At 41.0% G+C, this 72,089-nt stretch overlaps 1 protein-coding gene across 1 annotated transcript; it reads right to left on the bottom strand.

The window, feature by feature from the left end:
* Positions 1-21,172: 21,172 nt before the first annotated feature.
* Positions 21,173-51,747, bottom strand: LOC148035957 (uncharacterized). The gene is made up of 3 exons (XM_087677939.1): positions 51,517-51,747; positions 21,754-21,799; positions 21,173-21,541 (listed from the first exon to the last, which is right to left on the bottom strand). Exons 1-3 carry the CDS (start codon positions 51,650-51,652, stop codon positions 21,370-21,372), a joined length of 354 nt encoding a protein of 117 aa, XP_087534065.1. The 5' UTR covers positions 51,653-51,747; the 3' UTR covers positions 21,173-21,369.
* Positions 51,748-72,089: the final 20,342 nt, after the last annotated feature.

Here is a 72,089-nt window from a genome sequence, read left to right on the forward strand (position 1 = left end):
TCATTTTGCTTGGTACTTAGCATATATGCATAGGCATTCCCATAATGATCAAAAGGCCATTCCAAAGCTTTGTATGAATATCAATGTGAACATTGATTCCCAATAGTTGGACATCCTATATTTTTATGTACTACGTCTACCTAACAGATACCTTGTTTTGCTAGAAAGGATGTGCTGCCTTCAATTCTTTCAAAATCCTCCCGAGACATTTGTGGATGAGTCCTTCTCCATGGATCGTTTTCGAAATCACCAAGCCTTCAAAAGGGATCACCTTCATTGATGCCTTTGCAATATATTTTGGATGATTCTTAATGATATATATATCTCTTTTTGGAGGTGTCATTCACATGGTTGTTTTGTGTTTAGTGTTTGTGTTGTGGGTTAATTTTATGTTATGAGATCGTGGTGGTTACCTATTCGATTTGCTTTCAAGAGATACATTTTTGGAGAATTGTAGTGATGGTGATGCTGCTTGGATAGTTCGAGATGATGAAGAAGAAACCTCTTATATCCTTTACAAATTCGTTATGACTTTCAATTGTTTATCAAATGAATAACGAAGTTTTCCTTTAGTAATATTCTTTTCTAGATATACAGGTGATAAGTTGGGGTCGTGCTTGAGTGATTGTTGAAGATACTAAAGAAGATAAAATTGAGCTCTTTAGTGAACTTATATTCTTCTTTTCCTTAGGTCGCGAGGATGCTTCCTTTCTACGTGTGGGGATATGTTGAGAGTGAAAAAAGACTGAATTTTTGACTGATTTTTGTTGTTTTTGAGGTTTGAATGATTGATTTTTAATGGATTTAGAGTGATGAATGGTTGTTAATGGAAGTGTTTAAAATTGTTTTGGATTATATTAATTATGTTTTGGAAGCTCGTGATGATTTTTAGTGGAGATATGAAGCTCTGTGATGTTCTGATAGGTTTTGTTGAGGTTCTGATTGGTTCAGATACCTTCTGTATAGCTTCTGTTTTGTTCTGATTTTCTTCTGTATGAAGCATGGATTGATGATTGATGAAGGTTGAAATCTTTTGGAAGCTTATTGAATAGCTTTTGAAAGTTTGAAATGGTTTTACTATGAGTTATGAGGATTTGATGTTCTTTGATGACCTTCTGTAACCCTCAGTAAACCTTCTATAGAGCCTCTTTATATCTGTTATGTTCCTGTTCTGTAGATCATCTGTAAGTGTTCTGTAGAATGTATGTGTGACTTTGGGAAAGTTTTATAACTTTTGGAAAGGATGAATCTAAGTTCAAAAGAGCTAAAACAAATTGAAGACGCAGCTGCTGAAGACTGAAGAGAAGACTAGAGTGACAGTGACAATAGTAAGCAATGAAGAGACATTGTAGTGGCTCTGGTGCCTCTTCACATCAGACATACCTCTTGGGAGGTTCATCCACGACCTAAGAAGGATTATTTAGAGTTGTTATTAGAGTATTGTACTGAGGAGATGATGTACTATTATGAGAGAGAGAGAGACGGAGCCAGAGATAGCCAATTCTATCAAAACAGTATATCTGTATATGAGAGATTAAGAGAGAAAACTCTGAAGACATTGAAGATGAATACCATGTGATTGATTTCCATTCAACAATGGTGTATTCTTTTGTGTTCATTGTTCTATTGATGGATTCTATGAAGATGTTGAAGATTATGGTTGATTCTATCAAATCCGTGGGAGATATTTACTATGATGCTGCGTGAAGATTTGTTGCTTCCTTTGTTTTGGTCATCAAAAGAATGAAATAAAAGCTTGTTGATGTTACAAGATAGATTTTCTTGCAGTAGAATCCCATTTTCCTTGGTGTTCCTCTTGGGGCTCCAACGAGTAACTGTACCCCACTATGCAATGAATCAAGGCCTAATGCCGCAAAGGACTCGAGTCACCAAGCACGTTGACTTGCAACTGATTATGCACACATAGACCAACCAAATCTATTGGCCCAAACTTCAGCCTGTTGTTCCCAAACTAGTCTCATGCGACTTAATCAAGACGCAGGAGGCCACACCCCCAAGTAGGGACGTCCCAATCATAGTCCAATCGTTTGAGCCCGCTGGGCAAGCGACCCAACTGCAATATCAGGAAACTACAGAGCAAGAGCCATCAAACAGCGGCTCATCACGTCATATGACAAGCGATCTACTATCACTGATCAAGAATTAGAGGAGTTAAAAAGGCTTGCTGAGATCGAATCCCCATTTTTACGAAGCTGGTACGCCCTTTAATTGCAATGGGAACTCAAGGGATGCCAAATAATGACCAATGCTGAGTAGCACCGAGCCATCAAGACATCGAAATATGACCCAACTTATGTCGCTCCAACCTCGTATAGGGTGTTAACCACTATTCATGACCGACCCCTAGAAGAGCACATCAAAGGACACCCTTACCTTCACCGCCTCTTGATAGAGGAAGAGTTACATATTGTTAGTCGCTTTGATTCTAATGACATCCTGACAAATGTCCTTACGTACATTACACGTGTAGGTACCCAACCCTTTGATCTAGATCGTGATGCTTAACTAGAGTACAATTTAGACTTCTATGCTTGGCTCATGCAAAGGAAAACACTCGACTGTAAGCTGACAGCCCTGGCCCTACTAGTTTTCAATCCTAGAAAAGATTCTCCCTAGATCCAGAAGGGGAGGGGGATAAGGTAAAATAAGGGGGGTAAGGTAAGGTAAGGAAGGGAACCAATCAAAATCAAGTAGATGCATAAACGCGTGAGGAAAAGTCACGTCGCAGTGAAAACCTCGGTCAACATTTAAACACAGGAAGAAAAGAAACATACTAGTTTGTGGGTGAGGAAAAATGTCACGAAAAAAGTTAAATTAAAGTGTGGAAAAGTCTGAAAGGAAAGTTTATGTTGGAGCTTAAATGTTTTCATTCAACAAACACAAAGCCTTTCTTTTCAACAAGTAACTCTTTCGCAAGCACTAATGGGAATGATGGTTCATGACAGGAACAAAAGACATCGCAGCAAGATCGTGCTCACCGACTCCCTTTTACGGAGAAGGAGAGAGCGCAGTACCGCATCATCCTTGAAAATCGGGCTTATAGTCAGCTAAAATTCTGCAGCATTCACAACCTTGAGAAGATGGTGGCCAAGGAGTAGGCCGCAAGGAGAATAGTGGAGCAGTGTAACCTCCACAAGTACTTAGAGAATTTTGAGCAGGAACCTGACCACATGAAGTGTGTAGAATTTTTGAGAATGTACAACCCGACCAAGAATGCGGAACGGTGACTATAGGAAGAGGGGAAAATGCCCAACAGGTGCAGGTACCATTAAACCAAGCCTTGGTGGAGAAGGCACTAGGGCTAGAACCTAAGGTGGAGAAAAAACATAAGAGGGACGTGTATGCTCTGCTAAAGATGAAGAGGGAAGAGGTTTTGACAAACGACGACATCAGCATACAGGATATTCCCAATGCTGAGATCTGCATCCAGGCAAAGTTGGTGCACTCCCTTTTCTCTAGCCAACACTATAATTCCCTCATGCATCGGATTACCTGTGCTGGAGAATGTGGCAACCCGCACCCTAGATGAGGTGGACTAGAATGGCTACATGTGCAAGACAATAGACCAAGCAGTCAAAGCACTAGCCCTAGGCAATAGACAAGCAGATAGAGAATCCCCAGCCTCTAAGAATACGGAGAGGAAGAAACCTTCCTCAAAAGCCTCCTTCATCGGGTATGGAAGCATGCTGATGGCCATCATCCACAAGGCTGTAAAAGAAGCCCAACAAGGAAACAAAAGAGCGGATGAGACCCCAAACATGTCATTGAGCCATCAAGAGGACGAGCAATCGAGCAACAGGATAGAAACCGAGACAGAGAAGGAGGAGCGAGAGGCTCAACCCGGAAGAAGAAAAACAGAGTCCACTGGGAAGGCAACTCAAAAGAAGAAACAGAAGGCAAGCAAGAAAAAGGAAAAAGAAGATTTGGAGAGAGCCAAAAAGGAATCCCTAAGAGAGGCAGCAGAGAGGAAAAACAAGGAGAAGGAAGAAGCTGAAAAGTTGGCAAAGGAATCAAGGAAAACAGAAGAAGAGAGAGAAAGAAAAGCTATGGAAGAGGAGGCAAAGTTGAGGAGATAGGAGGAGGAAGACATGGCCAAATCAACTTGCTGGTTCATAGAACAACAAAGCCGATTCGATGGCCTAGGGGCTTTAAGTCCACCTAGGGAAGATAGACCCGGCTCAAGCGCTCAAGTACCCAAAGCCATGTCGCCCATGGTCATCGAAGGCAAGGGTAAGGCCCCCATCCATCCCATCTCACCCCTCTTGGTGCCCACCAGTGAAACAACCACTATCACACCAAACATCCCGGCCCAGCACCGATGTGAACAGTTTTATCAATAAGAAATTAGCACAAGGAAAGAGCAGGGAGACCACAACCACCGGGCAGAAAAGGCCAACTACAGATGCCGAGTCTAGGCAAAATCCGAAACGCCAAAAAATGGAAGCCTCGACCGTCCCAATCCCCACCACTATGACACCACCCACAAACCATGATGAGTACATTGATGAATTACTCTCTCAGTAGAGGGCAAGGAAGGAAAGGAGGATAGCAGTGGGGCTGAGTTGGAGGATAGCAGTGGCTGAGTTGGAAGCGGAAAAGGAGGCGATAGCAGCCTTCCAGCTCAAAAAGACAAGGCAAATGGCCACGCAAAAAAATGAAATCCTCGAACTGAAACGAGAACTAAAAACCAAAGAAAAAAAGGAGCAAAGCTAGCAATGACAGCTCATAGATGAAAATCAAGAGCTCGAGAAAATGCAGGGAGAGTATAAGCTTCTAATCATGCAACACGAGGATTTGGCAGCAAAAATAGGTCGGATTGAATAGGGCATGAAAGAGTTTACTGCGGGGAAAGAAGGAAGGAAGTGAGAAGAGGAGCAACACCACCAAGAAATGGAAACTATGACCGAAAGGCTGAGCCTCGAAAGAGAGGAGCATGAGAGAATGAGCAGGGATTGGAAGACCAGGAGCGGAGGCTCATGGCCTTGGTGCAAAGATAGGGAGAAGGCATGGAGGAAATGAAAAAGAGAACCGAAGAGTGGGCAAGCCAAAATGAACAAAGAGTGAAGACCTTGGCGCATCACTTGGCTCTTGTGGAAAAAGAGAAAGTTCTAGCAGAAGGCAGAGAGCAGAGGCAGCCCACGTGGCCTTCAATACTCAACAACAAATCTTCCTAAATACCCTGATGGATGCCACTCATGCGGAGGAAGGGGAGTCCTTGGAGGCGGTAAAGAAGAAGCTAAGCATAGCACGCAGAGCTCTACGAGCAGTGCTACACATGCCCTCCCAACCCATTGCAATTGGGCTAAGCCCGGAGGAACAACGTAGGTACCTGCTATCGACCGGCCTAACCCCCCAGGAGATTGATGCTCTAGGTTCATAGAAGAGGTACAACAGCAAGAGTGCCCAGGGAGTGAGGCTGAACTACAAATCGTCCTAGGCGGATTTGAAGAAGAAGTGGTCCCACAACCCCCTTCACCCCATTTTGAAGGGCAGGGGCAGCCAACAAATGCATCCGCGAAAAGGAAAACCACCCTGAGGGAGAAGATGAGGAAATTGGTGGAAGAAGCTAGACAAAGATTGAGGGCTAACCCTATGGCACAGTCGTTTGTACCCCTCCCACCATGCCTAAATGACGTGCCGACCAGTTTTCATGCGGAGCTCATAATCTAGGAGAGAAAATAAAAAGAGAAGTAGCCCTTCAACTTCAGCTTCCTCATCCCCAATGCCATACGCAAAGTCCTTCCCCCTAAAATAGTGGACGAGGTGATCAACGTCGAAAGCCGGCTAAGCCAACAGTGGTTGAAGGAAAGAGAGAAGAATCCCACCCTCTCAGGCACCGAGGATGCGGAATACTAGCAAAATAAAGTTTTTGAAGTGCCTCGGTCCGTGCCCAAATATACAAGTGCCAACCACTATGGCAGAGGTGCATCTGCGAGACGACAAAATGTTCGCACGGATGGCCTTTTGTAACACTCTCCCGTCGAAGAGGAACAACCCTACCTACATGGCGTACCCTCGTAGAATAGGAGTAGACTTCGATGCAAACGCCCATGGCTGTTATGACTTCCCTATCATATATAGCCCATGTACTACCACCTTAGCCCGGGCCCTCACCTTCACCTCCGATATCTTAGATGCCACCATGACACGCTTTATTGTTGATTTCTCCTCCTGCCTAAATCCCTCCTTCATTACCACTTGCAATTGTCTTAGGCTCCTAAAAATCCTACTTATGCAGGACCCCACCCCGACTGACGCGGTCTCCCCCCACTCTATTTTTATCTTAAAGCAATTGATAGTTGCGCGATGACCCACCTAATAATGCAAGCCAACCTCCTCCCTTCCTTCTACCTCACTATTCTTGAAGATATGAGTGACAGCCAGTTCACCCGCTGCTGCAACCATCCATTCCTCTCCACCACCACCCTCGAGGTCTACTTAAACCTTAAGAATTTCATGCAGAGCTGGAAATTTTTGAGCCACTCCATTAAATCTCCTTCACCACCACCTTCTGAGGATAAGGACTAACAATTCCCTACTATCAAACCCAAAAAAAAAAGCGTATATGCACGCAAGTCACGGCACATGGCTCACAGTCACTATACCCAGGGGTCCTTAAGTTAGGCATGTCTGATGACCTCGGTCGGCCAACTCGGCCAACCCCATTCCTAACCCTTTTTGCCTCCCCACTATACCTAGGGGTCCTTAAGTTAGGCATGTCTGATGACCTCGATCGACCAACCCCATTTCTAACCCCCTAGCCCTTTTAACCTCCCCACTTCACGCTAAGGGCACCCCAAGGGCAAGACACACCTAAGGAGATGACACTAGCCTGAGGTTAGACCTATCGCCCTAATCTACACACACCGCACCTCCCCTTATACAAACAGGGTTCTTAAGTGTGCAACATCACCCAAGATTACCTAGGGTTAGACCCAACTCCCTATTCCACCAGCACAAGCACCAAGCACTGCACGGCGAGGTAGACACCCCCATTAGGTCGAGTGCTTTCTCTTTCCAAGCATAACAGGATGCTGCAAACCACCAACTTCAGAGGCCCCCCATCATCCACTCTACGCCCCTTAGTTCTCCACCCCAATCGTTCTCAAAGCTTCCCAATCGCACGAGTCCCCCAGCCCTGGACTAGAATCCACCCTTCCACAAGAGAGACCTCGAAGTGCCATGGGACTGGCACCCATCTTGAAAGGGGGTAATGTTAACCTCAATTCAAGATGAAGGGAAAATGAAGCAAAAGGCAGAAAAAGAACAGAAAAAGAGCAAGAGTGCAAAGGCAGCTTGTAAAAGACTAAGCTCAGGCGAAAGCACAATTTTAAAGAGAAGGCACCTCAAAAAAACTCTAAAAACTCTTGTAAAAGAGCGCCAGGCTCCCTCCTGTGCCATTTGTAAAGGAATAGACGGTGTAGGTTTAAGGCATGAGGCAAGAAAAGGGAAATAGGGGAAAGGACCTTGCCACAAAGGCTAGTCATGTAAAAAAGATGGGCGCCCATGGAATTTTAGGGCTTGTATATATAAAGTTCAAAAAGTGAATGGAAACTCATTCTTTGGTGTGTGGCTAACAAGAGACCTCTCTTCTTCCTTTCTTCCCTTCTCTTTGCTTGTGTATGTGCTATTGAGGGAGGGAGTGGGAGAGTGTGAGGGAGTTTGTGTGTGGGAGTGAGGGATCAAGAGGGTGAAGCTCTTCACCATCTCCACTCCTCTTCTTCTCCTCTCTTCTCTTTGCTCGCACGTGCACGGCTATGGTGAATAGAGGTTGATGGAGGAGGCTTGAGGGTGCTTGAGCTAGCAGCAAGGATCATGGATCTACCGGTGTGCGCGAAGGAGGAGGCAACTCATCTCGGCATTGAGGTAAGTTCACTACATTTGTAGGTTTGAAGGCACATCGGCTATGTGAGAGGTAGCCACTACAACTCGCTTGGAATGCTTGAACAATAAGCGGGTCTGTGGGTCTTGGCGGTTGAGCGAGAGCTCCCACAAGAGACAACTAAGGACAAATCTCAAAGGGATGAAGAGAAACAAAGGCAAAGGAAACAGGAGGATGAAGAGAAGCACAAATAAAAAGAAATGGAAGACATGGCCCTAGCAGTTAAGAGATTGGTGGAGCAACCAATTAAAGATGAAGAATTAGCACCCATGGGTCCTAATCTTGGGATCTTGATAGAAGTAGGAACCAGTTATGAGTAGGCCCAAGTACAATAGGAGCCATGACAAATCCACCAATAACTAGCAAGGGTAAGGCACCATTCCATTACCACACATCATAGCCATCATGCCCTCCAACCTAATGGTCATAGTAGAAGGCGATGCTAAAAGTAGGCTTAAGGATAAGTTTCATGTATGGAATCACAAGTCACAACCCTGTCTCAAGTTAGGTCAAAGGACATCATAGTTACAAGCACCAAAAGGGTAGCAATTACAAATGCAAGGTCAAAGAAAAGAGTGCCTAAAGTTCCCAAGATCAAAGGATAATCAACCTCAATGTCTTTACTCACACAAAGTCTTGCACAAGAATTGGAAGATTTGTTGAAAGAATTAGAGGACCAACAACTAGATGAGGAAAGAAAAGCTACTCTAGCTACATTGGAGAGGCAAAAGGAGATCCATGTGATGTATCAATAGAAATCAATTAGAGAAGCTTTTAACTTGAAGAAGGAATTGGCCATGCTTAAGGCTAGAGAAGACAATGGAAGGAAGTATGAAGAGTTGCAAGAGCAATGTGAGGTGGAGAGGGAAAACAAAGTGTAGCTGGAGATCCAATACGCAAAAGCCATGAAGGATAAATCTTATTGAACACACTAACACAATTGCAAGAGTAGCCTAAGATAGAGCTAGAGAAAGCAAAAAAAGCCAAAGAAGATATCGAGTAGGAAAATACAAAAGTTTTGGATCTAGCTAATGAAGTAGCAAGGGTATCACACAACTATGAGCTACTCCAAAAATAGCTAGCTTATAAAGCACAGTAAAGAATAAAGTGCATTAAAGGATAGAGTAGAGTCAAGCCTGGAGGGAGCAACATGCAACAAGATAAATACCATACTCGACTTGGCTACAAAATTAGCTCAATTAGAATGTGAGTAAAATTTAGCAAAGGAAAGGCTAAAGTAGTGGAAGAGATTATGCAAACTTAGCAGTAAAGTTTTGCCAACACCATACTTGAAGTGTCAAAAAAAAAGAAGGAGATTCAATTGAGAATCTTAAAAGGTATTTGTGTCTTATTAGAAGATCACTCGAACAAAGCTTCGAAATGAGTATACCTCAACTAGAATACAAGATGAAAAATGGTAATTATATGCTATGGTTAAGGGAATTTGGGCTCTCAATAGAAGACCTAAGAATGATTGGCATCCTAGCAAAGCTAAAAGAATCAATTCGAATCACTAAAAACCATTTTCCATCACCTCCATCATTTGAAGTGGATGAATGGGATCCAAAGGATACTATAGAGCCAATGCCACAAGAGCCAAAACGCACTACAAGTGGTCAAATATAACCAACTCCCATGGAAGTAATGATAGATGGATGCCAATCAAAAAAGTGGACAAAATCAAGAGAAAATTTGCTACCTCACCCTAATGGGTGCTAGATGAACCTTTTCCACAAAGGTAGGAACCCAATCTTATCAAGGTGTTTGAAGTGCCCAAGATAGCACGAGGCTATGAGTCTCAATCAAAATGGAGAAGAAACATCCTAGATATCAACATGGAAGCATGGTTGCATTTTGCAGCACCCCACTCTTGAAAAGAGGAGATCCCACCTACATGTCATATCATATTTTGAGAACAAGAATGAGTGCCCTCCTTCAAGTAGTTTGTGTCAGATTTTTCAAATTGCCCTGATAATCTTTGTCACAACATGCAAGTACTTGTGACTACTCATATCATTGAACCGAAGAAAAGTTGTGGAGGAAGAGGCCATACATGCACTCTTTTTTGGCATAAACATAGTTATTGATAGATATGCTATGGTAAGATTACTTCTTTGGACAACCATGCTACCAACCTACTTTCTCAAGTTGTGGTAGCATGGCTGGCCCTAAAAAGTTACGTGATGTAAGCAGATCCTACATTGAAAGGTCTTTAAAGCCACTTCCTCTAACAAGGCAAGAGAGGGGAAATTAACTAAGATAAAATACCCAAAAAATGAGAGAAAAAGCCCCAATATAGAATAGATACACCCATATTCATGTCGCCTAGGGCCCTCAAGTTGGGCATGTCCTATGACCTCAATCAACACACTCCACTCCTAACCCCCCTAGCCCATCCCCCATAACACAATCTCAGGTCTCATCAAGGAGATCATATCTCACAGCACCTAGTAGACTTGTCATCTTGAGTGACACTACATCTCCTTTTGTACTAACTCGGTCCTCAAATGTGAAACAACACTCCAAGCTTGCATTGGAGTTCAACCCAATTCCTAGTTGTGCTTATATTTGCACAAGAACTAATGGCACAATAAGGCAGACGCACACCTCTAGGGAGTGCATATTTCTCTAATTATATGTTTATGACACAAAGATAACATGAAGGATTCCAACACCATGAGGGCCCCTTGCACTTTTGCTACTCTTCCCTCTTTCAAATATGAGCTGCACCCTAAAGTTGAATCCTCATTCCCTCTACAACAATGACAAAGCAAGCTGTGCATCACTCCCCATTACCGCTCTTCTTTATAATCTACTAGCACCATTTTACAAATGCTACCAACCAATTTTAATGTACCAAATTTCATGCAATGAATGTTCCTTATATTTTTCCAATACATCTAATCATGTCTCAATAAATAAGAATAAAAGTCACTATTGATGAGGTATTATATACCAATTCATAATAAGTGGGAGGTACTTGGAAAGCCCTCCCAAAAAAAGTTTATAAAAACTATACTAGCTTGGTAGATAGTCACTTGGCAATTAAGCACACTTGGATGCAACACTGTTGGATAGCTGACCTCATGGGAAGTTTTTTCTACAAGCAAACAATTGCACCTCGCATGTAGCCAACTAACATAGTATGTATGTCTACCTATTAAAGGTGTATGGGATAATTAATATGCATCTACATGAATGAGATCAAGGACTGCTTTTGATCTATTTGCACTTCTTGAGAATCTAGTTATTGGCTATTTTCCAAATCAATATGCTTCACAAACTTTCCCAATCCTTTTGCAGTGATGGTATGCCCAAAACCATGCCATGAGACTTCAACATACTTCAAGTGTCTATATCTTTCATGACATAGTTTAATAGGAGAAAGAGGAGATTTTATTTCTTCTGTATGGCTACAAATGCTAAAGGTGATCCATCAAGTTTGAAGAATTTCCCATGCTTCTTTCCTTTGGTCACTACTTTGTAGTGATCCTTTATGTATTTGATGAGGCATTATTGTCCTTCAAGCTCCACTTTGAAGCCTTTCTCTGTCATAGCTCCAAGTAAGAGTAAGTTCTTGGTCAATGAGAGTACCAATAGAACATCTCCAAGTGTCTTTTTCAATCCTATATTGAGTCAAATAAGTATGTCTCCTATACCTACAATAGCATTAACAATAATATGTATGATATTACCATTATGAGTAGAATTCAACTAAGAGAAATATTCATCATGATAAGCCATGTGGTAGCTTGCCGCACTATCAATCCACCATGGTTCTTCTTTCATTCCAAGGTCTACACTGTTGGCTTGAGTAGCATCCTCAATAGAAGTAGAGAGTTGCCTTGAGAGAAGCATTAAGATCTTCCTTTCCCATCAACAAAGGATGGCTGATTTTCCCTTCCAATTAGCTTGCTTCTTCCTATAATATTTCTCAAAATGCCCATATTTTGAACAATAGTAACATTAGATTGAGTCATTATAGTCTCTACATGTACCTCTATCTCTACCTCTAGAGGAATGGCCTCCTCTTTCATAAGGAGAGTGATTGGGCTGGTTTGATTGGTGTCATTCTCTACCTCTTTGGGTGTTGAACCTCCCGCTTTGAGGGATTTATCAATTGTACGTGTAGAGCTTCCATTATGAACATTTTTCATAGCTGCTTATATTTTATCTTCATACCTAAGAATTTGTTCCATCTCATCAAGTAAGGGCTTTTGCCTCAAAATGATGAGGCCTTGTACAAGTCCTTCATATCCTTTCTTCAAAACATGAATAATAATTGTGGACGGCTCATTGTCTATCACTTTATCTCCCATAGTATAATCAAACATTTGCTTATGCAAATCCTTGACTCTTTTGATGCACTCTATGGCAATCTCTTCTACATTTTTATTTGTGTTGTTTAGCTCAACTCTCAAGGCTATTTCGTCTCAATATGGTTTTTGCTTCATTATGCTCTTCAAGGTCTCCCAAGCTTTCTTAGGAGTTGTCACATCCATTAGATGGATGAGAATGTCATCCTTGATACTCAGCTTCATCATATGGATAGGAAATGTGGCCTTTTTGTCCCATTTGGCCAAATCTTCTCCAACAACCTCATCTTTTTTTTGTTTGTCCATTGACCATCTCCCAAAAATATTGGAAGAAAAGAGTAGACTCCATCTTCACTTTTCAAGTGGCATCGTTGTTGCCTTTGAGCTTTTCAACTCCCTCAAAATGTAGACTATGTAGACTACGTGCCATTTCCAGGTTCAAGAGAACAATGCAATGAATGGAGATTTTCGCACCACAGACAAGGCTCACACTAGGCAAGACCTATAAAACCTACTACCATGAGAACATTTGGTGAGAAAGAGGAAATGAGACACAATAGAGCCAACAATACAATGACAATGTAGAAAAAACAACAATAGAATTTATTTAATTGAGAAAGAGTAGCCATGGCTACTGTATAAAGTAATGGGCTTATCCCCAAACCCAAAACTAACACAAAGGAGCTAAACCATCTCAAATATAACAATTCATACAAGATAGAGAGTGTGGGCTACACTCAATACCAATCTATTCTCTAAATAGTACACCTCTAAGTTGTCTTATTGGTCTACTCTCATATTCACAGTGTAGGACTATGCGGGACTGCTCAAGACTACTCATAGCTATTCTGAACTACACTCTGGTTACTCTCAATATAGTTGAGCATCTAGGGTAACCCTTGGGTAGGTGGATGCTTCATAATATAAGAAATGGCCCTTCTTCACACTTCATGTCAAGATAATAGTTGTAGCTCCTATTATTCACCTTCCAAAGTAGGCTAGTAGGCGTAGTTCAAATTCTTGCAGTTAGGTAACCAGTTAACTTTATGGCTATATAAAATATTCCAAAGATTAAATTTGGAAGATCCCAATAGTAAAGTTTTAGTATTATATAGGAGAACATTTTTCATTTTTTTACCTCCAAAATTCAACCATGGGATTGAGAGATATTCACTAAGAAAAACTACCCATAGCTAAAGTAGTAACCAAAAATTTTATCCTTGATTTAAGGAGACTTTTCTCCAACCTCTTCTCCATAAATAAAGAGTTGTATGCTAACTAGCAGTGATCAGTGTGTTGTCATGTATACTAATTATCACTATGCTAACTAGTAATGATCTTTTACTATCTTGTATGATAATTATCAGTATGTTAATTAGTAGGTGATTTGTTAACGTTTTGATATGCTAATTAACAGTAGTCTATTTGTTGTTCTTGTATGCTAACTAGTAGTTCCATATATGATAATTAACAATTATTTTTGTGCTAGTTCAAAGAGTAATATTCACACCTTTGAGATGGTGTGAACTTGCACACCCTCATTAACCAAGAACTTACTATTAGTTGGAGCCATGATAGAGAAAGGCTTCAAACTAGAGTTTGAAGGCTAGCAATGTCTCATCAAAGATACAAAGGATCACTACAAAGTAGTGGCCAAAGGAAAGAGATATGGGAAACTCTTCAAACTTGATGGATTTTCCCTTAAACATCAAAAGCTTCAAAGTCTTCCTTACTACATCCTCAAGGATACTATGTTGTAAATAGTTGGATTCAGCTACCAAAATATCAACTATGAACTACTCTTACAACCCAACTACTTTCATCTTCTTCAATAGCAAAAATATTTTTGACCATTAAACAAGAGTTTTCAAAGTGCAAAAAGGCCCCACATGATAATTTTATCAATCCAAAAGTATCTAATAAGACAAAAGAATCTATGTCTATTTATAGAAAAAATACACTAATGACTCACATGCACACTTACACCAGCCCCCTACCACTACAAGCTCCAGTCCATGAAAGCTTGTGTCTATAAGCAATGCACCAGACTAACTACCCAAAACCAAAACAAGAGCAATTCCTAGCCACTTCATGGAATCCAAATGGAAAAATTCAATCATGGGAACCACAATGACAATAGACTCTAGCCATCATAGGTGGTCCTTCGACTACACATTCTACATTGACTTCTATCAATCAAACCTGGGATCCAAGATAGTAGCATCACTTGAATGATGTTCAACCTACCACCACAAACCACCATGCCTCAACTTCTTCCAACACGGCTGTGGATCCATTGCAACTATACCCTTGATTATTGCTTAACATATCATACCAAAGAAGAAGGCCACAAAGGAAAAGAGCAAGGATCTACCAAAACAACCACTAATGAGCATATTGAGGTAAAAGGTCATCCGTTACATTAGGTGTCCCCAAAAAGTCAAACCTCATCCTAGACCTAAACCTAACTATGCTAATAATCATAATTGAAATGGCATAGGGAGTCATTGAGAAGAGTGGTACACATCTCCTTAATTGATTTTAACATGTTGATGCTAAGTATACTAATGCTCACTCAAATAATAGATCCAATATTTTGACACAAATTTTGATTATGGATCATGCATTAGGGTCTTGAAGTATTACAAGAGATCACAAAAGATAGGAATTGTTAACGTTCAAATGCCTCAAGGACTAGTCGAACACCTTGTCGCTTTATGTGAGAAAGTCTTTGATATGTATCTAGAAGTATCCTAAAGTATAGCGTAGAGGCAAGGCCACCTAAGTGAACAAAATATTCAGTAACACTACAATAAACCAAGATGATATGTTGCTTAGTATAATAGAGTAAGGACTCAAAATGAAGGACAAGTTTTTCATATTGTACTTTCTAGCATGTGTCCTAATGCCACCATGACAAGAATCCCCAAGCATATGATGGATAGTGATGACTAGAAATATGGTTAAGCATAACCTAAACAATTACTTATTGAAGGCAACCCACAGGTTGCAACCAAGCTACAACAACAACCTTGAGAGTCAATTGACTTATCTCCATAGAGAAAGAGGATTGTGGATCACACAAGAATGAAGGAGCTAGTGCCACATCTCCACTAGAAACTAGAGTACAGTATTGAACCAACAAAAGGGACAAAAGCTAGGTCTTTGTTTGAGAGGACAAGTAGATGAGGAAGCCAAAAAATCCCAAGTGAAGTCCAAGAGGTCAAAGATACAAAAGGTAAGATCAAAAGATTTTGGTAGATTCAAAGAATTAGGTAAGTCTAAGAAAATTGTAAATTTTGGAAATACTAGGGAGAGAGTAGACCTTGAAGAGGATTCCAAAGTGCAAAAGAAATTTGAATAGCTCAAAAAATATGTAGATGCAATAGAGACACTTAAAAAAAGACAAATTGCAAGATTATAATGAGGCAGCTAGAGAGTCACATGAGGAGAAAATGAGAAAAGAAAGGAAAATGTGACTAGTAATTAGGCCGCAAACAAACATAAAGAACCTATGGAAGAGCCTTTCACACCTACACCCATTGCTTGCATTGCCTACACCCATTGCTCACATGCCAGTAGAAATTTTAACCCTTTTACAAAGTCCAACTAATACAGTTAAAGCAATCAATTGAAAAATAATAGATTGGAAAAGAGGGGGTCTGAAGGAGCCATTGTATACCCACACCTTAACTAAACAATTAGCGAAACTAGAAGAAGTAGAGAGCTTCCGCATAAACTAGACCGCATGCAAGAATCCTTGCCCTTGTATGAAGAACTACTACATCACTTTTAAGAGGACAAGGGGATGATAGTTCAAGAGCAAAAAAGTGTAATGCAACAACTGGTTGAGGATTGGAAGAAAGCAACAAATAACTACTAGAAAAATAAGAGATTGGCCACCTAAAAGTCACAACAAAGTACCACTAAAAAAAAAGCACGAGGAAATGGATGTGTACTACAAAAAACGAGACAAAATAGTCATGATAAAAGTGAAAATACAAGAGGTAAAGCCATTATGAGACTACGTAAGCCCACACAATCATCAAAGTCTAAAGGATTGAAAACAACAATAGATGAGGTGGAGAAACTACAATACAAAACCAAGGTCCTCATCAACAAGCTTGACATTAACATGGATCTTTTACTCATTGAAAGAGAATTTTTGAAGAGTAATTGTTGGTATTCATAAAGCCATGTCCCTCCAACAACAAAGCTTCCTCAAAGCAATGTTGCTGGCAGTGGGCCCAACTAAAGAGGGTGAATTCATAGCCTCAAACTCAAGTTGCAAACAACCTATGCACCTCTCAAAGTCTTCAAGACTATGTTACCAAGGAGGAGTACAAGTTTTCCAAGAAAGAATGCATAGAGCAATTCAAGAGTGTAAGCTTCAATATTAAGAATATGAAAGCTCCAAGAGGAGCTTCTCTGCCACCTCTTTATGAGGCCACTTGAAAGGTTTGAAACATCAACAAGTCTAACCACTAAAAAATTGCCCATCTTTACCACCACCAAAGCACACGAACAACCACAAGAGTTAGCCTATGCATTCTCAAACTATTGCACCATCCCCACCTCAATTTGATCCAAAGAGGTTTGAGAAGTCTACTTGAAGTTCAAGTACATGCACACCCTTGTGCAAGAAGATTCAACCATAATCTAACAATAATCTAAATTTGTATATATTTTAGACACCAAAAAAAGCTCTCAAACTCTTTATATGTGTAATGACTTGAAAAATGTCAACTTGGACACGAAAGGAGCCCAAACTTGTATCAAATATGGGCAAATTCAATCCAAAGTTTTGAGAAAGATTCATCTGTAAAAATTTTCAAACTTTTCTACAAAAGCTGAACCATTAAATAGGTTGGTGATTGCCTTATGCAAACTTTGTGCATGTGCATTTTTCATCAAATATTTTTATATTATAAAACATGATGAAAGCCTCATGTTTCAATGGAAATGGTGGGCTTTATTGGGAATTTAATTACCTCAACTTTGTATACAACTTGAAGGGTCAATCATTTGCTTAAGAAATTTAAATATCATTTGTTGTTTCTAAAGAGAGGGGGGTTAGAAGGATCAATCATTTTCCTATGCTTAGCACTCAACTTGAAGTAAAAATTGTGTTTCTTCTTTCAATTACTAGAAGAGGATGAAAATGAATATTTTTTCCAAATCTAATATCGTCTCCTAAGGATTTTTTTGTAAGTTTCCCTCTTTGAATCCATAAATTTTTAAACGTCCCAATATTATAAAACAATCTGAAATTTTTTATGACCTAAAGAGCCTTTACATCATACATCCATATCTAATAAGCTTATTTCTCAGCATAGAAACTTGGAAAAGCAATATTGTGTGGAATTTATGTCCATGATGATAGAATAACATGTTCTAAGCATGTACAATAGCTTGATATTTGTTTAAGCATGTCTTTCATTGTGCACTCTAAGATGAATAATGATACATAGTGTCGAAGCGTTTAAGCAGAAGTATAATGCCTTGTCTTAGAAGTGATACACTGTTGTACTTGTCAATTTCAAGGAAAAACATTACACCTTAAGGGCCTTATGAAAATCTTTATAAATTTTATCATTGCTACTAAAACCCTTGAGAGTTGCTAAAACCTCACTACGAACATTTAGCCATCTATCCATAAGAACAACAAGGCTAGGGGCTCTATTGAACACCCTATCATGTCTGCATTTCCAAATCTCTAAAAGCATCTAATTGTGTCCCACAGCTTCATAGTTTCTTCGTCTTTCCTACCTCTTATCTCCAAAAAGTACTAGCTTACAATCAAGATTTTCAACAAACTTTGCTTTGTCTATCCAATCTTTAACATTTTTCCAAAGCCTCCTAGACACTTGGCAATCCCAAAAAAGGGTCTCATTGTCTTCATTTCTTTTCTACAGAGAGGGCACATAAGGGACATCTTAATTAGTTTATGCATTTGGTCTCTAATAGGAAGTTTATTCGTGGCTATCCTCCACAAAAAATAAGCTAGCTTCCTAGAGGGATTGGCCTTCCATGTCTCCTGGCGCTCTTAACCTAGGACTTGAGCTACACTCTAGGGTGCCATAACTTCCAATTAGTAACAACACACTTGAAGTGTTCAATTGATCTCTTAGAGTAATCTTTTTTTCGCCTATAACACCACTACTACTCACCCAGATTATTTGTATTAGAGAAGAGACCCTCCTATCCTATGTGCCTCCCCATGTAGCTTTTTAATCACATCCCACATGCGATTACTAACTTCTAAGTGATATCAGATTGCAATATTTTGATTATCTTGACAAGATTGGGTCCATCCACTACATGTCAACCGCTTTGACCCCCTTCAACCTAGTAAATGAAAATCATCTCCTTGGAATAGCTAAACAAGGCCAACGGTCTTCTTCCACCTTTTAAATAAACTCAAGCTCAAAGCTCTAGCCTTCACCAATATTTTGGGGGTGCCCAACCCCTCTATCTTTTATTTGAGCAATGATTAATTACCAAGGAATAATTCTCTATTCCTTCCTGATCGAGGCATTTCAAAGGAAGCTAGAGAAAATCCCTCTCTATTGTTGTCCATGTGGTTTGATTGAAGCTCAATACCATTGCCAAAAGGGTAACAAGTGAGGCTAACATAACCTTTATGATCAATAACTTACCTAGAAAAGTAATAAGGTGACTCCTCCATTTGTCAACCTTCATCTTGATCTTTTCTACATCCAACTAGGCCCCTACCTAATTATGACGCATCTCCCAACGAGCATTTCAAATAGCAAAAGAGCTGGCCATGGGGGATTAGTTTAAAACCAATATTTGAAATCCATTCAAGTGGTTCATCAAAACCCAAATAAGCTCTATTTTAGGGCCCCTAATGACCAATTTGAAAAGCTCATAAGCTTTCATTAACCTCTAGAAGGGCTTCAATTGATACTAATCCTGCTTGAACCGAATTTGAGTTATCATTAGCAAAGAATTGCACCACGAACTGCTCGCCTCTTACAATAGGTAAGCGCCTAATGGCATTTTTCTGTATTTTCAAATCTAGATTTTGTAGTAAAGAATTAGTAACTATGGCAAGCAACAAAAGAGCTATCAAGCAATATGCCACATCGATCTCCTGACATTAAATGGGGTTGAGCAAATGCCATTAACATAGACCATTCCAAAAGCATTGGAGAAGAGTGCTTGAACCATCCAACCTTGTCAACAACCCTATGGCCTTCATGACTTCCAAGACAAAGACCCAACTCACTGAATCGTAAGCTCTCTCAAAATCCATGTTGATCAATACAAAATCCATTTGAAGAGACAATGCAAGATCAATTGAGAACATTAAATTGAGTATAGCACTATGGATCTTCCTACCATGGACAAAACCATGATATTATGGGTAAATATAATTATCCAATGGAAATTTGAGGCTAAGGCTTTTGTATTATCTTATGAGCAACAATTAGCATTGTCAAGGGACTCCATACAATATGCTTAGTCATATCTAGAGATTTAGGGATAAGTTTAATTAAAGATCCATATAACACGTCCCAAAGCGCTTGGAAGAGTTTGACTAGCATCCCATCTATCCCTGGAGACTTTCCTCTCTTCATCTTCATAACCACATAGTTGATTTCTTCCTTGGAAAATGGGCATTCCAATAGCAAGACTTCTTCAAATTTGACACATCCCTTTTCAATTACCAACAAAGATTGTAGCTTCTATTGGTAATCCACAAGAGTAGGCACCACGGATCCAACCACCTAGGATACATAGCATTGTTTTCTTTGAAAACATCAAAACCTAGTAGGGACTTCTAACAAAAGGTCCTCAAGAAAAAGAAATGTTATGTCTTTTAGGGTCAACTTTGAAGGCATTATGAGAGAAGAAAATTGAGTTTAGCTTTTGTACACATCTTTCTCAATAACTCCATAATCTTTATCAAAGTACTGTTTAAAGCATTTAAAATGAGATATCTAGGAAACTCTTAGTATACTTTTGTGGACTTTATTTAATTTGTAACATTCTAAATCAAACAAACATTCAAAAGGTCTCCAATTTTTTCTAGGAATTGAGATGGACAACTTTTGGATAGATTAATGTCTAGTCTTGTGCATGCATGCATCCACACACACACACACACACACACTATGAACGGAATCTAAGTTCCTATCTTTCTAGCTTATCTAATACAAGCTGTAACTTTGAACACATGGCATTTCATGATGGAACCCTTTTTCAATGTGAACACTGAGACATTGACATGAATATTAGCAAGATTTCTCTCCAAAGTCCAGATTGCTGCTTTCCTTGATATACTCTCCTATATATATTGTCATTTCATTAAGATATATCATTGCTCTAACACATGTGAATATAGAACAATACATGTCCACGTTAGTTTTCCCGTTGCAAACAAGCGCTAGAAGGTGTAAGTTCTTATTTGCTCTATAAAAAATTTATCAAAGGTGATCTCCCATTTTCGCTAAATGCTTGAACACATTAATCAAGTTTTCTCAATGCAACTGCCTAAAACAGATCCTACACTTTGAAAGGAACCAGATTAAAACTACCTATGGTCAAGCTGATGTGTTTCACTTAGCCATGTCAGATCCAATGTACGACCCATGGTGTGGAGGATGACAAGCATAACGAACCCATCCTGCCCATGAAGTCAGAAGGGTGACAGATGGAGCCCTGGGACTAAAGCCACACCTACCACAAAAAGTGCAAGAACCATATATGGATCCCTACCAAGGAGGGGAATGTCTACCCTGCTAATTAAACAGACTGCGCCCACCTCCAATTTGTAGCCTTAATCTAAGCTACCCACTTTTTGCTGTCAAGTTCCATGTGATGGAGTTTCAATTCATGCTAAAATGCTGGATGGAGAAAAACTCATTATCTTACAGATGTACTTAAGCCTTCATTCAACCATATCTCTCCAACCACCAGCCAATACTGCTTGAGAAGTGATGTTTCATTGCATTCAGCTATAAAATGAAACATCAGAAACAGCCAATCTGCAAGAGCATGAGCTGGTTCTAAATACTTTTTTGTATTCTACTTCTTAACACCTTCGTGGATAGCATACAGCAAGAGCAGCAGTGGGTGAAACTCTGTCAGGAGGTGCTGGTTCGATTGAATGAGGCCCATTTTCTAAGTATCTGGTATAGTAGGCATAGCATCTGGTGTACTAGGGGTTTCAGTCTTTTTAGCGTAGACCCCTTTTTTAGGCATCTGAGGTACAGGAGGCTTTGGTAGTAATCCCACAATGAAGAAGAGCCTTTTCACGACATCTGATGGTTGTGCTCCCACAGATAACCAATACCTGCCAACAGAGTCATCTACGTAAAATGTGTGATCTTTGAATTATCCAATTCATCAATTCATAACTTGGCCAAAATAAAGATTTCTAGCCCATATTGTAAACTTCTAAAACCTTCATTATCAGAGACATGAAACCAAAAGGTAGCCGCAGACTTGCAGCTCAAAGTGCTATGCATGTAAAGTAAAAGGGTCACACAAAGACAGCAAACATACTTAGCTCTTTCAAAATCCAGTCCAATCCGCTTGTGACCATCTTTCCCTGAAACAACATGATGCATAAGGATGACTAAGTTGTAAACATAATAAGCTCCTCTAGCTAGACTCTAGGTAAATTAATTTTTGGAGGTGATAGCATTGCCTAATTACATGTAGGTTTTGTGTATGGTAAAGAGACTTATATGTAAACACAAAGTGTGGTCCTGTCAAATATGAACACTCTGCACAACGACTGGAAGTGAAATCAAACCTTCTCTTGACAGATAAAAGAAACAAGGTAATGAATCTGATAAACCCTTATTTTTGAAGCCTTTCACACAAAATTATTACCTTTTAAGACTTTTGAAACTTCTATTAGAAAGAAAGGAGAAATTCATGATTCAAATTTACATGGAAATGTTTCGAGGGTTTTCTTTGAAACAAATATACATACGCCAATTTAAACACACCATACAAAAATACAGTTTTAGACTCAGATTATAAGATAGACATATATGAAAAGAGTTTCAGAAACTCCTATTAAAGAATGTCTTACATAGCTTGAATTATGACCAATGGAAAAAATACTCTTTGAAAACTCAGCTTCTTTTGCAAAAAAGAATAACAACATTAAAAATCACTCCACCTAAGGTTTTTATTTCATGATCAGCTGCAACTTTTTGCAGAGGAGATAACATGCACCGTCTGTTGGATCCATCCAATGATTCCTTCCAAATGTTGTTCACCAATCACTATTGTGCTGACAAGGAGAGAAGCGGAACCCAAGCGTGATGAAGATATCACTCAAGCCCACAAAGATAACTGTGGGAACATGTTAGCAAACATGTGTCTTGTATGGTCCTCTCCTGTAACGTGTCCCCCTATCCACTTGTAGGACACGTTTTAGCAGCTCATCGGGAAGAGAGTCCAGAAAGCGCCGCCTGGCACTCCCACGGAATGTCACGGGGTTTGCGATCTAGGCCTTCCCGAGTCTGCCACGAAGCGGAAGCATTCCGGCCGTTCCCACTTAGGATCGACCTGAATCAGGGTTTCTCTAATGGTCAAGTTCCTCGGAGGTAACTAGCGTCGAGCCCCAGACGAGCTACTTTACGCAGAAACATCAGGGTCGAAGCGGATTTATACTGCACTTGATTCAAGGAGAATGGGAAACGAGAGGGATGTGAAGCTCGACCTCTCTGCCCGTAAGACATAGTCCCATTCCGTTCCCCTAAAACAGTATAAATCGGGACTCTAGCTTTCTAGATTCTAGGTCATCGTTACCTTGCTGTCAATTCCTTTGAGAAAAGTTCCCGGCTAACTGGGACCACCTTCCGTAGGACGGACCCATGGTCACATCCACCGCACTTTCCTCGGTTTGCTTTAGTTGTCTAATTACCTACCACATTTAGTTTGACACGCAAAAGCAACTTCCTTAATTAGCCAATTACTCACTGGTTCCTTCACGTAACTTAAGCACTGACATAGAAAAACAATGTCAAACAAGTTCCTTTTCAACATTTGATCTTTATTTATCAGTCTTTGGAATACATCATATAATCCAGCCCGAAGGCTATTCCATAATCCGCCCGAAGGCAATTCCAGCAGTCCTCAGGGATCGCTATTCCAAGTTTCCGCTCGTAGACTAGTATGTGGTCCTCGAGATCCCATCTCGAGTCACGTCAGTCTCTTGTGTAGGACCCAGAGGCAAGGGATTTACGGCTAGAGTCCCCCCTGGCACCCAAGCGTCCTCCTGCTCCAAGTAGCACCCACGGAGAGACCTCTCACGGCGGGTTTGGTCCACGTACCCGGCGTAGCTAACAACCCCCTTGGATAGGGTCAGGCACACAATCAGGGGTAACTGATGCTGCCTTTCCCTCCGCGTTTTCAACCTAAAGCATTAGTTATTTTCCAACATTAGTTCCTTGAACAAAGAAGAACAAACAGTGCACCTAAGTATACAATCACAATCATTCCAGTGGTCGTTTTTACGGTCAACTGCTAAGGTGTGAATCCTTCTCTCCAAATACATCCAGCATTCGATCCGGGATCAATCATGACTTGGCAAGATCCCCAAGGGTTTCGTAAGCTGAGTTGCTTGTTTACCCTCTTTCCTTGGGTTAGGGTTTATACCCTGTTAATCCAAATTGTCAATACTTTAGGTTTCCATATTTTATGGTAAATAAATCCTGCACAACCCAATTATCCTCACTTGATTGGTCAATTGCTTGCTAGGCAATTTATAATTACCCTAACTTGGCAAATCAACCTCAAGGAAGGGTGATGTAGCAAGATGACTACTCATCCTCTTGCAAATTAGACTTGTACTTAGAACTCGCCAACCTTGTTCTAAGAAGTGGCAAATCTATTTTGTGATTTAAACACAAAACCCTGCGACGTTGCAACTTGTTGCATAGGTGTCGTATCTAACTTGTGGAATTATTTCTCCCATCACACGGTATTCCTTGGTCAAGAATACCTTGGTCAAGATGTAGGGTTTGGGAGTCCTCTTGACCCAATCCAACCCTAACCCTACTAGGCCGATAACGTCTTGGACCTAGGGTTCCTAATTTCATACGGAAGTCTAGTATTTGGCCAATTGATCCTTAGGGTGAGGACCCTAGATCGTTCTTGCATAGGCGTTTAGCTAACCCTAACATTCCGTGAATGTGGGTAGGACCTTTACGATCGAAAGTCTCAAATCGATATTCCAAGTGCGATACTAGACAGAATTTTAGCGTAACTTAACCCTTCCTAGCACTTAAGGTGATAGTTATATGCAATCTAATCGCACCTTTATGATTTTCATGTGAGCAACTCAACTATACATGAATTACTTAGTTGATTTAACTAACCCACATGTAAAAATAATCTTCACATTAAAGATGCAAATACTTTCTTCGAATTAGCAAGTACTTTCCCCCTAAAAGATGCAAGGAACTACAAGATGTATACGATGTATCATTCCATGCAAATATGCGATTTCAAGACCATAGACCTCTTCCTTCTATGCAGCTATAAGCTCTACAATGATCGTTACTTTTCCTTGCCCTATCCTACGTTGATGCAACGAAATCAAAGCTTTCATATTTTTAATGAAAATGCATCTAAACTTGACAAGAGATCTCCATGCATGAGCAAATGCCATGAGTCCATCCTTGATTTAATCTTTCGTTTTATTACTTAATCCGACCTAAAATGCAACCATCTTCGCACGCAATTTGCAAAGTTCGTAATTCCTTTCCATGCATTGCGACGATTTGGACATCATTCAATGGGCGTCTAAGATTATCTTTTATATGAACCACGACCATGAATTTACTTCATAAGTGCATCATGCGACATAAGCTCTATCCTTCTTAGCACGATATCATCTTCTAAGTTATGCATTATACGTTCAAGAAGATTGCAACTACCCTTGTCCACGGGAGTGCGAGCAATTTCAAATATTCGATATGCACTAAACTTTGTAAATCGAATGAATAAATGCATTTATAACTTCCCTACGAAAATTAAACATGCCTAATGCATCCTTTCATGCGGAATTCATTTTTAAGAACCTGGGCATTAAGGATCGGAGCGTTGTCCACACGTGTACTCGGAGTGGAAGCTCCCGCATGTGCCCCTCGTGACTTCTGCTTAGGAGTCATTTATGCAGTGAATTTCGTCATAGCAACTCCCCCTTGGATTACTCGTGTGTTTCAAAATCTCTCAGTCCGAGATCTCCCTCTTCCGCGCAGGACACGGCCCTTGCAGACTTGGTTTTAAAACCCCGGGGGAGGCACGGGTGAATAGGGGCTATGGGAAGCTTTTATAGAAGCTTCCAAGCCTCTGGAGTACCAAAGATGACGTGGAGAGAGAAAACGATTATAAGGGAGATGATGAGGGGGTTGATGATGATGACGAAGAAGACGACGATGATGATGGTGGTGAGGACGGAAGTGGCAGCGTGGCGGCAGCAACGGACGGCAGCAGCAGCTATGGCGGCTCCTCACGGCGGCAGGGCAGGCAGGACGGCAGCCTTCCTCTCTCCCCTCCCCTCAAGCTTAAGGGGGAGGTTCTTATAGGCCTTCAAGGGGGGGAGTAGCCACACAAGTGGTGGCCAGCATGATCCCCTCCCCATGCTCCTCCTCCACTTAACTCCCCTCACACTCATACTCCCTCTCCCCACCATGCATCGGCTGAGGGGGAGGGGGTTATTAATTAAAAAATTTGCACAAATTTATCCATTATCCCCTTTTTTCCCCGTGAAGGGTGTTCCCGTGTGGGCTTGCGGTCTTCAAGCCACGGCTCTTGTGCACCATGTGGGCTAGAGTTCGTTGATGCACGCGGAGGGAGCACTTAGCCAAGGGTCTTTTTGTCGCGGGGAGGTCACTTGAAATTGCTCTTGCGCGGGGTGTGCGGGGTCTAAAATCATTAATATTTCGTGCGGAAATATTACATCTCCTACCTGTGGGCCTCAGTGAGTCAGACGAGGACAGTAGGAGCTCTTAACACAGACTGACTATTAGTTTGTCCCACAAAAGCATTTTAGATGGTCATTCCTGCAAAAGACAGCAACACAGCAGCCTGTTTCATTGTGTTCCGGGCAGGCATCTGTGCCACATGGCAGGGTGGAAAGTTTTATCACACAAAAATGTTATTATCATGGTAGTTTCCACGTGTCGTAACACCAATGGGCCTTGACCCTAGTGGTATCGGACGGGCCCTATATCTTAAAGGTGGGTGGCTCAATTTCCACAAGTGGCATGCAGCTTTTTGGTCATATTTGGTGCCACAAATCACAGGTGCTGGTTGACTGCTTGGCAGGGCTGTATATGTGGTGCATCCACATTCGCGCTCATGGCCTGTGGGGCCATATAACTAAAATTTTTAAATTTCCAGGAACTCAAAAGGGGTATTTGAATTCAAAATTCACCCCTTTACCTTTACACATGTCGTCTCACGATCCTATCCCCAAATTAAATGTTTAAAATTTAAGATTCCTGGACCGGCAGTGCTAGGCAGCCATATTCAGGCCAGGGAGCTGGTCTTTTACCAGGCTCACCTGCATGGCCAGCTCAGGTCTCCACTTAGGGCCATCTAATACTGCCCCCCACTCCACCGTTTATGTCATCATTATCTCCGTCTCCCTCATCATTTTGCCATTCATCCTCCTACCTCGTGTCTAGTGCCCTCAATGACGCTCCATGCTGAGTGTAGGGCCTAACAGATTGCACCCTGTTACCTTGATGATCAGTAAACTTTGTTCCTTTGATTTCACTTGGTTTCTCTCATCTCCATCTTCTCTCTTGCTCCAAGTTCTTGTTCTTTCTACAATACACTCTCACATGGTATCATTTGCCAAGGTGGGAGCCAGACATGATCAAAGTGGAGCTTTTAACAATGTGGTATACTGTTCAGTGACATCCTTTTAGGGCTGAGTGTGCAGCATACACCTCCAGCAGTTCTAAGACTGCATTTTCACACACAGCAGCCCCTACAGGCTGTGATTTCATTCTCAGCAGCCCCTCCTACCTGCACTTTGCAGCCAGCCACCTCATACTATTGCATTCCTGTTGGAAATGCAGGAAGAGAGAGAGTGTGAACAATAGACGATATGAGTTGAAAATGACTGAGTGTACTTGTTGAACTGAAAGTAATAGAGTGAAAGTACAACCTTAGGTCTAAGGTAGACTAACCCTTAACACAATTGAAGTCAACTAACTCTAACACAAACTCTAAATGTGGTGACACAACTTATTAACTTAGTTGTGTTCACATTGCAAACTAGCTAACTAAAACATTGGGCACTACCCATAGAATTAGTAAATTCTAACACCCCCCTGTAGTGCCAATGTGATGGAAGTACATGAAGATCAATCACCAAAGGCTAGTAAGTTCAAGGACTTTAGAAAAGCCTCAAACTTCTCACGAGGTATTGCTTTGGTAAAAATGTCGGCAACATTTTCCTATGTATGAACATACATCAAATTGATCTCTCCTCCATAGCATCTATCTCTGACATAATGCTAATGTACCTCAATGTGTTTCATGAGAGCATGAAACGCACGATTCTGTGCCATTGCAATAGCACTCTAACTTTTAGAAAGAATAGGTGTAGGTCCCTCCAATGAAATCTATGGATCAACCAACAATCTACGTAACCATACACATTCCATTGTTGTTGTAAAGGCTACCATGTACTCAACCTCACAAAACGAGGTAGCCACTATAGGTTGTTTCTTACTTAGCCATGAAATGCATGAATGGCCTAGAAAAAAACAATGTCACTCTAGTAAACTGCCTAGTGTATGAATCACCATCCCAATGTGAATCCTTGTGAGCATGTCAGTACAACAAGTCTTCCCCCCATGAAAAAATAAAGCATATGACTGAGAACCTTACAGATAACTCAAGATCCGCTTGACAGCTTGCCAATATACTGTCCGTGGGCTGTGCATAAATCTACTCACCTAGGATACTACAAACTGTATATCAGGAAGTGTGTTGCAAAGGTAAATAAAACAACCAATAGCAGCCTGGCTGTAAATTGCAACATTAGACATCTCTTCACCATCATCCATGGACAGCTTGAGCCCGGTTCCATAGGAGTACACATAGGTTTGCAATCTTGCATATTAAACCTATGCAAAAGCTCATCCACATACTGCGATTGTGATATGATGATGCCATGCTGATTTTGGGTGAATTGAATCCCCAAATAGTAGCATAAACAGCCCATATCTAACATAGCAAAAGCATGTTTCAATTCAACCTTGAAATCTGCAATGTTATGCACTTTTAATCCAATGAGCAACATATCATCTACATATAGAATGATAACCAATAGATCCCCCCCTTCATTCTTAATGTAGAGAGTGCGTGCAATTGGACAATTTGTGAAGCCAATGCTTGCCAAATCTTAGCATACCATGCACAAGAACCTTGTTTTAATCCATAAAGAGCATTATGCAATTTGCAGACCATGTGCTCTTTGCCTTTCACCACAAATCCTAGAGATTGTGACAAACATCCTCATGTAGGTCACCATGCAAGAATGCTATCTTGATGTCCAACTCATGTACTTTCTGTAGGCCATCTCGTGGGGTACACATTGATGCCCTTTGATTCATGATCCGAGCTCCCTAGGCATTTAAACAATCATTAAATTCAATTTTTGCCCCTAGTATCCTAGGCACTAAGTGACACTAGGGTTAGGGTTTTTAGGGTTTTCTATGACAGTTAAGCCATTAGGGTTTTCTTTTTTATTATAAAAGAACACTTTGTGCCTCATTAGCATATAAGTGTGGCAATTCATTGTGATCACCTTGAGCATTGTAATCTCTCACACTCGTTAATACACTAATCATTTGTGATCGAGTATCCTTGTGCATCGATTAATTCTTTCATTCTCACTCATTTTCTATTAAATTAATTGCACAATGGCTCCATGCCTTGAGCATCGTAATCTCTCACACTCATTAATACACTACTCATTTGGGATCGAGTATCCTTGTGCATCGATTAATTCCTTCATTCTCACTCATTTTCTATTAAATTAATTGCACAATGTTTCCATGCATGGGCCAACAGAAGTACCAAAGCCACCTTCCTACATTTCCATTGCCATGGTTTGCGACCACCTCCCACGCAACCATTGCCATTAAGTGCCTCATCTCAACTTGCTGCCGCCCAAAGCCACTACCCTCACACGGGCTCTATTATCTTCTTGGTGATTGCACTCCGTGCCGCCATCTACACCCATTCATTGCCAAATGCTGCCACCTTTGATCGTGGTGTTTTCCTCACCTGTTCCAACCAACCCAATTGCAGCATGCACTATCCTCTACAACAATTATTACTATCCTAGTGACGATTGTCGAGCTTGCCTATACCACCTTGTTGTCCTCCAACTCCTCTAAACTTCACTGCCTACTGTGGCTCTCCCTCCCTTGCTGTCGATCACCAGGGATACACCAACCAAACCAAAGTCTCCTCCAACAGCCTACCTGACCTAGTCGCCATTTTGCCTATGATCGGCCAAAAATCACCACGTCAATGCATCACCTCTGCCAACACATATTGCAAGTCACTCCACGTCACTGACACGTTGCCGTCTTGCCTCTAATTGAGCCGACATATTAAATCATATTCAAATGCTTCAAAACTTTAAACAAATACATTATTTATGCATTCTTTTATTTCCAACAAGCCCATGTTTCTAGCCACTACCCTTCTCAAGCACAATTGGGCCAAAATTTGGGGGGTTTTACAAAAACTCCCAATTTGTCTCTAATTTCAAGAAAACTTTGGGGGATTTCATTTATTACTCCAAATTCATCTGTGAATTGAGAAATTTGAAGTGCAATCTTCATCAAATTTGGGTTTCTCAATAATTTGACCAAAATTTCTCCAAATTTCATCAAAAATTTTGGGGCTTTTCAAGAATTTGGCATTCTTCATCAACATTGAGGCTCAATTCACCAATAGACATGAGATTCGGCAAATCCGGTAAAAAATTCACAAAAATTTCTCAAATTTCTCTTCAATTTCCAATAAAATTTGGGACTTTTGACATTCGAGCTCAATTACACCCCAATTTCTTTGGAAGATTTGAGGTTTCTCTGAAATTCATCAAATTTCATTAAAGTTGAGGCTCAATTGACCTTGAGACATGGCATTCAACAATAATTGGATAATAATTGTATCCAAATTCTTCAAATTCTCTTCAATTTTTGGGTCAAATTTGAGGCTTTTGCCCAATTTCACCTCCAAGGCACTCAAATTTTGGGGCTTTTACCTCGATTCATTTTCTTTGGCCTAGACGTGCAACAAAATCATACTGTTTGGCTGCTGGCTCTATTTTTTCCCCGATGTTGAAGACACTATCTTATTTGGCACATTTATTGGGCGAATCTACTCAGATTTTGCTACTGTCCGCGTTATTAGAGAGCCTCAACCACTAATCTCTCATTTCAGCATATTGCTAATTGCCGCCTTGATCAGATAATATTTTATTGTTGAAGATAATTATTTTATGCATAGTTTCTCTCTCCTCAACACGAAAACAATAAGAAGAATTTATTATTCATCATATTATTCGACTTCATTGAGGCGAGTAGCATCTCTTCTATTAGTGGCTTAATATTATTCAGGCATCTATTTTCTCTCTCTTCACTTGGAAGATATTATTTTATTCTTGGTTACCACTCACGGTGAGCAATAATAATGATTTGTTGGACATGCTTGGCACCAATGACAAACTCAACGGCACCAATTACCCAATGTGGACTTACAAGATGCGGCATGTTCTTGTCACGAAGAATCTATGGCATATTGTCAATGGCACCAAGCAAAGGCCAGCTTCTCCAACACCGGCACCACCTTCCGCCTCCACATTGCGAGGTAACTCTCATGATGCTGAATCATCTCCTTCTTCGACAACACCTCCCACTCAAGGCCAGATTCGATGGAATGGTCGTGATGCCCAAGCGCATGCCTTAATTGCTTTATCCGTGAAGAGAGGTATCATTCCACACGTTTGATCATACAAGACAACCAAGGATGCATGGCAAAAGTTTGCATCATTATATCAAGCGTGTGTTGCTAACCTATATAAGCAACTTGAAGACGTTCGCATGGAAGAAGAAGGTAATATGGATACCTATCTCAGCAACATCAAAGATCTTATTGAACAAGTATTAAATATTAATGAAGAGTTCCCAAATAATCAGCTTGTTTCTATCACTCTTAATGGTCTATCGGAGTCATATCAAGGTTTTGCCACCACCTTGCGGTTGGTAACTATGGGTAACCAAGTTACCTATGGTTTAGATTAGCTTGTTTCTCTTTTGTTACAAGAAGAACAAAGCTCACTCAGCCACAATGCTACTGTGGCAACTGAACATACATTTTTCATCCATCATCGTGGAAAACCCAAACTGAAGGTGAAAAACAAGGTTGCTGATAAAAAATCAGTAAACTTTCATTGTAAGCACGGGAAAGAACGTGAGAATGACAATACTTTGAACTTAACCAACTCGATCAATTATCACTCCCCCTTCACATGAATTTATTGAAACAAAACCACGGGCACCAAGTGCCTAAACCATGTACAAAAAGACTGATGTACTACAATTCTGAAAATTAGGGTTTTGAAACCCTAATTTCTGCAATCTCCGAGCAGCAAGTTGATTCTCTTCTTTAGTGCTTGGATTAGATCAAGCTAAATAGAAAAAGCTTCTTGAATGAGAGACAGATAAGAGAGTACAAAGCATGCGACCAAAATTTCAACATGAGAGCTCGTTTCAAATGAAGAGAGAGACCTCAAATATATAGGTGTGGAGCTAGGGTGTTCAAAAGTGAAAAGTAGAGGCTAAAAATGACAAGTGTTTATTGAAAATGGCAAGTATAGGAACACTTAAGTCTCTTCAAAATGACACGTATCCTCTTCTAGATGCCACATGTCACTTTTCCAGATAAAGAAGCTTCCAAACCTTCCACTCTAAAAATCTCTCAAATGGTTAAGAATTTGAGATTGTTGCTGAAGACAAAAATTTTCCTTGTGAAATTCCAAAGCCTTTGATATAAATAGAATTTCCATTTGAGCAACTTTCAAAAATAGTAACCTCCTAAATTTTAGGAGTCACCAAATTTAGCTTCTAAAGAGCTCATTATATAGGTTTACCGATTCATGGTTTGTTTCTTCAATCATAAGCATCTGGTTTCACTTTCTGAAACCACTCATTATATGGGCTTCTAGTCAATGTGACTATTTAAGTGTAAAAGTCTTAGTCATCTGAGCTTTGTGGTTAATCTGACCGCCCAACTAAACTTTTAATTCTCTTAGACATCTCATCAATGACGACTCGAGTATAATTCACTAGTAGACTGTCAGTGTCTGAATCACCAGCCCAATCCGAATCACTGTAAGCATGTAACTACAAGTCTCCCCCCCAAGAAATAATAAGGCATAACACTAAGTACCTTACAAATATCGGAAGATCCACTTGACAACTTGCCAATGTACTGTCCATTGGCTGTGCATAAACCTGCTCACCTGAGATACTACATACTATATGTCAAGGCATGTGTTGCAAAGATAAATAAGACAACCAACAACCTGGCTGTAAATTGCAACATCAGATATTCCTCCATCATGCATGGACAGCTTGAGTACTGTCTCCATAGGAAAGCACATAGGCTTGCAATCTTGTATATTAAACCTATGCAAAAGCTTATCCACATACTACAATACTGACATGATGATGCCATGCTGATTTTGGGTGAATTGAATCACCAAATAGTAGTGTAAACAGCCCAAATCTGAGATAGCAAAAGTAGTTTTCAGTTCAACCTTGAAATCTGCAATTTATGCTCTTTTGGTCTAACAAGTAGTATATCATCTACATATAGAAAGAGAACCAGTAGGTCCCCCCCTTCATTCTTAGTGTAGAGAGTGAGTGCAATTGGAATATTTGTGAACCCAATGCTAGCCAATAAATGTTCCATTGCTGGAGGCAAAGCATCATCAAATCCCTGCTATTCAGGTGCATGTGGTGCAGCAACAGCTTGCTGTAAGAAATCTGTCCGGCCATTTTCAGCATGGTCAAACCCTAAAGAAAGTGGTAGGAGGCCTTCAAATACATAGCCCAAGTCATAGGTGGCAGGCATTTCAAACCGATCATTCAAAAAGGCTGCATTTTCAGCAAAGATGACATCCCTACTAACAAACACTTTCTTCGTGCATGGATCATACAAGCGATAGCCTTTACTTTCCGAACTATAGACAATAAAAATGCACTTTATGGCCTTGTCATCAAGCTTGCCACGAAGCTCCTCCAGTACATGCGTATAAGCTACGCATCCAAACACTTGAAAGTAATCAATCTTTGGTTTCTTGCCATGCCAAACCTCAAATAGTATGATAGTATTTAGTGCCTTTATAGGTGCACAATTCAAAACATGATTTGCGCACTAAAAACGCTCTAACCAAAACTTATGTGGCAGCCCTTTGCTCTTAAGCATGCGTTTGGTCATCTCCATGACTATGCGATTCTTTCTTTCAGCCACTCTATTCTATTGAGGTGTCATCCTCATAGTGGCTTGATACGTAACACCATGCTCAAGCAAAAATGTCTCAAATGCACAAGACATATACTCCCCCCCCTCTATCTGTGCATAGAGTCTTCACCATTTCTACTTCCAATTTTGCAAAACCAAGAGTTGAAGTGCATAAATACATCTGACTTTGCCTTCAAACCATATACCCAAGTGTACCTAGAGTAGTCATCGATAAATATAACAAAATACAAATGACCACCAAGTGCTCAAGTCCTCATACGACCACACACATCAAAGTGTATAAGCTGCAATTTCCAGACAACACGCACTAGCTCACGCAGTCTCGGTAAATCACCAATGCCATAATCCCAAAGATCCTTTCCAACAAGAAGATTGCACACCATAAAACTCCGCAAAGGATAGCTAGTGCCATCTAGATTGTCCTCCTAAGTGAGGACTCCCAAACTGTTGCTCTGATCTCGGGTTTCATGATTTGACATTGCTGCAATTTATACACAAACTAAGCAGCCAAACACTTCGAAAATTGAAGTGTGAAATGTACTCGACTGAGTAGTGAAATCCCAATGTGGGATGCTAAAGCAAGTACAAAACTGTCTCTCTTCTTCAAGAACGTGCCCAAACTGCATAAACACCACCCAAACTGCAATTTACAGAAATTCAGTGTTGTACAATTGCATATGCTTCGATATGCATGCCCAACATTAAATGTAGCAACTTAATGCTGAAAATCCCCAACTTTTCACTGCAATTTTCAGATTTACTGCAATTTCTCTATCCGATGTCACATAAACAGCAAAATAATGCAGTTCTAACACCTATCCAATGCTTTGGGATGCGTGCCATGCAAAAGCCTTGAATCTCAATGAAAAATTTCTGCAAAATTTCAGAGATTTAAGACTTACAACTTGAAAATCTGATGGAGTGTCACCTCAAGATGTGTGTTGACAGCAATCAGCAACTCTAAGGCACTCAGGATGCATGTCAAATGCAAGATTCACAAAAACACCAAATTTCTTAATGTCGACGAAATTGTGCAATCTTGGCAATTTCGATGGAGTTCACACACGGGAGCTCGAATTGGATAAAAGCCCCAACTTTTCTTGAAGAAATTTCAAGAAATTTTAGAAATTAAAAAAGTTAGTCGAAGAGCCCCAAATTTCTAGGCATGGAGTGTGAGAAATTGAAAAATTCTTTGAAATTGGGGATGAGACAAGCAAGATGAATGAGAAATTACAAAAAGTTTTGAAAAACCCCAAGTTTAGAAAATTAGGGATTCTATGTTTTTTTCCTAGATCTACAAAAAATGGCGGACAAGGTTGAGAAAATGGTGCGCAAGACTAAGAAAATGGCAGGCACACTTGAGAATATCACGAGCAAGGTTAAGAGAGGCTGTGTGCAATTAACACATTTTTAATCTTGAAGTGTGAAATGTACTCTTCCAAGTACCAAAATCCCACCACGGAATACTAATGCAAGTACAAAAGTGTCAAAAATTATCAATCTCCTCAAAAAGCGTGTCCATATTGCACGAAACAGCACCCAATCTGCAATTTACAGCAATTCAGTGTTGTATCACTACATGTGCCTTGAAATGCATGCCAAATATTAAATTCAACAACTTAATGCTGAAAATCCCTAAGTTTTACTGCAATTTTCCAAGTTTGTACAAATTTCTTTGCCCAATTTGACATGAAGAGCAAGATAATGTTGTTGCAGCACCAATTCATTGCTTTGGGATGCGTGCCAAGAAAAAACCTCCAATTTTCTTGACAAAATTTCAAGAAATGAAACAAATTTTATACTTAGAGCCTTAGAATTCAGTGTGATGTTGCCTTGGGATGTGGACAGACAGCAAGCAACAACCAAACTTCACCTCGAGATGCATGTTGAACCCAAAAATTGAAAAAGCCTCAAATTTCTAACACCAATGTTGAAGACATTATGCAATGTTGGCAATTTCGGAGGAGATTCGCGCACAAGAGCTCGAATCGAGCAAAAGCCCCAAATTTCTTCAAAGAAATTTCAAGAAATTTTAAAAATTGGCCAAGTTGGTCAAAAACCCCCAATGTTCTTGGCACCAAGTGTGAGAAATTGAAAATTTCTTTGAAATTAGGAATGAGACAAGCAAGATGGATGAGAAATTGCAAAATGATCGAAAACTCCCAATTTTAAAAATTAGGGGTTTTGCATTTTTTTAATCTACACAAAATGGATGGTAAGGCTAAGAAAATGGCAAAGCAAAGTTGAGAAAATGGCGAGCGAGACTAAGAATATCAGGAGTAGGGTTGAGAGAGGCTATGTGTGCAAGGCTGCGTATGGGACCGTGTGTAGGCTAAAAACAGCAACAGTTCCTCCCAAACAATAACTTCTCTTCCCAAACAATAGCTCCTCCCTCCAAAACAACAGCTCCTCTTCCTTTGTCGACTAGGTGGACTTCGCGTGGGTGGCACAAACCGAGTAGTGGCGAGACAGAACCCACATGTCTAGCTCTAATACCAATTGTTGGAAATGGAGGAAGAGTGAGTGAGTAAGCAGTAGACAATGTGAGCTAAAAAATTTGAGTGTACTTACTAAACTAAAAGTGATAGAATGAAACTACAACCTAGTCAACTAACTCTAGTACTAACTTTAAATGTGGTGACACAACTTATTAACTTAATTGTATTCACATTGCAAATTGATTGAACAGAACATTGGGCATTGCCCATAGAATTGGCAAATTCTAACAATTTGATCAACTTGAGCTCCACACCCTTCTAGCCTATGTTTTCTTTGTTCGCATCACCAGATCACGAGCTACAGTAGAGAAGTGAATCATCCTTGCAAGCTGGCATCATCTTCACAGTAGGTCAGCCACAACAATAGCCTATTTGATTTGATGACGAACCATATGATTGGCAAGACCATGTAGATCAGGACTATGAGAACCACCAAAATAACAATCAAGACCAAGACGACTGGCATTCTGACCACAGTTTCCAAAACGCCATTTCCACCCGTTGAAATGGAACATCCATCTTGGGCTATTTTCGTTTGCCAAAACTGGCATTTTGGGCTTGCAGGTCTCAGCAGGGTATAACCCCCTTTTTGGCTGTGTTTCTTGTGTTGCATGTTCATTTTGCCTCTTCCCTGCATGTTTTGCCTCTGTTGTGCTTGCTCAAACTGCTGTAAACCAATTACTGCACACTAGAGCCCATGGTCATCTCCATAATGCTAAAAGCTCTCTTCTTGAAAGGTAAGCTTCAGCTGTGAATATTCAGCCTGTTCTCCTGCAGATTTCAGACCTGAATTTCTGCAATTTTCAGCCAAATTATATGAATTTGTTTGTCTTGTCAATGATGTGCACACTATTTCAGTATTATGTACAATTCCATGTGCAAATGTGCCAAGAAATGTGAGGCTTTCTCTTGATCCATGGACGAGGCAACAACTTGGTCTTCTAGCAGCTGATATGGAACAAGACTTAGCCACAACTCAGCAGGAGAGCAGCACAAGTGCAGCAAGGCCATCAAAGAGAAGTAGGGTTGCATCGATTGCTACAGGTGCCTCTGTTTCAGCTTCGGTCTTTGCCTCACATGCAATGAGGACTCCTTTGCCTCAACTTGATGTTTTAGGTGCTTGTAGAGGTTCATTACATAGAAGCTAGCATATAGGCTACTATGCAAAAGCAAGCTACATTTGAAGCAACTCGTGAGTTGATGAGATTGTTCATTAGGTGTGCCATTTCCTTCCATGTGGCTAAAACAAAGCAATGGAGATCAACCATAAAAGCCATCAGCTACATTGGATGGCACAAGGACATGTATTATTAATGCTTAGCTTTGGCATTATTAAGTTGTGCACATGTGAGGTGCACACGTGAAGTGCAAGTCAATTAGGTCACAATGACAACCCAAGTAATCCCAGTGAACAGTGGATGACATTGGCAAAAGTTGTATATTTATGCCGGATAAGTACTTGTGGGTAGTTGGTGTCAATTTGGGGTCTACGCCATTAATTGGGCCATTAAATGTCCAATGGTGACATTGTGGGACTAGGCATTAATTAATAAATTAATGCTAGTCCAAGGCCAATTAATATTGGGACCATTAAATGTCCCATGGGGATTAGCACATTAATTGTGAATGGGTATTAGCCAGTTCTTGGGCAAGGTCAAATGGATAATCAATTAATTTTTAGAATTTAAATTTTAAAATTTTATTAATTAAAGCTGAAAATTACAATTAGAAGGCAATCAAGTGGCAAAAGAGAGCCACTTGTCAAAATCACCCATGCTAGATGAGCTCTAAGAGAGGCACCAATAGATCATGCAATGCAACAAAACAAGGGCAACAGGTATCCTTCTCTGTCACAAAGAATAAAATGTATTTATACTTAGGGCACGTAAAGGGTGCGTTCACATGTACAATGTGCGTGTACTATACACGGAGGTTACCGGGCCTTTATATCCCAACAACCTCCCACTTAAAGGTCCGATATGAACCTTTAGCTAACCAACTCCCACTAGTTAAATGCAATGCTCATGCTAAGCTTTGCTTAGACTTTTAGTGAGAACACCTGCAAGGTTATCTTGTGTTTTAATCTTGGTCAATGTGATTTGACCATCTTCCAAAATCTGTCTGATGAAGTGATATCGCACATCTATATGCTTTGTGCGTGAATGATATATGGCATTCTTAGCCAGATACACAACACTCTGCCTATCACATCCCAAAACTGCAATATCCATAGACATACTGAGATCATCTGTAAGTTTGCTCAACCATATAGCTTCCTTAGAAGCTTCAGTAGCTGATATGTATTCAGCTTCAGTGGTACTCAGTGCAACAATATTCTGCAACCTGGAACACCAAGAAACAGCCCCACAAGCAACTGTAAAGGCATACCCGCTAGTGGACCTACATGTGTCCAAGTCACCTACCATGTCTGCATCACAATAACCCTGCAAACTAAGTGCACCCTGCCCATAGCAAATACTTTTCTTTGTGTACCCTTAAGGTATCGAAGAATACACTTGACAGCCTCCCAATGTGCTTTGCCAAGATTTGACATAAACCTGCTAACAACTCCCACTGCATGAGCAATGTCTGGACAAGTAGCAACCATAGCATACATAAGAGAGCCACAAGCTGATGCATAAGGAACTCTCTTCATAGCATTTGCTTCCACGTCATCTTTCGGGGTGTTGGCTTTGCTAAGCTTGAGATAAGGAGGTAAGGGTACCCCAAAAGGCTTAGCTTCAGCCATGTTAAATCTGTCCAGTACCTTTCCAATGTACTTTTCTTGAGATAAAAACAGCAATTTCTACATTCTATCTCTACGAATCCTCATGCCCAAAATATGCTCTGCATTCCCCAAATCTTTCATGGAAAAAGCTGATTTCAGCTGATTTTTCAAAGCATCCAAGCTAGTCTTTCTTTTCCCAACTAGTAACATATCATCCACATACAAAACAAGTATAATGGGGCTGCCATCTGTATCCTTTTTCATGTACAAGCAATGATCTGCATGGCTGCGTGTAAACTCATGAGATGGCATAAAAGTGTCAAACTTTTTATACCACTACCGTAGTGTTTGTTTCAGCCCATACAGGCTGCGTTTTAGCTTACACACCATTTGCTTTTTTCCAGGAACTACAAAGCCCTCGGGCTATTTCATGTAGATTTATTCATCAATGTCACCATGCAAGAAAGTTGTTTTTACATCCATTTGATATATCTAAATCCAAAACAGCAGTAAGAGCAAAAAACACACGTAAAGTGGTCATCTTCACAACAAGTGAAAAGACCTCTTGGAAGTCAATCCTTTCCTTTTGTGCATAACCTTTGGCAACTAGCCTTGCCTTGTACTTGGGTTTCCCATCAACTGTCTTGACTTTGTACACCCATTTGTTTGGAAGTGGCTTCCTTTCCTTTGGCAATGTCACAAGATCCCAAGTATCATTTGCATATAAAGATTTAATCTCTTCTTGCATAGCTAGCGCCCAGTTACTACTGAACTCACATGACTTGGCCTCTTTGTATGTAAGAGGCTCACCCTCATCTGTAAGCATCACATAATGCAAGGAGAGGTCAAACCTATATGGTTGCCCTCTTACGCGTGTAGACCTGCGTACCCAATGATCAACATTTTCAGGAATTGGGTCTACATCTGGAGGTATATTATTTTCAGCATTCATTTGTTGCTATAAACCATTTTCAGCATGCTGTTCATGCTGTACAGCATCTTCATTTTCATTTCCAGCACCTGCATTTTCATAATCAGCAAGCCTATCTTGCTGTCCATGACCTCCTTGTGCTTCTATTTGCTGTCCATTATCATCTAGCTCAAAAATAACCGGCTGATCATCAGTTTCAGCCTGTGGTACAGCACCTTGAGGCTCATTTTCTGAAGTAATGGGTGGTTGCAAACTCTGAAATTTCACGTTTTTCAAATCTTCATTACAAACTAAAGAGCCTTTCAGCAATTTTGCCTCATTAAACACAACATTACGGCTACGAATAATTTTCTTGGACTGAGGTAACCACACTCTGTAGCTAAATTCACCCTCATCACCATAGCCCATAGAGATGCCTTTGGTAGATTTTGGGTCAAGTTTATTCCTCGGCTCATCCCTAACATGCACAAAAGCATCACAGCCTTCTTTGGTTCCATCGGAGGAAATGGTATTGCTTGGCCACATTGTTTCAGCCAACAGCCTCACCCTTGATCTGGATAAAATAAACACCATGTGAAAAATGCATATTCCAACTTCAACCAAGGTAGTCCACTCATTTCTAGGTCATAGTGGATATCAGCATAGATTTATTGATCTTTATTTGCACATTGCCCATCCTCTTTCCATACTCCTTAGTCCTTCGTACCCCTTCAAGTCTTGCCACTGGTGGTTTTCCCTCCCGAAGAAGAGGCAACCAACCCTCGCCCCTCTAGATGGATGTGTGTGGAGAACTTCTTGTAGACTTGATCATGCAACCTTGCACAACGAAAGAACTGGCACTCAAACTCGTAGAAGGTTGGCAATCTAAGTTGGGAGATAATGTGTTGGATAAAATGGAAGTATTTGTTGGGCAGATTGTTCAAGAAGAACGTAGCATGATCGTCGTCTAACTTTGACGAGCCATTAGTGACAAACTCGACGAGTAATCCTCAATATTCTGCCAACTTGACTTTCAGATCATCCCCTTTCTTAATGGAAAACTCTTGAAGCTCAAAATCGAGATCGATACATCAAGTGCAATCTCGTGCCACATAGCGGTCAATGAGATGACTCCAACGCTCAAATGCGAGGGAAAAATACTATAACTAAAAGTGGAATTTAGGAAGCAACCCCTGCATTAACTCAACATTGGCTATGGCATTGTGGACACTCCATTGACGGACATGATCAGGGTGAGCTAATCGAGGGTCTAGCATAGGCTCCATACCAATGATGAGGTCCCAAAATCACTAAGATTCAAGCACTTGTTGAATGGAGTTCAACCAAGTGGTGAAATTCAACCCGTTAAAACAATTATTATCCGTGAACGCATTTTTGGCTATTGCAACAAGAGTGGTAGTGCTAATGGGGGTAGGATGAATAAGGTGGATAGGAAGGTAGAGTGAAGTACACTTGGAAAGTAATCCCAGAGTGCCCACCGTGCATATGATAAATGTGCACAATGGATCCAAATGTGAAAATGGGCGAACTAGGGAGGGGCATGGTAACCGCCTGAGAAGCCCATGGTGAAGGGATAGGGACACGAGGAGCTGATGATGGAAATCCCTACGTAGGAGTGCTCCAAGAGATGTGGGACAACAGTCCATAAGCAAAGGATGGATAGCCTTGCATCTAAAAGGTCGTGTAGGGGCTTTATGAGTGTCTGGGGGTAGAGAGGGGGATGCCCATCACAACCGTCCCAGAGTGAAAGGATGTGGTAAAGTGGGGTTATGTGGAAGGTACAGTGTTAAGAGGCTAGTATTCCCCCTAACGATGCACCAAAAGGTGGAGGGAATGGAGGATAAGTAGAGAGTGGGATGGGGAAAGAGAAAGTACTAGGAGCGTGTTGAGCTAAAATATGCATTACTTGCTGATTAGCCTCTTAAACAGTCCCAAAACACACTAAAAATGCTCTTTTAGAGTAAAATCCTAAAACGGGGAGTGGTTCGAGAGAGTTCAATGGAAACCCTAAAACAGGAAGCAGTTCGAGAAAGTTTAGTGGAAACCCTAATTTTTGGGGCACCCTTCCACATCTATAAATAGACAAGCTGCCCCATTCAGCCATGATCCTTGTTTTGCAGGTTACACCAGCCCACACACCCTCTGCTGCTGTTGGCGCCTCATGTGTAAGTCTGAGCTTGATCTGGGCTAGGCATTTTTATTAGGTATTTTAGTTTTTTTCTGGTGTGGCATTTTATGCCAGTGGAGCAGTTTATGCACCAGTCGGCCAGCATTAATGCTGTCCGACCACCATTATTGCTCCCCACTTTTTCAGCCTATTTATACTCAGTGCTCCTCCTCAGTCAGTATCATCATCATCTTCACCATCTGCAGACTCTATGGAGAGAGGAGCCAGTGCCAGTGCCAGCGCTAGTGCCCACGCAGCCAGTGACTCACTGTTGTATGCGACTGTCTCGTATTCAGATATATGGATTCCATTTCCCGTGTATACATCTGAGTTCTCATCTGTATCGTGTTCTTTCTCTCTCTTTTTGTCTTGTGTTTCAGCAGTTTATTTCAGCGCATGTTTATGCTTCCACCGCTGCTCCACTTCTGACATGGTATCAGATTTCAGGATCTGTGCTCCTGCTGTGTTTTCTTACTGATTTCAGAACTGTTTTGTACCCCTGCTGATCAGACGACTGCTGTCGCAGCCAGGCGACCTGTTTTGGGGCTGTTTTCAGCCTGCGTTTTTTGCAGTCTTGCCATCGCCTGCTGCCTACGCACCCTCTACTGCCTGCGTTTTTCATCTGCAGCTGCTGGCGACAATTTTCTACCTGTTTTTCTCCAGTTTATAGCCTGCGTTTTGCTGATTCAGCGTCTCTCGTGGCTGGGTGACTGTTACTTCAGGCCGTTTTTGCTGTTTTTGGCAGTTTTTGACTGATTTTTTGACTTTCTGCAGCAGATTTTGTCTTCTATTGATCAGATTTTGGGTTCTATTGCATGTGAACTCTCATTTTCTGTAGTCTGTGCTTGTATTTTGGCAGTGTTTCCTCTCTCAATTCCATCTCTTCTCTACTTCTCTTCTTATCCTCTCCATATGGCTCCTCCGTGCACTTCCCCTGATGATAAGTTACATGGACCTGATTATCTCACATGGAGTGCTGTCATGAAAGTTTGGTTTGTGCAGAAGCGGTTATGGTACATCGTCTGTGGAGCTATTGCTCGACCTCTCCGTCCTTTTCCTCTTCCTAAAGATTTTGATGAGGACAACCATGAGGAAGCGGTGCTCACATGGGACTCGGACGATGCCCGTGCTTACTCGGCATTGCTTCGGTATATTTCTAAAGCGGTCTTACCGGCGGTTACCTCCTGTAGGACATCTCCTGAAGTATGGCAAAAGTTGCAGCAGATGTACGAGGCACCTTCCACCATGCGGGCCGTCACACTTTATGGCCAGCTCCAGCAGATGAAGTTTGAGCCGAAAGATACTATTCAGTCTTTTCTTCTTCGTGTTACGCAGGTACAAGACCAACTTCGGCACATGCAATCTGCTCTTCCCGAGGCGCATCTCGTCGGGACGGTCCTCTACAAGCTCCCCCCGGAGTTTGATGGAGTGGCCAATGCTTTGCGGGCGCAGACATCATCAACTCCTGTCAGTTTTACACATATGACCTCGATGCTTCTTGAGCATGAGACATCCTTGAGATTACAGAGGCGGCTTCCGGCACATTTTGGAGGCGAGGCTTATGTAGCTTCAGAGAGGGGTGACGGGAAGAAGAAGTCGAAGGCCCAGTGTTACCACTGTGGCAAGAAGGGACATTTGAGGAAGGACTACAAGACGTTAGTGGCTTCCCGGTAGAAGGAGCAGAAGAAGAAGCGGAATGTTGACTCTACCGATGAGTCCTCTCCTTCATCAGACTCCGACTCAGATCCTCCGACCAAGGTGAAGTCCAAGGCACGGAAGGGATCCTCTTCGGATCGCGGGAAGGGCTTGGTGGCTCCTTCCTCGGCTACTTTCTAGTGGTGGTGATGAGGTCATCCCTCACGACTCTCTTATGCCAGAGAGGGAGTGTGAGCGGGTGTTCAGATGGGGCAGCCGCGCCTCATCTATACTTTTATACAGGTGCACAGGTTCCAGAGAGGGACGTCCCTGACGCATCGACTTCAGTCTAGCAGAATCAAATCCTGGAGCTGGGATTGACATCCAGGTTCATGCTGAGCTAGTTATCTGACAGAGAGCGGGAGGCTTTCGTCTGGAGCTCACATGAGGGGACACTTTGGTGGTCTGGCCAAAGGCGGGGAATCCATGGTCATCTATGTTCAAGGGCATTTTTGACAGGATGGTCTTGTATGCTACTGCGAGACATTGATGATGGACACAGAGACATTCTATGATCTTCTCTATTTTCAGGTGTTTGGTACGATCGACATCGACATTAGGTTCTCTCCGAGGCACCTTGGTGGTGGCTTGATCACCCACTGCTTGGGTATCCATGGTTCTACTTGGTGGATCTATGTTGTTTAGTTTCTAATCCCTTTTCATTGTACTATTGTATTGTATCAGATCACCCATGATCTGAGAGAGGGTGTTAGCAGAGTATTTGTCAGCTCATGCGTGAGTCTGAGCTTGATCTGGGCTGGGCATTTTTATTAGGTATTATAGGTTTTTTCTGGTGTGGCATTTTATGCCAGTGGAGCATTTTATGCACCAGTCGGCCAGCATTAATGCTGTCCGACCAGCATTATTGCTCCCCACTTTTTCAGCCTATTTATACTCAGTGCTCCTCCTCAGTCAGTATCATCATCATCTTCACCATCTGCAGACTCTGTGGAGAGAGGAGCTAGTGCCAGTGCCAGCGCTAGTGCCCACGCAGCCAGTGACTCACTGTTGTATGCGACTGTCTCGTATTCAAATATATGGATTCCATTTCCCGTGCATACATCTGAGTTCTCATCTGTATCGTGTTCTTTCTTTCTCTTTTTGTCTTGTGTTTCAGCAGTTTATTTCAGCACATGTTTATGCTTCCACCGCTGCTCCACTTCTGACACAGCCCGCCTCCATCTGCTGTCCAGCCATCATCGACTGCACCTCATCATCTTCAGCCTGTCCATTGTTGTAGGCAACAGCTCTCAGCTGCTAGCGACTGCTCTAAACTGTCCCAAACTGTTTCAGCATTGCAGGCCCTAACACTCTCAAACACTGTTTCAGCCTGCTGTTTACAGCAGACTGTGAATAGTTTCCAGCCCCCGATCGATGGTACACTGCTGCGTTTACCAATTTCTAGCCTCCAGACTGCTGCATTTTGGTGACCAGCCTGCTGCCATTCACTATTCAGCACTCCTACACTCCGACTAGTGGTCACAGACTTGGGATCCGTCTTCGGTGGACATCACACTCCGACATTGCTCTGCCCTTGAGCACACTGTACACTCTTACATTCATTTACAACATTCATTCACTTCAGAGTTGTGTTCTCTCTCTCCCTTCTTTTGTTTGTGTTTGAGTTTTGAGTTTTGCGTTTAGGGTTTGAGTTTTGCCCTCTGTGTCTGTGTCTATGTCTTTGTGTTTCTGTCGTGGTCGTACACTCTTGTGTGTCCTCAGTGCAAACCCTAGCAGTCTTCTTAGCAGAGCGGAGATGAAAGATCCAAATCCTAGTGTGCTTTGAGCAGAAATGGAATGTAATCCCAGATTTTGGAATGAAGATGTGAGTAGATCAGAATGTGGAGAAGATAGTGGTGGAATAGAAGGGAGTTGAGAAGTATGGTTTACTTGCTTATTACAGTTTCTCTTTTGGAATCAACATGCAATCATTTTTTAGATCTTCTACATAACAACTATCAGATGTGAACTGAACCTGCATTCCATATTCTACCATTTGACCAACAGATACTAAGTTTTTTGTAATATTTGGTATATGTAGCACATCAACCAACTACCTAGTTTTGCCATCCTGCATACTCAAAGGAACATTTTCAACATGAGTAATGGAGTGAGGTGTATCATCCCATGTCTCCACATAGCTCGGAGACTCTAGACTATGCATCTCTCTAAACCACTCTCCATGAGAAGTCATGTGGTTAGAGGCACCTGAATCTACATACCATACATCATTCTTTGATGAACCGTCAATAGTCAGTGTTCATAAAGTGTTGCATAACAAACAATTGTTCAGTTCTGTCATCATTGTTTCTGCTACTCGATGCATAGTTACCTTACTGCATTTTCTCATTTCTAATTTCAATCTTCTTTTAAAAGCAATTTTTAGAAATCTAGCATGTTAGAATCTGCAACTTGCTCTCTTTGACTTTCCCTTCATTGGGACTATCCTCCTCTATTTTATTGTGCATCATAACCTTGACCACGATCACCGCCTTGACCTTTGCTACAACCTCTACCCCTACTAGTAGAGTAAAATACATGTTTGTGCTTGTTTTTTATTTGAGAAGAAGAGGATTCCAAGCCAAGGTTCTTGTCCTCAAGTATCAGCATAGAAATCAAGTCTATAAAATCGCATATATTATCCCTCATATTCATAGATGACCTAAAGCTCTTGTATTCATCTCTAAGTCCATCTAAGCATGCATGCATAACATCATCATCATCAACTACTACACTAATAGATCTAAGAGCTTTCATAATATTCTTGATCTTCAAGGCACAATTATTAATGAACAGGTTCTCTCTTTTCACTTGGTTCAGCTCTAACTTGAGTTGCAACTTTTTGGCCTTTGTATTTATTTCAAATAGCCTTACCAAATCTTCCATGCAATAGTTGGGGTTTCAAATTCTTGCAAATAACCCATCATGCTATCTATGATACTAACAAACAGCCAATATATGACTTCAATCTGTGTCTGCTTCCAATCTTTCTTAGCCTTTAACTATTCTGCAGTAGCATTTCATGTAGAAACTTCAAGTGCTATTGCCATGTGGCATGTCTCCTTCAATGTAATTCCAAATACCTTTGCCCTTCAAAAAAATTGACATCATGAATTTCCATACAAGATAATTGTTCTTATCAAGCATCTCAATGGTAGAGATATACCTAATGAAGGGAATCTGCTTCAACAGTCCCTTCAATTAAAGTTAACATACTGAAAACCATCCAGATTCTGCACAACAGAAGGAAAAACAAAAGAGGTTTTTGGCTCATAAGACTCAAAAGGATTATACGAACCTGACACAAGGCCTAGCTAAATAAAAAAGATGGATCGCCAAACGCATCGAATGTCGTGGTCCCTCCTAGATCAAAGAGAGAGCCAATCTCACCAATCGGTCCAAACGGAATAGTACCGCTCGTTGGAGGAGTGTAAACCAAACTGTACGTGATGCGCAAGTACTCCTCAAACTCTTCATCTGTAAGATTACCAAAACGAGAAGAAGAAGATGGTAAAGGTGAAGATGTGCCTATCTCCTCCTTGAGACCATAATGCCTTCTCAGAGCCTCCAATGATAGAGAAGCTTGATAGCGCATCATAGCATCCAAAGAAGGTGCCTAGGACATTATGAGTCAAAATTGAGTCGCGTGTGAGTCTCGCACAAGACTAGCCTCCACAATCACCGCATGATACTCTCTAGAAGAGCACCAGCTCTGATACCATGTGAATATATGCTAGGGTTTGCACTGAGGACACATAGCATGTACAACCAAGACTAAAACACAAAGACTTAGATAGAGACAAACCCTAAACGCAAAACACAAAAACTCAAAAACTCGAAACTCAAATACAGAGACAAACACAGAGAGAAGAAACTCTGAAGTGAATGAATGTTGTAGATGAATGTAAGATTGTACAGAATGCCCAAGGGCAGAGCAATGCAGTGTCGGAGAGTGACGTCCACTGAAGACGAATCCCAAGTACAGTAACCACCGGTCAAAGATGAGAGAGTGCCGAATAATGAAGGGCATCAAGCCGAGGCAAAGAACTATCAGGTGACTATACGAGAGGTATTGCTGATGTGGACGGCCTGCTGGACAGCAAAAACATAGATACTAAAATAGTCACTTGGTGGGAGAGAGAGCAGCAGCCTATCACTTGGCACCAAATGCTGAAAATGCAGACTGATCACGTGCTACGATGCAACAAATGGAGACCTCCAAACAGCAGGGCAATGGCTAAAAACACACCGCCTAGGGCTGGATAGTGATGGCCTGCAATCGGTGATGGTTGGACAGCAAATGGTAGGTGGCTGATGGCTGAAATCTACATGGTAGAGTGAGAAACCTGCACAAAAGGATGAGGCTAAATGGTAAGCAGCATGTCTATTTATAGACGTTGAAGGTTGCCCCAAAGTTTTAGGGTTTTAGAAGACCACCGAACTCTCTCGAGCCGTATACCAAATTTGTGTTTTTCATTAATTAAGTGTATTTTTGGGTTGTTTAAAAATGCTAATCAACTATAAAACATGTTTTAGCTCAACAGAAGATTCATATGCAAGCAATTGTAGAAACCCTTGATCATAGAACTACCAGGTAATGTGAGCAATGGACTATAACTCGTTAGTATAGCATTTTGAATTACACTAGGGATCAAAAGAGCTTGCCCTGTCATTGCATAAGCTAATTGGATTTTAGATTCTACCCCCTTTGCTGTAGTTATAGCTGCATCAATATCATTAGGCGCATTGTTACTCAAGTGAAGCTGAATTATAAAGTTCAACCCCTTTAAGAAGAACTACAATTTGGCAACAAGAGGTAATGGAATGGTTGTGTCTAAATATCTCTACACATCTCTTAATCATTATTCACGCTCCTCTTGCAAAATACAAGAGATCTCTAGCTTTTGCTCTTGCTCTTGCCTAAGCAACACTCCACTTCTAAGCAAAGAGGCATACACAAAGAACTAAACGATAACACGGATCTAATCATGCAAGCTACCTCTTTTCCTTGGATATAGCTCCCATCTCTTGGTCAAGCTGTAAGCAAAAGACAATGGCGGCTTCCATGGTCGAGGTTGAGTATTGAGCTCTTTATGATGGCACCACCGAGGCCATCTATCTAAGGAGCTTGTTGGCGGTAGTTCAATTCCCTTGTGCTACTGCGACTATCATCTATTTTGACAACTAGAGTGCCATTGCACTAGCTAATATGCCCATCACCCCATGAACAAGGCACGTTGGAGTACACTTCCACTTCACCAAAGAGCAAGTTGAGCCAAGCACTATTCGCCTAGAGTTTATGCCATCATGTGACAATTTTGCAGATATTTTGACCAAGGCAATCAATCTACTAGTTCTTCAATACAAGCTACCCAGGATCGGTTTGGTTACACCCTTCCCTACTTCGGACTAATAGAGAGAGAGTGACTCTCTCCAACTTTCCCTTCCACTTTGAGATGGGCCAGCTTTCTTCTCTTGATGGTAATAGGGTTTTGATTACATTTAATTAAGACATTATGTATTTATTTTGTACTTTGTATCATCATTTGCATCATCAAGTTGACCATGATTGTAAAAGGACACTTGGACAAGTGACCAATTCCCCTTGCAAGGACACTATCCAAGTGACACAATTGCATCACATTTTACACAAGTATGACAATCTGCATTGCCTTTTGCATAACTCCAATGCATCAACATTCTATTCTTGTAAACATGCATCTATGCACATTTATCTCTTTTCAATCTTTATAATGGTCGACCCTAGATCCCCTATATTCGCGGCATCTCATATAGCAGTCTTTAAGGGCAATCTCCCTTGCTCGCTTTGCTTACTCAGTTTGCTTAGCTTGCTTCCACCTATCTTTTTTGCCTCTACCACATACTCCCCATGGTTTCATCATACCACTTTTCCTTATCATCGACACACAATAGTGGTAGAAATAGCTTGTTTGTCTTGTGAAGGTCTTAGATCTGACCATCCCTTACCATTCTCCCTTTGGAGCAAGGATACTCCATAGGATGAAAATAGATTGAAAACACTCACTCAATGCTAAAATCTCAAAAACAAAACAAAAGCCCTCAAAAGAAAAAAAGATAATCCATTGTGTTTCCATCCACCTTTGCAAGACTTAGTAGGCCACTAGGCACTTAGCATGCACCCTTTGTATGATGCTCTAGTCTCACTGGGGTAACCACTTGGGTTCCCTCAATAAGATTACCATTCTCTCTGTAGTCTTGGTAAGTCACTAGGCAACTGATGTGCACTCTTTGCTATGCCCTTGCTAATTTGGGATGGGACGCCTTAGGGCAAAAGGGGGGAAAAAAGCAGGTGACCTATATAGTGTATACAGGCTATGTTTACAGTCCTGGGTTGCCACCTTGACCTAATCAACTGTCACCTTGCTCTAAACACCCTCAGAATTTGTGTTTTGCCAATTGGACTCTCCGTCAAGCTGCAACAGCATCATCCACATTTGTATTTGCAATTTTCTCCCCCCTCATTGCCCATTTGACACTGATCCAACTTCACTCTATTATGGCCACACACCTTTCGAGGCTACCTTGCTACGTTTTGAGATCCGTCAAGGTACGACACACTTTCAAGCTCATTATCTCTACCTCAATCCTTGAGATACTAGAGTTCGAGGTTCGGTATTCATCATTGCATGGTATGTTTGTTGTATTGAGCATTGCATTCTATTTAGATTCATTCATTTCATTATTCACAGTGTTCATAGTCTCTAAGTTATCCTAACTTTAACTATTTTCTATTACCTGCTTGTGCTTTGTCGTATGATTATATTTAAGTTTTTGTGTTAGTGCATTTATTTATACCAAACACATTGAAATCCAATATTACCATGTGCGTGATTTGATCTAGGATGAGATAATAGAGAAAGGTCTCTCCAAAGCCATAATCAATCTATCTTTCACCTAATCAAAGTTCTTTCAACTAGCCTTCACCTCTTAGCTTATCCTCTATGTGGATCGCCATTTAAGCTTCACAATGGAAGCACATGGGTGGATAGAGCCATCCTTGTATCAATTTGTTTGAAATTAAAGAAGATTTTGTTTTTCTCATATTTGCTATGTATTCTCTACTCCTTGCTCAGATTCTGTTCATTGCACCATGCAATTCTTACATTTGCTGCATTAGGGATCAATGGATAACACTCCCCTTCTTATTCAAAGAATTAGTTTTATCCTAAAACTTGATTGATCAGGTCTTGGGCAAAACTAATTCTTGGTTGAACTCTCTTGATGATGGAAGAGAGTCTATGCAACCTTCAAGAGAATCTTTGGATACTTATTGAGGATTCTAAAACCATCAATCGGGTCTTGGGCTAAACTAAACCTTGGTTAAGTACCTTTAATTTGTATCTATTCATTTAAGGTTCTAAGCTTAAGCTTGATAGTCATATCTGCTCTATTTTACTCAATATGTCCCAAAATAATGTCTATCTTCTCTCTATACCCTTCAATCATATCTCTTCTCATATGTTACTAACCCAAACAAGTATATTTCCGCGCATACATTTCTCAAAATGTGTCTCGACATGATTCTGTTATATTGCTCCATACATAGCTTTTCTCTGATATAGGCCTCTATACATGACAATTCTCTTGCACGACACACAGTTTATCCAAAACAATCAATCAAAAATTTCAAGACCTGGCGTAGTGCAAGAGCTGTAACCTGGTTTGGGGTCGTAGAACCCGATCTTCTCTAGGAACCTCCCATCACGCGGAGCCCGGCTGTCAGCTGCATGGATTCGATAGAAGGGAGCATTCTTGCGGCCAAATCTTGCCAGCCGCAGGCGAACCAACCCCATCTCTCTCTCTCTCTCTCTCTCTCTCTCTCTCTCCGCGTGTTTCAGAGAGCACTTTTGATGCAGCTGGGGACAACGCCTGTTCTTTTGGGGAAAAAGCCTTAAAAGTGTATTAGCAAGAGGTAATCTGTGTTATATATCCATAAAATAGTATATAAGTTCAGTCAAAACCAGATACCACTTCTCATAATGAGCCATTCTCAAAGTTTATTAGACCACGTGGATATCAATTATAATGTACAAGTAACATTTTGTTCAATGAGAACTTTAGGAAAGAGAGTATTATGTTACTTCACTTATTGCATTACATTGATTAACTAAGTTTTGGATAAAGCAAGACCAATAATGTCTTTTTTAAGAGTTTTTGTTATTGCATCCAAACCTTGCGGGCGCACCAACCCCATCTCTCTCTCTCTCTCTCTCTCTCTCTCTCTCTCTCTCTCTCTCTCTCTCTCTCTCTCTCTCTCTCTCTTTTTCGTAAAAGGTAATTGTATTAATTACGAAAAGTTTTCATGATTACAAGATACACGATGGCTCTACCCCATCGTGTGTACAAACTGACTGTTTACAAGAACCAGAGGGCCAAATAGTTACAAAATCATGGCAAAGACGCGGAGGAAATTGCCATGTGCCACGGGCGTAAGTCCTTCCGAGAGAGGATGTCAGAGTGTCGGAGAAGATCTATCTGCCAATACAAGAAACCTTTAAGCCTAGCAATATGCCGCTGAACATTATAAGCGGAATCAAAAAGGAAAGCATTCTGAATGGTCCAATTGTGCCAACAGCCCCAATATCGAAGAAAGTGAAACAAGATCTTCATATGTGGCTGAGTCGGTGTGGGATATTTAGGCTGCGCGAAAACCCAATCAAACGGGCGAAGCAAGAAACCAACCACCCCTCCCCAGACGGCTAACAAGAATGACCAGATTTTCTGAGCAAGGGGGCAAGAAATAAAACGATGACGGGCGGATTCCACAGTGGTGGTGCAAAAGAAACAATTGCCATTGGAGATTCGGCGCTTTGAAAGAGCTGAAGCAAGCGGAAGACCACCAATCATCACCCTCCAAAGAAAGACCTTGTATTTGAATGGTGTCTTATTTAACCAGCCTTCCATCACAGTTACCCTTCACCATGAGCAGGATTTATGCAATCCCCATAGAATATTAGCTTTAGTAACCAGCCATTGATGATCTTTAATGAAGCACCCTCAAAAGCTGTTCCATAAAAGCCTGTATCCACGAGGGATCCTGAAAATCCTCCTGGCTGTACGAAACGACATGAACATATTGCGACTGGCAAGAGTAGCATCCGCAACCGAAGTTAAGCCCAAACGTGCCATACGGTTGAATTGTGGTCGAAGCTCATGTTTACTGTCCCACGAAATTAACCGGGAGACTGCCAACAGTTCCAATTGAAACGAATTAGTGGCTAAACGATCCTCCGCTGGATGCCACTGAGACTTCCGGAGGACCAATTTCTAGGAACACACCAAATGGGCAAGCAGAGATGAGGAAGAACTAGAGAAGCGAGAATCCGCATTAAGAACATGCCACCACGAACTGCGGATGTGGGTATTACCATGCAGAAGCCCGTGATCCTCAAGAAAGTAACGGGCTATGACGACCCAAGGATGACAATCCGAGCACATGGCGCGAAAAAGAGACCAGCGGAGTGCCAGCATATGAGTGTGGGCATCTAAAACAGCCCCTCCACCCATGCGTTTTGGGGTGCATGCATGCGACCAAGAAACCCAGGAAATACCCGCATGCAAGGAATCCTTCTTCCATAACATGAAACGAATAGACTTCGTAAGATCATTCAATGTCGAAGTAGTCCAGGGTAGCAATGGCAAGAAATATGTAAGCATTGGCAATATTATTGTCTGGGCTACTTTGAGGCAAACATGGAAGGGCCAGGCTTGAGACTTCCAATACAGAAACTTAGCCGCCAGTTTCTGTGAAATCCACTGTAATAGCTGCTTTGGGGAAACATCAACCCCCAAAGGGTACCCAAGATGCCTGGCAATGGAGCCACGGGGGACAACCATGCCCTGCTAGTCCAGTGACTGCAAATCCGATTCCGTGCAGCTGAGAATGGCCGATTTGAAGGCGTTTATGCGCAGACCAGAGGCCTGACCAAAAAGAGCCCAAACATCTAATGCTTTGTAAAGATTATCTTTGTCCGCACGCAGAATCATAAAACTGTCATCAGCCAAGGATTGACCAATGAAGTGCTGTCCAGAGGGAAGCAACAATCCAGCCAACTGAGTAGAAGCTACCATATGAGATAGCATCGAAAGAACCAGATGAGTGGCAAGGGAAAAGAAGAGAGGACTCAAAGGGCACCCATGTCTGACCGAGCGGGCAAGGACAATTGGTTTGGTAACTCCTCCATTCAACATGACCTGCGAAGATGCTGCAACACTAATAGTATAAATCAGACGAGACATCCGGGTACCAAAGCCCATAGCAGACATAAGTTCTGCAAAAGACCAGTCCAGATAATCAAAAGCCTTTTCTAGGTCCAATTGAACCAGTACGACCTCCTGATTTGAATGCATTGCATAATCAATTGCCAGTTGCGCATTTAAGACATTGTGCATAATGTTTCTGCCCTTAATAAAACCATATTGGAGAGGATGCACAATGGCAGGAAGATGCTTATGGAGGCGATTCACCATAACTTTTAAAAAGATTTTATACATAGAACCCATCAAAGAAATTGGGCGCCACTGTTTCAACATGGATGGCGAAGGAACTTTTGGAAGCAGTTTAATAAGACCGTCTTTCCAAGAGGAAGGCATAATCCCCGTTTCCCATACCCGCTGAAACAAAGCCGTCAAAGGTTTAGGGAGCTGGGTGGCAAAAAACTCAAAGAACTCATTGGTAAGACCATCCTAGCTAGGACTTTTGTCCTTAGGCAAGTGTAACAGAACATCCATGACCTCCGACTCACAAATATCTGCCTCCAGAGTAGATTGCATGTCCTGAGGAACCTGATTGCGGACTAGATCATAAAAAACTGAACGGGCATGAGTAATTTGGCCTGAAGGCGAAGAAGTAGAACCAAAAAGGTCGAGGAAATAATTTCTACACATATTCACAATCATTTGCGGATCAAGAGCCATTTGACCTTCTTCATCCTGGAGCCTCGTCATATTATCTCGAGCAGGAGAGGCATGGAGAGCTTGAAAAAACTTATGGGTTTGACAAGCAGTGTCTTGCAGAGTGTCCGTCAGATGTTGCAATTTGACTTGCTGATAGGATTTCAACTGAAACTCTTTAATAAGATCAGCCAGACGCGTTGCCAGTGATAGCAGAAATGCGTCATCGGGAGTGTCCACCAGCAAAGAACGAACCAAAGCCAGCAGTTCCTCGGCTGCTTGTCAGCACCGCCGACAAAGAGAGGCATGATGGATCCCATACTGGCGAGCAACCCGCCGCACATTGGAGAGCAATCGTTGAAAGGAAGTTGTGCCTTGGGATGAGAAATCCAATAAGAACCAATCAATCAATTGCTGCATATAGCCCTGGAAGATTGCATGCTTCAAATAAGACGAGTTGAAACGCAACGGGAGTCTATCCAGAAATTGCTTGAAAGGAGCAATTGGTTGTGCAAGGAGCTCAAGCTGCAGAGGGAAATGATCCGACAATGCATATTGTTGTAATACTTTCATTTCGAGCATCTCAGGAAGGAAATCATCATCCTGCATGATGTATATGCGGTCTAACCGCGACCATGTTGTGGCATACTGGGCAGAATGGAAGGTAAACCCTGTAGAAGAAGGATATAGCCAAGACCAGAGATCTTGCTTAAGAACGGCAAAATCCAACTACTGCCACGTACGTCTTTCCGGCGCATCCATGATTGAATGTTCTGATGTGGACTGTAAAGAATCAACACACATATTAAAATCCCCCATCAAAAAACCCCGTCTGCCAAGGGACAAGGAACTCTGCAAGGTATGCCAAAGCTCCCAATGAGATAGAGGATCATTCGGAGCATAGAGGCCAAGTAACCATAAGATCTCTCCTTCGAATAAAATTTCAATGACCACAAAGCGGCCATGTACATCATTCTTGATAAGAACAGGCTGATATTTTTCATGTACAATCATAAGCACACCAGAATACTGCCTGGCATGTGTCCCTGCATAGAACAAACGAAAACCATGGCAATCCACAACTTTACCTGCTTCACTATGACTCTTGTGTTCAACAGCACACAAGATATCCCACTGATTCTCATGCAATATTGTCCACATGGCATGTTGCTTGTGGCGAGAACAAATTCCTCGCACATTCCACGTAGCTATCTTCATGTGGATTCAAAAGAGGATCAGGTACGAGGCACAGCTTGCCTCGATGAGACCTTGTCGGCGAGAATGTCTAGTACACCCTCATCCAAGAAATCAGCTAACACGGCAAAAGAATTGTGACGACCAAATTTGGAAGTGGATGGCATATCTGCTGACTTGGGGATGGAGCGGGGATAACGACGATCCCATGGGGTAATGACATTACCTCGAGTATCAAAAGCCAGCTTAGTGGGTGGACCCTTAGGACCATCTGAAGACACTCTCCTAGCTGTCTGTTGATGGGGACCAGAGGAAACCATAGCAGGAGCAGAGTGCTCTGAAGACATCATTTCTTTCCTGCGCATATACGTACTCATGGAATCTGGTGAGGCAACCGGCACAGTATCCATCATGCCAACAACATGCTTGTTGCCTTTTTTCGCGTGTACATCTACCCAGTCATTGCCACCAGAATCCAAACCCGAGACCTGTTGTTTACCTTTATTCAAAACTTTAGGTGGCTGGGTGGCATCTTGCGATGGCACATCACACATCATATCTTCCATGGGTTGCGCAACATGCTCGGCATCTGAAGTGTGGTGCTTCTCTGGGCATTCAGCCCCAATTTTCCACATGAAAAGCAATGTCCGGCAAAGTTGCCCCATTTCAAACGAAAATGTAAAGGATGCATGCCCGAGCAGTTAATGCGTAACCAAGCAGGCCTTTTTCGAGCAGTGTCCCATAACATACACAGGCGGTTGCGATTCATGGCCCTTAGGCTTGGGGGGACCAGAACAGTGCCCACAGTAGCCATGGCATCTTTTAGCAGTGGCCAATAAACAGCCGGATAGTTTTCCACTTCAACCCACACAGGGCATTCACGTTGCAACAGACGCTGAAAATCTACCATAGGGCGCCATGGCACCACATGGACCAGACGGCGATCAACGAACAATGGCAGTTTAGACAGGAGAGCAGCATGGTGTGTCTCTGATTTCAACAGCACCTCAAAAAAACCCCGAGGGCCAACAAAAATCTCTTCAACACATTTCTCTTGTAGCAGACTGTGCAGCCACTGGCGAATACGGGAAAGCAGCGGGATCCTACCAGTGAAAAAAAGTATCACAGCACGTTCATAGAATACTGAAAAGGAATGCAAGACATGTTTCGGATCCATAGTGGCTTCCAGAACATCTTCTGTTGCAGAGTCTGAAAAGACTTCCTGATTATGTTGAACATAATCGCCCAGCAAAGTGTTAGCAAACTCCAACAGGTGCTCCCAATCGACCTCCTAGGAGTCCACAGAATCAGAAGCAACCTGAGCATAGGAATGATCTTGATGATCCATTATCCCTGCCGAAGTATGCTTGGTGTGTTTGCCAGCTGGCTGGAGGTCAGGAGCAGGGGGCATCTCCTCTGTGCACAGAATCATGTCCTCTGGTTCCTCGGTGTCAGAATCCGGACCAAGAGCTGCCACCGTTTGGTCTATGAAAGCCAGATCCAGGCCAGCCATATTGTATCAGTACGTATGTCAGGCAGAGGCCGAGTGAAAAAGTTGCGGGGCCAGAGACACGCAAGCTTCTCTCTCTCTCTATCTCTCTCTCTCTCTCTCTCTCTCTCTCTCTCTCTCTCTCTCTCTCTCTCTCTCTCTCTCTCTCTCTCTCTCTCTCTCTCTCTCTGTGTGCAGAATCCGCAGCCATGCAAAACCAGGGCACCGCAGGGCTACAGCCACAGGGCCGCAACTGGGCGCCGGTACAGAAGCGAACGGACTCGAGCAGGTGAGTCCCAGATCAGCAGGGCGGGCGAAAGCCGTGGGAGTAGGTGCAGGAGGTAGGCGCCTGTGTCAACAGGTCGGGCATGCGCAAGCGAACCCCTAACCAAGGGTGTGTGAGCGAGCAGCGGGCGGCCGCAGCGCTGCTCAGGCGGTGCGAATCTGGACGAGATGCTCTATTCGTCTGACACCCATCACGATTAGGGTTACAGCAGGAGATCGGCCCTTCTGCAAAAACGAGCGGATGCGAGCAGGAGGGCCAACGGATAGCAGGACGGTCGCGTCAGGGCAGGCGTTTGCGAGGTGGCAACGTGATGGGGTAGTAGCAGATAGGCGTGACAGGCGACAGGTCCCGCAGGTTTGACAGGCGACGGCAATGACGGGCAACGGTCGCGAGCATGACCCGCAGGTCAGATTGGCCACAGCAGGTCAGACGGGCTCTCCTCCCGCCATCGCGATTCCCTCTCTCTCTCTCTCTCTCTCTCTCTCTCTCTCTCTCTCTTTCTCTCTCTCGTGCGCGTGCACACATGCATGTATGGAGGGTTGTCATGTTTATCACCACAACTAAATTTGCACCACCCCCATTCAAATAGGTGTACATGTATGAACCCATAAATTCCAAGTAATGCAAAAATGTTTGAAGTCCTTTTTCCACAACATGAAGCGGATGGACCATGTGACTTCCACAAGGTAGTCTTTGACCAAGGTAGCAATGGTAAGTAGTATGAGTTCACGGGCAACATAATTGTCTAGGCAACTTTAAGGTGCATATGGAAAGGTCATGCTCCTAATTTCCAATAAACAAATTTGTATGCAATAAGTTGCTTGGGCAAGTCATGTACACCCATGAGATATCCTAAGCGTCTCATAGTGTTGCCTTGCATTATGGCCTTCCTTTCCCAACCTAATGCTAGTAAGTGCATACCATGCAACTTATGAGTGCTCATTTTTCCATACTAATGTGTAGCCTTGAAGCTAGAGCAAATAATTTCCATATACCCATTGGCTTTACAAATGTTGTCTTTATCAACCTTTAAGAACATAAAAATGTCACTTAATAAGGCATGGCACACTAATTGTTGCTAAAAAGGGAGAGGCAAGCCAACCACCTCACTTTTTTCTATTAGATGGGATAACATCACCAAAATAAGGGCAAATAACAAAGGACTCAAAGGACACCCTTGTCTAGCAAATTAAGAAGGTGAGAATCACTTCATAGCACCTCCATTGAGCATCACTCATGTAGACGAATTATGTTTGATAGTGTAGAGTAGATCTGAGATTTTGGGTCCAAAATCCATCTTCTACATGAGTTGTCCCATAAAGATCAATCCAAATTATCAAAGCTTTCTTTGATTCCAATTGACCTCTGCACATAATCCATTGCATCCTATACATTGAGAATGGTATGCAAAATATTGCATCCTTTGATGAACCCATATTAAAGGAGGGCGTAGTATCTTTCGGGGAAATTTAGTCTATCTATTACCTAGCACATTTTCTTTCAAAAACCTTATACATAACATCCATTGAAGGAAATCAACTAAACCTTATACTTCTTGACAAATAGAGGCTAAATGTGGCACATACACATTTGTATGCTTCATAAACAATTTATTCATCAAGCCATCCCATTGGAATTTTTCCTTGGATATATGTGTCGAGACTATATCCACCTCATCTTCACTAATATTTGGTTCCAAGGATGAATCTAAGTGGGCGGCAACTTGATTCTTGATGTATAAAATATAGACTGAGTGCTTACAACCCTCACAAAGCCATGTAGTTGGGCCTCAAGCAAAAATCCATAATAATCTCTATATAAATGCACAATGTTCTATGGATTTGTAACCATCTAAACAAATGAGTTTTACAACTACACAACTCAACAAAATAAGGATGTAGGTTGTAATAAAACTTCTATGTTTGTTGGGAATTAATGTTGAGCAAACTATTTGTCAATGTTGCAAGCTTAACCCACTAATAGGGTTGCAGTTGAAAATGATTTGCAAGAGTTGCCAAGTGCAAAGATGTAAAAAGCAATGCATCAATGCTCATAGTTACTCAATTGCTACTAATGTCTACCTTTGAAGTGTAGCATGGTGGATCCTATATTGTTTAGCCACTCTTTGCACATTATAATACAAGTAGATCATTAGAAGAAACTCCAATACTAAGGAGACAAAGCAAACATTGATCTAGAAGCTGGCTCAAATATCCATCAAAGACGTCATGCTCTAAAAATGAGGAGTTAAAACACAACATATCCTATGCAAATGATTGGAATATGTGTGTAAGCTATCTAAGCATTGTAAATTCTAGGGGAGAGTGGTTAGAAAGGGCGTGTTGTTGCTAAAGCACAATCTTCAACACATCTCTCTCTCTCTCTCTCTCTCTCTCTCTCTCTCTCTCTCTCTCTCTCTCTCTCTCTCTCTCTCTCTCTCTCTCTCTCTCTCTCTCTCTCTCTCTACACACATAGACACACACATGTACATGCATACATACGCGCGCGCGTGTGTGTGTGTGTGATATAGAACATACATATATAGACCACAGTAGATGGTTTCATTAAGAGACATAAATACCTAGACATATGCATGCCACATGAGATGTGAGTAGCCACCAATGAGTTTGGCATCCGTTCTTTGTTGGGGATAAAGGCACCTGTGCCTAATTGCCCGTGTATTAGTTACATTGACAATACCCACACACTTATACACTATAGGTGGCAGGTGCCCATTACTATCACTTCATTCTTTATTCTTTCAATGATATTTGAATAAGGGAGGGTTGGTTACACATTGTGACAGTTGGAATTCCCACATCTTATGTCTCTTGCTCCTTCCACCATAGCTCTTACTTCCACTTGTGGGCTTCCACTCACCTTCAATTGGTATCAGAGCTGAGACTTGACCCAGGTCCTCTTCCCGTCACTTGAGACTTGACCCATGGATACATTGGACCTTAGTCAACATTGAGAACTATCATTCAGGTCAATAGCAACAATAGAACGAACAAGAACAACGAGTGTGATTTGACAGTAGCAACAGTATGACCAACATTACTTCCGACACAATAGTAGAAACAAGATTAGCAACAACAGGAATAGTAGTAGCAAACAACAGGACTAGCATTGCTTCCAACACTTGGGTAATCTCTTGGACACTTCCTGATGCCAGGAGGCATATTCCACGGTGGATTCCGTGAGACCACAATGGATTCTGTGAGGTTTTGCGGTGGATTTCGTAAAACTATATTTATTTGTCGGGGCTCGTACACAAGGTGGATTCCTTGTGCGAGAAGTTGACAGGGACGCATGTCCTTTTCGGGTGTCATATAATTAAATGTGCATGTGAGTGATTCCATAGCAGGTGATTTCGCAAAATACATATTAAATTAATGGACGTTTATGAGTTTAGAGTGTGCACTTGTATTAAATTAAGGTTATGATAGATTTCCAGCCTATTTATTTATTTTATAGCTAAAGATTGCTAGGTATTTACTTTTGTCAGTTTAATTTTATTATTTTCTAACAATTGTGAATGCTTCAGTTGATGTGTAGAGCAGGCAGCGGTTGCGTTGGGAAGCACCGGGCGATAGCATGTATTCAAATTACCTAGAAGAAATTATCATTTTTGATGGGCGCGCATCTTATAATTAAAGGCGTGGCGCTAATATTTATTTAGGAGCGTTTATTTATTAAAGCACTCGACAAACATTTATTATTTTGTATGCGCATAGGTGCTCGGGTTTAATATTTCATTATTGGACATTGTATTTGGGTGCAACCCGACTTTTGAGACATCCAACTGCTTTATTCTTTATTTGGGAAAAAGCATACACAAAAGCCAAAAGCATGCTAATTGTCAATTGGGCTATTTTTGAGCTTGGAGATTAATAGATTTATAAATACATGCCTTGTGGAGCGCTCACACAAGGCATGGGGGGAGATTATACCCAATCAGTCTCTTTTCTTCATGTCGTGCAAATCTATCTTCTTGTTTTTTGAGCTTAAGTAGAGTTCTTTTGTTCTTGGGGACCTTCTGGTGCTCGCTTTTTACGCATCCAGCATCCGATTTGTACACCACTTCCGAGATTTGACACTTAAGTCTTGGAGCTTCCAATCTCTATTCTTACTATGTATGAAGAGCAAACATGTTGTCACTGATCTAAAATAGTGTCTACTCAAAGGTTATGGCTCCCATATTGTTATATTGATGCTCATTTGATGTTGCCACATTGGTGGATGATATGGCATTGATGTGGGATGGTATAAAACATATTTGAGCACATGTTTAGCTCAGTTTTCCCAAACATTTCATTAATGTCATTTATCTGGAAAAAGTATATGTCTATTGTCATTTGATGCTCCTAGAGCTTGGTATTGATGCGCGAATGTTAGTTTGACACTTGGGGATTCTTGATAGATGACTTGGAATGCTTTTGGGCTTTGATTGAGCTTGCATTTGCTCAGCTTTGACTATCATTTTCATGCCATAATATAGCATACGATAAGTACCTATTTATGACCATTTATGCCTATTGCAAGTTCATGCAATCTAGATGCCACACTGGATGTATCGATACCTTGGATGTCATGTACTTAGTGTATTGAGCTTACATTGCTCATTTTGCATTCCAGTTTTGTTCTAGTGGGAGCCACTACTTGACACTTGGATATTACATAGAGCACTTGATATTTGCAGTTGAGCTTAAGTGTATTACAATGAGATGATGGGACTCATTGTGGCATGTACATGCTCTCTTAATATCTATTAGATTCAGTTATCCTATCGTGGGTTGATTTTATCTCTTTACTTGGATCTGGCACTTATGTTTGTTAGGGTATTGTCAATGGTATTTATATGCTTTTGGGTTATGTATTGAGGTTCGCTCATTGGATTATGCATCTAATAGTTCTCTTCATTTACTCTTGAGACCTACTCTATGCACGATGCCTATGCATATTGCATCTATGGTTATTGACACACTTCAGTTGTGACAGTCTTCAGTGTTGATTGTTCTTGGCTTCTTCATCTTGATTGCTCACATTGGGTTGTTGACCTATTGCTGCATTTTATTATAGTAGGCTATCATTTCTGATATATGCATTCTTTACGAGGGTAATCACTTGTACTTGACAATTTCTTGATTGCAACTTGTGGACAACTCATTACCTTGGCATTCTTTCTTGTTTATAGCTTGATTTCGCAATGGTTTTGGGGCTGATTTACTTTCATGTGACCCCTCATAAAGAGTAGTTTCACTCCTATCACAGTGTAACTAGATTTGTCGATTTGGGTAATGGCTTGGCATAAGAGATAGTTGGTATCAGTAATTGGTTCAAGAAACATGTTCACTCTTCATGATGTATCTTATGTACTAGCTCTCAGGAAGAGCCTTATTTATGCTAAAACCTTGGATGATGCACGTTATTTTGTCTCTTTTGGTGATTTCTTATGAAAGATTACCTGTGGGAATCTTGTTATTGCACATGGTGCTAATCTAGTATCCTCTATCCCTTGCTTGTGTATGGGTCAATTGACCATGTTGTGGCTATAGTTTCACATGTATCTCTTTGGCATCCTCACCTTAGGCACATGTCTATTAAAGGAATGAAAATGCTTACCAGTTTGCAATATCTTCTACTCCTAGATCATAAGGGTTTTGAGTCTTGTGATCATTGTTTATGTGGCAGGTAGACTTGTAGTACACATGAGAAGTCTAGAATGAAGTGTATGGGTAAGCCCTTGGCTCTTTTTCATTTGGATATATATGGTCCCATGCCCTGTTAGCCAGTGTAGGTGGTGTGAAGTACTTTAACACCTTTATTGATGATTACTCGCATAAGGTCTAGGCTTACCCTATTAAGTAAAAATTGGATGTCTTATCTACCTTTCAGCATTGGCTTGCTCTTATTGAGAACCAGCTTGGGTATAGGTTGAAATGCCTAAGGTCCGATAATGGGGGTGAGTATGTCTCGAAAGCTTTTGAGTAGTTTTGCGATGAGCAGGGTATTAAGTGTCAATTGACCAGCCCTTACACCCCTTTGCAAAATGTTATTGCCGAATGTATGAATAGCACAATTCATGAAAGAGTGTGCACTATACTTAGCCATGTAAGCTTACCACAATACTTTTGAACTGAGGTAGTTACTACAACTGTACACTTGATTAACGGGTTCCTTTGCATTGCTATTGATTGCCAGGTTGCAAAGGAGGTATGGACTGGGAAACCTCCATTATATGCTCCTTTGTGTGTCTTTGGTTATGAGGCATTCTACCATGTTCCTAAGAACAAGAACAATAAGCTAGATCCTAAGTCCATGAAATGCATCTTTCTTGGTTATGGGGATGTAAGTGAGATGGATTATCACCTATGGGACCCTTAGACTTACAGGGTTATCCGCAGCCATGATATCGTTTTCCGTGAAGAAAAGATGCATAAGCAACCTGAGCAGGTAGTTGAGGTACAAAGGGTGATCTTTCAAGAGGAGCTGCTTGCTCTCGTACAACCAACTAGATAGCATGTAGTAGTTGATGCTCTAGTGGCCTAGGATTTGCCTATTGGGCAAGATCAACCTATTTTGAGATGCTCTGCTAGAGCTAAACATTAGCCTAGGATGCTTTATGCCCTCCATGGATTATGTTATGGTGATATATATATATATATATAGAGAGAGAGAGGTGAGCCTCTCTTTTATGATGAGGCAATGCATAGAGATGATAGTCACTCATGGGACACAACTATGTTGTCAGAGTTTGACTCCTTATAGACAAATCATACATGGGATTTGGTTCCTATACCTAGTGGCAAGAAGGCATTGCCATGCAAGTGGATATACAAGTTGAAAAGTATCCTAGACATACTAAGCCTACTTATAAGACCATATTGGTAGCTAAGGGTTTCAAGCAAGAACATGGTATTGACTTCAATGGAATATTTTCTCCTATGGTCAAAATGACAACCCTATGCGTACTACTAGCAATGGTTGCTCAGCTAGATCTGGACCTTTGTTAGATGGATATAAATATGGCTTTTCTACATGGGGACTTACATGATGAGATTTATATGCAGTAGCCTAAGGGCTTTGAGAAAAAAGGTAGGAAACACATAGTGTGCAAGTTGAGAAAGAGCCACCAAAAGTCTCTCAATGGAGCATTTTGCCTTCCTTAGAAAGTTGATAGGCATTAGATGAGATGACATCTTGATTGTACTGCATGTACATTTATACTTTGTTACTTTTTTCTTGTTCTCTCCTCACTAAGGACACATTCGCCATTAAGTGGGAGATTGTTGGGAGTAAAGGTGCATGTGCTTAGTCACATGTATATTAGTTACATTGATAGTACTCGCATACCTACAAGTGGCGGAGGCCCATCGTTGTCACTTCATCCATTATTCTTTCAGTGACATTTGAATAAGGGAAGGATGGTCACACATTATGATTGTTGGAGTTTCCATATCTTATGTCTCTTGCTCTTGCTTTCTTGATCCTTCCACCATAGCTCTTGCTTCTACTCGTAGGCTTCCAATTCGAGCTCACTCCCTTCATTCTTAACAACTAGAGATCGAGATAAAGTGAGTAGATGAGTAGACCATCTCGTATCCCTAGAGTCAAGAGAATTTGTAAATTATGCCAAGAGGAGATGTAGGGTGAGGAGCACTACATATGCAAATGCATAGCCTACAATATAAATACAAGACACCCACACTATATTTAGAGGGGACACCTCCCCCAGACTAGTCATGAAGTCACTAAATTAGTGACACTTGGGTTGTTTCTTCCTTGAGATCTAAAGGCTTTGCACATCATTACTCTAGTCGAGCACCATGTAGAGAAGGGGCGAACTATTACAACTCATGTTTCTTTTCCAAATAGTGACTACACACATTGCTCCTATATAGAGGGGGGTGACATCCAAAGAGCTAAGGAGATCAGAGTTGCACATCAACTAAGAGTGCAAGGATATAAGTCATATAGGCTAGACTAGAGAGAAATGTTGCAAGGATGTTAGACACAAAGACCAAGAGAGAGAAGTGTTGTAGATCCATTGATAGTAAGAGAAGCACCTAGCAAAGTTGAGAGACCAATCTTGATGTTATCTGTAAACCATCTCATCAAGGATGCATAACATATTATACCCAACAATCCTCACTAGATGGAGTTTGAAAAGATTATGCCACATGGTGGCATCATTGTATCTTTGACACACATAGTAGCCCATCATTCACTCACATAGCTAGTCATGTAGTGCTCCATCCACCCAACCCCCTTTTGTATCCCTACATGGACATTATATCATACATCACTTTAAACTTTGCTTTGCACATCACATGCTACACTTGGTATGATACACTTTGATATTCTACCCATTCTACATGGCCCTATCTCATAGGCCATTTTTCAGCCTTAGGAGATGTTCATATATCCTCTCCCCCTCTCCTTCCCCCCCTCCCCCCCCCCACACACACACACACAAGAGCCCCTTTGTTTACATGTCCTATTAAGCTTTTTGGAGTTTTTTTTGCGTTTTTTCCTCTCTCATTGTGGAATGCTTTGAAATTCCTCATCTAGAATGCACCAAAACTAAAAAGAATAGGGTAATGCTACAAGACAACCATGAGGAGCCTTGTTTTATCATATGGTTTTACATGTACCAAGGGACGCCCCTAGGACCCTTGATGATCAACTCAAAGATGATCAATACTACATGTCCACCCTAATAAAAGCATTGCAACGTAGGCCGTTTGTAACATTTCCAGGGTGCCTTGAGAAATTGGAACCCTTGACCTCGGGGTGACCTCAAGCTAGTCTAATTTTTCTCTACAAGCTAAAAGAGCTTGGTGATTTTGTTCATCTTTAATGTGCCTTTTTAGGGGTCCAAAATAGCCTTTATGATGATATTTATTGCCTTGCCATTTCACTAGTGTTAACAAGACACCAAAATTTAAGTTGCTTCAATTTCAAATAACTCTTGAATGCAACACATAATCAATATCCTTGAATCTAGTTACTTGAAAATGTATATCACACACACACACACACACACACACACACACACACACACACACACACACACACACACACACACACACACACACACACACACACACACACACACACACACACACACACACACACACACACACACACACACACACACACACACACACACACACACACACACACACACACACACACACACACACACACACACACACACACACACACACACACACACACACACACACACACACACACACACACACACACACACACACACACACACACACACACACACAAGAGCCCCTTTGTTTACATGTCCTATTAAGCTTTTTGGAGTTTTTTGTGTTTTTCCCTCTCTCATTTTGGAATGCTTTGAAATTCCTCATCTAGAATGCACCAAAACTAAAAAGAATAGGGTAATGCTACAAGACAACTGTGAGGAGCCTTGTTTTGTCATATGGCTTTACATGTACCAAGGGACGCCCCTAGGACCCTTACGATCAACTCAAAGATTATCAATACTACATGTCCACCCTAATAAAAGCATTGCAACATAGGCCGTTTGTAACATTTCCAAGGTGCCTTGAGAAATTGGAACCCTTGACCTCGAGGTGACCTCAAGCTAGTCTAATTTTTCTCTACAAGCTAAAAGATTCATCTTTAATGTGCCTTCCAATAGATCACACAAATGCATTAGGGGTCCAAAATAGCCTTTATGATGATATTTATTGCCTTGCCATTTCACTAGTGTTAACAAGACACCAAAATTTAAGTTGCTTCAATTTCAAATAACTCTTGAATGCAACACATAATCAATATCCTTGAATCTAGTTACTTGAAAATGTATATCATGCTTCAAATCTACCAAAGACTTGTGCATATCTCACACCAACAATGATTCTTATGTGAAAGTGTCCTTTCTGTTTATAATACTTATGTAAGAGTTTCTAGGTTATGGGTTAGTAATATGGTTGTACAATAGTATGTTAAGCTCATCTCAACCATTTTTTCATTGTATGAGCATGTAAGGATCTAGGCAAGAGCACTATGTTCATGCAAGCCTTTATTAGAACTTTGTACTCATGTTAAAAATAAGGTGATAACACATTTTACGATTAGTTATAAATTTTTAGGCTTATTTCATTAGTTTATTTCAAATAGGAACTTCTATGTGTCCGTACTATTGACTATTGGTGAAGAAATAATTGAGTATATTAGCTTAGATGGGAAGTTTTGCTTGGCCCTATGGTTGGTTATTTGTCAAGAAATAAATGAGTGTACATGTATGTGACACTTCAAAAGGTGATGCATAACACTCTAGAACTAGATTGCCAATCAATATTTTATGTCCAAGTTGTATACCATGTTCTTAACTATACAATCAATTTCATTTTTTGTTGATCACAATGATGGAAGTAAGCATATGTTTACTCACATCATTGTTATGGTGGCATGGCATCATAAACTTTCATATTGTTATACAATTTACATTTGACATTAAACCTCAATCTTATTCTACCTTTGTAATCAAGGAGACAGCTCTTTTGCATGCAATAATCATTATCCAATTAGGTTTACTTTAGACTAAAAAATGGGCTACCTTAGAAATGCCAACTCATCTTAGAGAGAGAATCCAAAAGTCTTGAAAAGTATATGAAACTCCTTTTTGATATTTCGGCTTCAAATTTTGTGTATCTTTTTATAGCTTGTTATCCCAAACCAAGACATTTCATAACTTTAATGTTAGATTAAAGGCTGAAAACATTAATGTTCAAAAGGTGAAATGAAATGCCTCACATCTCAAAAAATTGGTCGATTAGGTGTATCTTTACATTGTTCTATATGTGGAGCTAAACTTAAAAAGACCTTTAAGCACAATAAGTACTTCAGACTTGGTTTGCCCAAAACCAAGTGGCTTCCAAAAGGAGATGTTCCCAAAACACGTGATGTTCCAATGGCACCAAATACCTCTAATAGCTACATCAGGACTACATTCTAGAGCTGGAGAGACCTTCATTTGTATTACTTCCTTCACCAAAAAATATTGTTTTAGTTGTGGCAACTACATTAACATAAGCTTTATCTATCCATTTATGAAACAACTTCCACACACTTTGGACCTTTGTGCAATCCCACATGAGATGTTTGATGGTCTACTAGTGTCTTCCACATAGTCAACAAAGGATGGAGATATTCCTGTATTTTCCAAGCCTTTTCTTAATTTCTATTCATTAAGGTTTTCCATAAAATAAGTTGGAGTCTCCTAGAGGGTGTGAGTGATCACATCCTCCTTACTCTTCCCTTCCATGCCCTTATTTTAGTTTGGGGATAATGAGACCCCCAGTAGATACTTATCTTCAAAAGGCTTTTGCCATCTCTTTGGTGAAAATACTTAGCTTTCTTATAGTTATCAAGTCTCTTACCAATTTCTATTTGGAGGAAATCAAGCATCCTTCCCTCTTTCACAACAAAGGACGTTGACCACTCCTCCTTCATAGCTGCAAAAACCTCCTTGATCCAGTTTGTCTCCTCCTCATTGAGGTCCCACCTTCTTTTCATTTCAACTTTATCTATTTAGCCAAGGGACTTGTCATCCCATATATCCTTCCAACATCGAATACCCTAATAATAAAATCTTTTTGCCACTCTAGGGTCTAGCATGATTGGACTTGAGTCATTTTCATACGCCCCTTAGAAAGTCTAGATTATTTGGTTCAGATTAGGGTCTCCACTGCTATTTAATTTTCTGCACCAAGTTGAGTTGTTAATTACCTCCTTCCACATTCCAACAATCCTTTGAATAGCTTCTAATTCTAGGATATTGACTTTGGCATCATGACTATTCTTCTTCCATTCTTTTTTTTCTTCCATAGGACAAAACTATTTATTCTCTTTGTGAGAGAAACAAGCCTTTCACTTTAACAAATAAAATTAGTTGTGTGGGATATATGCTTAAAATAATATAGATCTATGGTGGATGAGAATCTCTATCCCAATGACCCTTTGAGAGATTCTACATCCTCATTCAAGGAAAAAAAGATTTGCTATTGGGGTTTAAGGCCACTTGTGCCTAGCCGCCTACATTTATTGTATGCAAACCTGCACAAGTGCATAGTGCACGTGGTGGCACCCATCACTATCACTTTATTCTTTATTCTTTTAGTAAAAAATCAAATAAGGGAAAGCCCCATCACACATTGTGGCTATTGGAGTTTCCACATACGATGTCTCTCTCTCTTGCTCCATCTGCATAGCCCTTGCTTCCGCTCGTGAGTTTCCACATACAATGTCTCTCTCTCTTGCTCCATCTGCATAGCCCTTGCTTCCGCTCGTGTGCTTCCACTCGGGCTCTGCCTTTGAAGTGGTATCAGAGCTTGGACTTGAGGAGCTTCGTCGATCATTTGCTTCAGCTCGTGGAGAAACTTTCGCTCAAGGTTTGATGGTAGCCATCGTTTCTTCCTCCCAAGATATGCATTGAGTCTTCCCTTCTCCCAACTTGTTTCAACTTGTTCTCAGCTTGTTGAGGAGCTTTCCAAGGCTTACCCAATCCTTTGTGGAGTGCTTATTGAGCTAAGAAGTAGCCATTCAATCCATTTTTTAGTGAATATAGAGCATGTTGCAAAAGTCATGGACAACTATGATAGCTTGACAGCACTTTCGTACTTTGGCCTTAACTTTTGCATACAATATCAGATTCATGTATTCTATAGCTAGAAGCAAATAGTGTTTTGAGAGCTACAGATTCGACCACTCATAAAGTTGATTCTATGTAGTTTTTAGTTCTCTATTTTACATAGAATAGAATATTTTTGGTTTAGAAAACAAGAATTTGATTAGTTTATACTTTGTTGATGCTTTTGGGGAATGTTTGCACCAATGCCCAAATGATTCATTGATGCTCTAGAAAGGCTTTTGGGATGATTAGAGCTTGATTAGCTTAGCCATTGAAGTGTTTATTGTTGTAATAACAGCTTGGGTAGTAAACATACAATAGTGAGCTTCATGCTTTGAATACCTATTGTGTCTACATGGTATTTTGGGTATGCTATATGCCTATAGTGATGTCAGGCATTTATGTATGAGCTTGGATATGGTTATGACATGCTTTGGAACTTGATTTTGAGCTACATTTGATGTACTTGGACTTTGGTCAGGTTTCTTTGAGCTTCCGTGCTTACTTACTTATACGAGTATTGAAGCTTCATTAGACACTTATGCTCTTGGATATATTTCTGATGCACTTAGGTTTTCCAGATGCTTTGGTTTATATATCTTTAGCCTTGCTTGCTCACTTTCCATTCCAAATTTACTTCCAGTGGGAGATGCTTGCACTTACTTCGCTGAGCTTGGTTCTTTGAGATAGTGGGACTCTTGGTTCATGTATATGCTCTCTTACATACTATTGGTGGACACAACTACCTTTTCTTGTGGACTGATTTGATTCCCTATGCTTTGATAGCTATTGGTACTTGGTTGTTACATTGCTAATTGCATTCTATAGATCTCAAATTGCTACTTCGATATCCTTTGGAAGTGGGAGCTTAATTTATTGGTTATTTGCCCACACCTAGATTGACATAGGTGTTGTCTTTATTTCAACATTGCTATAATTATAGTTTTTAGCATTCTTTTGGAGAGCAAATAGTTGATTTTGAAACTCTATTGATTGCAATTTGTGGACAAGTATATCCTCATTTATTCCTACCCTTTTGTTTGCCATTTTTGGATGAGTTTTGGAATTGTTTTCTTGAATTTATAATAGCCCCTACTCTTGTCATTTGCAAAAATTTGTAGTCATTATGGTAGGTTCATTAGTTGACATTGCTGTTTTCAATATTGAAAAGCTTGATATCAATAACTTTCAATATTGGAACATGTACATATATGGGAAGTCTTGGTGCAAAAGAGGCAAGTTAAACCATTGAAATTAGAGGGCATATAGCACGAGCTTTATAGTAGAGAGGATTTGGTAGAACTTGATGAGCTATGCAAATCCATTATCATTCTATCATTATCGAAGCATATATATTTTAACGGCATTAACATTGAGGGTGATGCTTATGTATTATGGAAAAAGATTTGTGATCTTTATTATAAACAAAGTCTTACATCTCAGTTATACTAGCTGAAGAAACTTGTGGACCTTTGCATGAAGGAGGGTATGGCTATGTCTACTCATTTGAATGAGTTTCATTTCATTTTCATCCATCTTGTATTGCTAGGCATTCAAGAGGTCAACATGAAGAACATTAATGCAACCCACACTTCTCATGTATTCACTATTAGAGTAGAAATATTGGTAATGGCAATAATAATTGTGGTAGAGACTCACAATCCAATAAGGGCAAGTCTCAGTCTCACA

Source organism: Lygodium microphyllum, chromosome 5 (genome assembly GCF_053477565.2).
Source record: "Lygodium microphyllum isolate KBCC chromosome 5, Lygodium_microphyllum_v1.1.10, whole genome shotgun sequence".
NCBI classification, from domain to species: domain Eukaryota; kingdom Viridiplantae; phylum Streptophyta; class Polypodiopsida; order Schizaeales; family Lygodiaceae; genus Lygodium; species Lygodium microphyllum.

Excerpts from the sequence above, each read along its gene's own strand:
- LOC148035957 (XM_087677939.1), bottom strand. The coding sequence starts at position 51,652 with ATGGGGTTGGTTCGCCTGCGGCTGGCAAGATTTGGCCGCAAGAATGCT. Across the intron at positions 21,800-51,516 it reads GTTCTACGACCCCAAACCAG|GGAAAGATGGTCACAAGCGG; the intron begins GTTACAGCTCTT and ends ATGTTGTTTCAG. Across the intron at positions 21,542-21,753 it reads CTGGATTTTGAAAGAGCTAA|GTATTGGTTATCTGTGGGAG; the intron begins GTATGTTTGCTG and ends CTCTGTTGGCAG.